The sequence below is a fragment of the Lolium perenne genome, chromosome 7 (assembly GCF_019359855.2).
Source record: "Lolium perenne isolate Kyuss_39 chromosome 7, Kyuss_2.0, whole genome shotgun sequence".
Lineage (NCBI taxonomy): Eukaryota > Viridiplantae > Streptophyta > Magnoliopsida > Poales > Poaceae > Lolium > Lolium perenne.
Window position 1 is genome coordinate 323,736,395 of NC_067250.2, and position 70,466 is coordinate 323,806,860.

The 70,466-nt window shown below is 46.8% G+C and overlaps 6 protein-coding genes across 8 annotated transcripts in view; 3 read left to right on the forward strand and 3 right to left on the reverse strand.

Moving 5' to 3' along the window:
- Window positions 1–1,855, forward strand: part of LOC127314791 (uncharacterized) — a 3,985-nt gene extending 2,130 nt beyond the window's left edge. Inside the window, exon 3 of the mRNA XM_051345317.2 lies at window positions 34–1,855. Coding sequence (XP_051201277.1) covers window positions 46–1,845 — 1,800 coding nt within the window. The 5' untranslated portion in view covers window positions 34–45 and the 3' untranslated portion in view covers window positions 1,846–1,855. The remainder of the gene's footprint in view (window positions 1–33) is intronic.
- A 7,538-nt stretch (window positions 1,856–9,393) lies between these two features.
- On the forward strand, window positions 9,394–15,139 carry LOC127314788 (endoplasmin homolog). The gene is made up of 15 exons (XM_051345312.2): window positions 9,394–9,554; window positions 10,286–10,406; window positions 10,497–10,650; window positions 10,745–10,825; window positions 10,926–11,037; window positions 11,174–11,300; window positions 11,414–11,552; window positions 12,106–12,223; window positions 12,326–12,507; window positions 12,613–12,828; window positions 12,919–13,084; window positions 13,167–13,305; window positions 13,387–13,537; window positions 14,205–14,609; window positions 14,710–15,139. The coding sequence occupies exons 1-15, from the start codon at window positions 9,488–9,490 to the stop codon at window positions 14,959–14,961; spliced, it is 2,430 nt and encodes an 809-aa protein (XP_051201272.1). The 5' UTR covers window positions 9,394–9,487; the 3' UTR covers window positions 14,962–15,139.
- A 16,054-nt stretch (window positions 15,140–31,193) lies between these two features.
- Window positions 31,194–35,972, forward strand: LOC127314789 (uncharacterized). 3 transcript variants are annotated; one of them, XM_051345313.1, is made up of 6 exons: window positions 31,194–31,358; window positions 31,471–31,569; window positions 33,378–34,265; window positions 34,364–34,531; window positions 34,613–34,948; window positions 35,576–35,972. In XM_051345313.1, exons 1-5 carry the CDS (start codon window positions 31,281–31,283, stop codon window positions 34,946–34,948), a joined length of 1,569 nt encoding a protein of 522 aa, XP_051201273.1. In that variant the 5' UTR covers window positions 31,194–31,280; the 3' UTR covers window positions 35,576–35,972. The 3 variants fall into 3 exon arrangements, with proteins under 3 accessions (XP_051201273.1, XP_051201274.1, XP_051201275.1); XM_051345314.2 differs by having other exon boundaries at window positions 35,664–35,972; XM_051345315.1 differs by lacking the exon at window positions 35,576–35,972 and having other exon boundaries at window positions 34,613–35,129.
- Window positions 35,666–37,048, reverse strand: LOC127314943 (thaumatin-like protein 1b). The gene is made up of 3 exons (XM_051345486.2): window positions 37,000–37,048; window positions 36,122–36,821; window positions 35,666–35,831 (listed from the first exon to the last, which is right to left on the reverse strand). Exons 1-3 carry the CDS (start codon window positions 37,046–37,048, stop codon window positions 35,666–35,668), a joined length of 915 nt encoding a protein of 304 aa, XP_051201446.1.
- A 4,781-nt stretch (window positions 37,049–41,829) lies between these two features.
- Window positions 41,830–46,805, reverse strand: LOC127314790 (UDP-glycosyltransferase 83A1). The gene is made up of 3 exons (XM_051345316.2): window positions 45,507–46,805; window positions 43,322–44,970; window positions 41,830–42,768 (listed from the first exon to the last, which is right to left on the reverse strand). The coding sequence occupies exons 2-3, from the start codon at window positions 43,812–43,814 to the stop codon at window positions 41,867–41,869; spliced, it is 1,395 nt and encodes a 464-aa protein (XP_051201276.1). The 5' UTR covers window positions 43,815–44,970; window positions 45,507–46,805; the 3' UTR covers window positions 41,830–41,866.
- Window positions 46,806–52,742: 5,937 nt separating this feature from the next.
- On the reverse strand, window positions 52,743–54,357 carry LOC127314942 (UDP-glycosyltransferase 83A1-like). Its single transcript, XM_051345485.2, has 2 exons — window positions 53,865–54,357; window positions 52,743–53,644 (listed from the first exon to the last, which is right to left on the reverse strand). Exons 1-2 carry the CDS (start codon window positions 54,355–54,357, stop codon window positions 52,743–52,745), a joined length of 1,395 nt encoding a protein of 464 aa, XP_051201445.1.
- Between the last annotated feature and the right edge of the window lie 16,109 nt (window positions 54,358–70,466).

Here is a 70,466-nt window from a genome sequence, read left to right on the forward strand (position 1 = left end):
AGATATGCATATGGTTTAATTTCTCGCTTGCAGGTTTGCGTATCAATGGTCACTCCAGCTGGAGCACCGACGCAATCTTGGCTGGAGAAGTGGAGTGAATGGGAGATCCAAGCTGTTGTTGTTGTCAGCTTCAGCCTGCAGGTTATCCTCTTCTTCCTCGCAGGGATCCGCCGGTACAGTGTCTCATCTGTTCTCAAGGTCTTTCTCTGGCTGGTATATCTGCTTGCTGATACCGCTGCGATTTATGCCCTGGGGCACATGTCTGCGTCATTGTCGAGAACATCATCTGACAAGCACCAGCTGGTAGCGTTCTGGGCGCCGTTCCTCCTGCTGCACCTCGGCGGCCAGGATACCATAACCGCCTATGCGCTGGAGGACAATAAACTCTGGCTGCGCCACCTGCTAACTATGTTTGCGCAGGTCGCCGGCACCGGGTATGTGCTCTACAAGCACATGATTGCAGACAGAGCGAGCCTTGTATCTGCCGCTGTGCTCGTTTTGGTGGCAGGATTTGTCAAGTACGGCGAGAGGATATGGGCACTCAGGTGTGCAAGCAAGGGTTCCGGTGGGCCTAATCCGCCTGTTCCGAAACTAAATTACGAAGCGAGTGACTGCTTCACTAGAAATAAAAAATTTAGAACTTATGCATTTATTGTGAAGACAGCGCACAGATTGAAGTATGCATTTGTCAAGCCTTTAATCATATACAGGAATTCGATATCCGTACCTTGGAATGATGAAAAATTATTCTATCCAATAACCCATGTAGATGAATATATTGGAACGGAAGACAAATCGGCACAGGAGAAGAGTTGTATGGAGGTGGTGTATAGAGAAATCGAGGTGGAGCTGGCCCTGACTTACGACATGCTCTACACCAAGGCAGAAGTGATCCACAAATGGTATGGCTACCTCATCCGTGGTATTTCCTCTGGGTTTTGCTTCGGTGCTCTTCTTGCCTTCACAAGAAGCAAAAGGGATCGTTATTCTACACCCGATACTGTTATCACTTTTGTTCTTTTGGGTGGAGCTTGCGCACTGGAGGTCGCATCAGCTTTCAAGGCGATTGGGTCAACCTGGACATATGCCATCCTCGTAGCCCACAGATGGAAGTGGCTGGCCAATGCAATTCTGTTTGCACGTTACCACTTCATCGTCCTCAAAGATGGAAGGTGGTCCAATTCCGTCGGGCAATATGACTTCTTATCCTTTTGTGCCAGCGGCAAGACCCTCAAGGGAAGAATTGCCGGATGGATTGGGCTGGAGGACTGGTGGAACAAAGCTCACTACACCAAACATGCCAAGCTGTCACCTGCCCTCAAGGAGTTTGTATGGGGCTTGCTCAGAGGTGAGAAGAGTAATATGGTACAGATTGAAGACATGGCCACTCGGAGTGGGTTTTGGGATCGCAAGTTCAGGGGCTTCAACCAAAGCGAAAAGCTTGATTGGAGCTTGAGGTTGGAATTTCATTATTGTGTGTATATCTGGCACATAGCCACAAGCACCTTCCTCAGCGACCCTGTTGTCAGATCAGAGCTGGTCGACCAGGGCATGGCCGAAGCGATCAATACTCTTTCTGACTACATGATGTACCTACTCGTCCAGCACCCTGACATCGTGCCCATGAATGTAGCTGCTCGTAGCCTGTTTAAGCAAGCATACCGCATTTTTGTCCGCGAATTTAACCGTAAGAAGCATACTATGGAGAAAGGAGCCCTGGATATGTGGCCATGGAGTCGAGGGCTCTATCCCGTGGGGAGCGGGGGCTGCGGAAGCTCCTCAAGGGGAAGCTATTGGGCCTTGCCTCGCTTGAGAGGACGATCGCTCGCCAGCGCTCTCGGATAACGTGGCTGAGTGAGGGGGACGCATGCACCCGCTTCTTCCACCTCCACGCCAACCATCGCCGGAGGAAAAACTTCATCGCTCACTTCAAAGTGGATGGTACGCTTGTGGCAGATCAGGAGGGCAAGGCCAAGGCGGCGGACGCCTTCTATGAGCGCTTGCTTGGCTCCTCCCCCGATCGTGGCTTCTCTCTCGACCTCGACTACTTGGGTATGCAGTCGCACAATCTTGTGGAGTTGGAGGTACCCTTCTCTGAAGAAGAGGTGTGGAGCGTCATCAAGTCTCAAGAGCCAGACAAGGCGCCAGGGCCGGATGGCTTCACCGGCAGGTTCTACACTTCCTGTTGGGGGATCATCAAGCAGGACGTCATGGACGCCTTTCGGGCCATGTGGCTCGGGGACTACCGTGGGCTACATGTGGCGAATCAGGCGTTGATTACCCTGCTCCCCAAGCATGCCGAGGCAGTGGAGGTGAAGGACTTCAGGCCGATCAGCCTCATCCACAGTGTGGCTAAGCTGGTGGTGAAGGTCCTCTCGGCGCGCCTGGCGCCACGTATGACACAGATCATTGGGCCACACCAAAGCGCGTTCATTCGTGGGAGATGCCTACATGACAACTTCCAGTTGGTCCAGTGCACGGCAAGGCGGCTGAACGCCCTCAAGTCGCCAGCTCTTATGCTCAAGCTGGACATCACCAAGGCCTTTGACACGGTGGACTGGGCCTTCCTCCTTCAGATCATGACTAAGCTGGGGTTTAGACCTCGGTGGACTACTATGGTGGTGGGGCTGCTTAGCACGGCCTCTACTAGGGTCTTGGTGAACGGCGCGGCGGGCGACCTGATCTACAACAGGCGTGGGCTGCGGCAAGGGGATCCTCTTTCCCCCCTGCTCTTCGACTCGGTGATGGAGGTGCTCCATCTCCTCCTGCAGAAGGCCGCCTCTGAGGGACTCCTCTCTCGGCTTGCCCCACGTGGTCTCCTCCACCGTACATCGTTGTACGCGGATGATGTGGTGACTTTCATCAAGCCGGAGAAGGTGGACTTGTTAGCATGTGCTGCAGTGGTGGAGGACTTCGGGGAGGCCTCGGGTCTTCGCACCAACCGTACCAAGTGCTCCATTCATCCCATCCGTTGTACCGTGGACCAGGTGGAGCTGGCGCAGTCGATTCTGCAATGCTCAGTGGAGGGATGGCCTTGCAAGTATTTGGGCCCTCCCCTTGGGGCTGCGCAAGGTTTCTGCGGCCCAGCTTCAGCCAGTGGTGGAGAGTGCGGCTAGCAGGCTGCCTTTGTGGAGTGCCCGGTTGCTTAACCGCGGAGGGCGGACGATTCTGGTCCAGACTACGCTCAGCGCCATTCCGATTCACGCGATGATGTCTTTGGATATTCCCGCTAAGTCGTTGCAAGCCCTCAAGAAGATCTGCCGGGGTTTCATGTGGAAGGGGAGGGCAGACGTCAGTGGCGGCCACTGCTTGGTGGCATGGGACAAGGTGACCTCCCCTAAATCTTGTGGCGGGCTGGGTCTCCCAAACCTCCAGCTGCTCAACCTTGCTCTACGCTGCCGATGGGCATGGTTGCAGCGAGTTGACACGTCCAAGGCCTGGGCGGAGTTCGACCTCCAGATCCCCGCCTTGGCCCGAGCCCTTTTTGAGTCTGCGACGGCGGTCGTTGTGGGTAACGGCGAGAGAGCCTTGTTCTGGAAGGATCGCTGGCTACAGGGCGCCAGTGTGGTGGACCACGCGCCCAACTTGGTGGCCATGATCCCGGCCCGGAAGGCCAAGGTCCGCTCGGTCAAGGATGGCCTGGCCGGTGAGTGGCTGCGGGATTGCGGACCAGACCTAAGTCCCGCTGCAGTGGCAGAGTTCTTTCACTTGTGGGGCATCCTCGCTGGTTACACACTGGTACCTGAGCAAGAGGACGCCTTTGTGTGTCGCTGGTCGGCGGATCGGCTTTTCTCCGCGAAGTCGGCATACTCTGCTTTCTTTGCTGGGACCGTGGTGGCGCCGATTTCTTCGGAGATTTGGCGCTCAAGGGCGCCGTATAGCTGCAAGTTCTTCGCTTGGTTGGTGTCTCGCAACAGATGTTGGACGGCAGACAGGCTCCAGCGGCGCGGCTTGCCAAGGCCGGCCGCTTGCCCCCTTTGCGACCAGGACCAGGAGACGCTCCAGCACCTCCTGCTTGGCTGCGTGGTCTCTCGTGAGGTATGGGCTTGGGTGCTAGCACGGTGGGGCAAGCTGGAGTGGATGCCCGGCGTGGACACGGAGGTTGTCCCCTGGTGGTCCTCGCTCAGTTGCACCAGATCTGTGAGGAGGGATATGTGGACAGCTATCATTTTGGTTTTCTGGTGTATCTGGAGGCATCGGAACGAGGTGGTGTTCAATGGCGCCACCCCCGCAGCGGCGGCCATTAGGCATAGGATTAGGGAGGAGTACCAGAGGTGGCGTGTAGCTAGGCTTTTCCGCTCGGAGTCCTTTGGATTTCCCGAGCCTTTTCCTTTTTCGTGGAGAGATGGAGATTAGGTTTTCCTTCTTTTGGGGAGCTGCCACCCCTTGTTGGTAGTGATACATGTGGTTCGGGCTTTCTTGCCCTTTCTTCTATATGATTAGTACACCTTCCAGGGTGTATTCTCGAAAAAAACGCAATGTAACAGATCCACACCATGAGCTGAAGCATCTCGGCGACTATGAATTTTACCCGGCGTTTCCTGTGTTGGTGAAAGCAAGCATCCTTGTTCACACATTGCTCGACATGGAGTTGGAACTCACACATAAGCTTGCAATACTTGGAACAGTGTGGAAGGAGATGCTGTGCTTCACAGCAGATAATGCATCTGGGGATTTCCACGCCAGGCAATTGAGCAATGGTGGCGAGTTTGTTACCCACATGCTGCTCCTGAGTAAATATAGCTTTGTTATGGGAGATGCTGATTACAACCCTGTGGATGTTGCTGGCCACGTCGAGCTGAATGTGCAGAATGATCACCAGGAAGAGATCGCTGAAGTCCCATGACCGATAAAGCTAGCGTGGTGACAATCTGGGAAGCTGTTCCCCTCAAATCCAGTATTTGGAGTTCCATTTTTCTTGTTGCGTGAACTTGTAATTCCATTTCGATTTGAGTTATATCGGAGGGAGTACCATACTTCGTGAAGTATGTAATATCATCTTTTTCCAATTTGTAATTCCGCCGAAATCATAACTAGTACTCCGTATTATACTTGGGATTTCACTAGTTGTATCATATCGAAGAGTACAGTCTTTAATGGTCACTGCTTTCGTATTGGACCAACCATTTCTGCACTTATGCACAATCGGATTTTATCAAACGTTGGGAAACGTTGGGCTCTCGTCAGTTTTTAAGTGATACGTGATATCATCCGGATTCACTACTTTTTTTTGGATGTTTTGTTACTTATTCTTGAGTAAACAGTGTGCCATAAACACATTTCATATTCTGAATGTCTCACTGAAAGATGTAGCTCTGTCACCGAAATCATTGCACTGAGGCACAGTTAGGCTCCGGTGGGCTTCTTGCCCTGGATCCGTAGGGTCGTGTTTTGTTTCGAACTGTTTGTGTTCGTGCATGATGGTGTCGCTGATGATGCCTCTACGGTGCCTGAAGCGCTGCAAGCACGTTTTTTTTGACAATCAATATCACATATATTCATAATAACAAATAGTACATGGTAGAGATACACAAGCTGTCTCCAGCGATTACAAAATAAAGTCTAAAAGATACTAGCAAATCTTCGAGGTCTTCAAACTCTTTCTTCTTCCAAGACATAATCTTTTACTTTTCTGAAGGCAGCCAAAGATAGATAACAAACCATAGACCTGTAAATACCAACGAAGGTTCTCCCATAATTTTAATTTGAGCCGCAATGCCAAGGCTGCGTGCACGCGCGCAACCATTAAAGTAGTCAATCAACATCGGCAAGAGTACCAACACCAGTATGTCAGGGAATAAAAACCGATCTGCCTTGTCGACGTTGATGGAGAGCCGAGAATACGAATCACCATTGTCGAGGACGTAGCAACCGGGACAAGAACTGCGAGGATAATCCTCCTCGCGGCAACCATGAGAAAAGATCCAAGATCGATCTGGCGAAGTAAGATCTGAACACCCATACCTAGATAATTGTAATCTTTCAGCACCACCATTGACGTCGGGAATGAGATCTCGTCGTCGAACGAAAGGCCGAAGATCACTTATTGCAGACGATGCCATCTCCATTGCGGGGAAACCAACAAGAAAACGACGACCAACCGGCGAAACCGGCCGGAGGAGGAGAAACCGATCTATGGAGGAGGCTGAGTAGGGGCGGCTAGAGCTTTTCTCAAGAGGGGGCGGCTACAGGGACCGTAGACTGTTTTGTTTCCTAAGCGCTGCAAGCACGTTAGCTCTAAAGCTACACAGACATCCCCAGTTTTTTCCTGTTCAGTTATGTTCCGGAGTTCGACAGCCTTTCTCCTACCCCTAGGTACTCTCCGATAAAGAGTAGAGGCTGGCAGGATTCGAAGAATAACTATATAAGAGCAGCTCTAACATCCCGTAAATATCGCTGGAACTGAAATTTTCCGGCGGATTTACGGGTTTGAAAGCAACGTATAACAGCGCCTGAATCAGAGGCTTAGCACGTAAAACTTTCTCGGGGGCTAGAGAAAGTGACCGTGCGGCCCCTATTTATACAGGCCGTGGATGGGAGTAGGGTTCCAAAACCCTACTCCCCTCCGCCGCATCCGCTTCCTCCGCTGTCTGCACGCTTGCACTTCCAGCGAGAAATCCCATCGTTGCCGTTGCCGCGTCGGCTCTTCCACAACCTCATTGATGGCGCCGACAACGGCGGGAGGCGAGGCGGACGGATTAGCGGCGGAAACTCACCGCCGCGCCCCCCGTCTTCTGCTGGGAGGCCGAGCGGCGGAAATGGAATCGCTCGGAGGGCGCACGGAAGCGGAGCGCGCACCGGTGGACAAACTGGGGGCTGCCGCCGCCAGGGAAGCTCGCCCGCTACGCCAATAGCAGCGAGGGCTCTTCCGCCTCAGCCTCCGAAATGACAACGACCTGTTGGATCGCCCTCGCCTCCTCCTCGTCGTTGAGGACGTTGTCCGCCGACTTGAAGACGGTGCCGCCTCCTCCTCCTCCTTGTCGTCACTGCTCTCGTCGACGGGCGGTGCCTTCTTCAAGTCGGCGGACAACGTCCTCAACGACGAGGAGGAGGCGAGGGCGATCCAACAGGTCGCTGTCATTTCGGAGGCTGAGGCGCGCACGCTTCCTCCGCGAGGAGGCGAACACCGTCCATCAGGTGCGCACGGCGCAAAAGGAGACCGCCATATTTGAATCTCATTTTCTCGGTTCCGAATACGGGTGCTGTTCTGCGCCATCTTCGAATCAGCTCGAAAAATGTTTTTTTCGAGAGACTAAACTTGTGTTTTTCAGTTTGTCCATTTAAGGGCTTTGTTAGAGGTGGTCTAAGAAACTCAGCCATCTATCAATGTCGCAATTCCTATTCTCCGCTCAACGCGGGAGCGAGCGATCGCTCCGCTCAGAGAGGGATCGAGTTGGGCCGGCCCATTAGCGATGGAATTGGATTTCCTTCGTTTTTTTTCTCAGTTTTCTCATTTACAACTGGTTTCTGTTGGGCTTTTTCCTCTAGTTTTTTTTATTTTGCGATTGGTTTTTCTGAACTTTCGAAAATTTGATTTTTTTTTTGAATTTGAACGTTTTTTAGGTTTCAACATTTTTAGATTTGATTTTTAAAAAATTGAACAATTTTTAAGTTTAAACAATTTTTATTTCGAACACTTTTAGATATGAACATTTTTCGCGTTTGAACAATTTTCAGATATCATTTTTTCTTAAATTTGCATACTTTTTAATTTGAACATTTTTCAATTTGGAACTTTTTCATATCTGAATTTTTTTTAGTTTGAACATTTCCGAAATTTGAAGAAGTTTAGATTTAAAAATTGTTTTGATTTCAAAAACATCAATATTTTTAAAATTGTTCAGGTTAAAGAAATGTTCCTTTTGGAAAATCGTTAAAATTTGAAAATTGTGTAGTTTTCTTTTTTAAATAAATTCAAGAATCGTTCAAATTAAAAGTTCAAATTAGAAAATCTTTCAAATTAAAAAATGTTCAAATTCGTAAATCGTCAAACTTAAAATTGTTCAAATTCAAAAAATTTCCGTTCACGACATATTTCCGTTCACGACATATTTCTGGTCACGACCTTTTTTCTGTTCCGTTGACGATATTTTTCTGTTCACAATTTTTTCTTTTTCACAATTTTTTTGTTCTTCGCAAATGTGTTCATGGCATTTTTCTGGGCACCTTCCTTTTCTGTTCTACATAAGTTAGTTCACGGCTTTTTCTGTTTAGGAAATTTTTCTGTTCACACCCTTTTTTTCAATTTATGATCTTTTTTTCATGGATTCTTTTTTGTTCTTCGCAAATTTGTTTAGCGCCTTTTTCTGGTCACGACCATTTTTATGTTATTCATAAAATATTTCATGGCATTTTTCTGTTCATGGACTTTTTTCGAATTTGAACATTTTTTGTTTTGAATTTTTTTATGAAAAGTTTGAACATTTTTAATATGAACTTTTAAAATTTTGAGTATTTTTTAGTTCGGACTTTTTTGAATTTGAAATTTGTTCAATTTTGAATTGTACGTTCTTAAAAATTCGTTCATTTTTCAAATTTGTTCTTATAATTTGAAAATTGTTCGTTTTTAGAAATCGTTCAATTTTGAAATTTTTTCGGTTTGAATTTTGTTCTGTTTTCGATTTTGTTCTGATTTTAAACCAAAGTAGATAAGTCACGCTGGGTTGTCATGTAGAGGAAAAAGAAAATAAAGGCAGACTAAATGGGTCTGGCCCACTGGCCGTTCGTTCGAGCGGAGCTGATGATCGCTCCCGCTTAAAGCGCTGAATAGACGCACCCTATCAATGTTCTGTGCCAGGATCGTGTTCACTTCTGCGTAGGCCTCAATTTTGATATGAACCTTGTGTAATCTGTTACTACACCGAGTCACCGATGTGTCAGTTGGGCTTCTCGCTGGACTGCTAACGGTGCCGGTGGCCCAGCGAGCCCAAAAGTCGAGCATTTCCACCGTGCCGTCCGACGTACGGCGACGAGTCAACACCCGTTGACTGGCAGGTAGGGCCCCGTCCTGCGACCGACCCACCACAGCGTCTGGTCCCACCACAAGTCCCCCTCTTCGAACGAATTATCCACTCAGAGCACGCCGGCCCCGAACATTATAGCAAATCGACGTCGACGACCCAGCCCCCAACCAATCACACCGCTCCACCTGTCGTAAACTTCAACACACACACGAGATCCTCGCCGTCCGAACGTCCAGCTCGCCCCGACGGACGGCGCGGGCCGCTCCCGGGCTCGCGCTCCACGTCAGGCGCGCCGGGGCCGCCCAGTCGCCGCCCGCCGCGTGGACGGATCCACATCGCGGCCGTCCGTCCGTCCACGTGGCCCGATCCCGCCCGCCCGCGTGGACCGGGCGGGGTCTCCACCAGACCCGTTTAAAATGGGTAGGCTTCTTCTCTTCTCGACAGAAGACGAACGCGGCGACGAACGAACGCAGGCCAGTTCTGTTTGCAGCGGAGTGAAGCGGAGCGGAGCCGAGACGGGCACGATGCGGAAGTGGGCGCTCTCCTGCGCGCTGCTCCTCGTCCTCCTCCTCACCACCCTCCCCGATCCAGGCAAGCCTCTGCTCCCCCTCCTCCGCCCGCCGCCGCCGCCGCCGCTAGAAGCTCTCCGCCCCTGATTTTGTTGCGATTTTCGTAGCGAATTTAGCTGCCAACTTGTGATCTCGAGAGAGCGCCAGTAGATTCGATCTCAGTAGACTGCAGTTCCCCAGTTCGCTTGCCCGTGTGAATTCTCGCCCCACTCGGAAGTCTGAATCGCGATGGGATCAGGTCGTAGTGAAAATCCGGACTGCGGATGCCCCCAGCTGTTTGATCCGTTCGTGCGGAGGCCAGTGCTACCGGATGCGATCTCTAACTGGCAATTCCGGTCCAGTTTACATCGTAGATCTCGCGGCCGAGTTTCCGGCTCTGTCGCGATGCGAGTTCGCGGAGGCTCCGATCTGATGTAGTGGCGCGGGATATGTCGAGTTCGCCATTACTAGCTTCTCTTGGTTCCTAGATCCGTTGTGGGTTACTGCATCTCCGCTTTCTGGGTGAATTAAGGAGCTAGTTAAGTCCGGGGTTTAAATAGGGTTTACTCCAGCAGCTCTACCGATATTTAGACCAACCTACCGCGTCCTCAGCGAAAATCTAGTGCTGCTTGCCACTGATCTAGCTCCCTACCATACTGCTCTCAGTGAATTCAAAGTTCCCGCGGCTCGCTTCTACTCATGTGCTGTAAATCTACACCGAATTTGAACCTTAAGCCACGTTCTGACCCACCCGCCCGACTTGACGTGCTGCAGCTAAGAGGCTCCAGGTCAATGCCGAGGAGAGCAGCGACGAGCTGGCCGACCTGCCCAAGGTAGAGGAGAAGCTCGGGGCCGTCCCCCATGGCCTGTCCACCGACTCCGAGGTCGTCCAGAGGTGAGCACGGTCCTCTGATCAATGCTCTGTTGGTTTCCATTTTTCATGCTGTTGGCATTTGTGTTGAGAACGTGGTTTTGGTGCGTGAAGGGAGTCCGAGTCCATCTCGAGGAAGACCCTCAGGAACTCGGCCGAGAAGTTTGAGTTCCAGGCCGAGGTGTCCAGGCTCATGGACATCATCATCAACTCGCTCTACAGCAACAAGGACATCTTCCTCAGGGAGCTCATTTCCAATGCGTCTGATGTATGCAGTGCACTTAATTTTGACCCCCCTGCATTTAGTTTTCATTTCATTGGGGTTTGCTGGAAACTAATGGGTGGTTTCTTCTATGTCCTAGGCTTTGGATAAGATTAGGTTCCTTGCCCTCACTGATAAGGATGTCCTGGGCGAAGGTGATGCTGCTAAGCTTGAAATCCAGGTACAGTGGATAGCAAAGCCAGAGACTCTTTTCTGCTTGTTATTACTTCTTTTCCTTTAGATATGATGGACAGTAAGTAAACTTGCATGTGCAAATGCAGATTAAGTTGGACAAGGAAAACAAGATCCTCTCCATTCGGGATAGGGGTGTTGGTATGACCAAGGAAGATCTGATTAAGAACCTTGGAACCATTGCGAAATCTGGAACTTCAGGTACTGCTCGTTTCTACTTATTGCTCAGCTCTAAGATATATTTAAAATCTCCGACGTGAATTCAGCATTATTTATATTTTTCTGTAGAAAATTGTACCAAGTATCAGCTAATGTTAATTGCTTGCACCTTTTGCAGCTTTTGTCGAAAAGATGCAGACTGGAGGTGACCTCAATCTCATTGGGCAGTTTGGTGTTGGCTTCTACTCAGTATACTTGGTTGCTGACTATGTTGAAGTTGTCAGCAAGCACAATGATGACAAACAGTAAGATACCATCGCACTTTTCTTTAACACGCACTGATGCCTTGTGCTTTTGGTTCATTCCTTACCTTTCTCTTTGCAGTTTTCTTGATGTTGTTTGTATTTTTTTCTAATAGATATGTGTGGGAGTCCAAGGCTGATGGATCATTTGCTATCTCGGAGGATACATGGAATGAACCCTTGGGCCGTGGAACCGAGATCAAACTGCATCTCCGCGATGAGGCTAAGGAGTACCTGGAGGAAGGCAAGCTAAAGGTATTGCCATACTACCATGTTTGCTTGTTATTGCGGTTCAATATTTATGTCTGTATCATGTCGCAACACCAAGTTTGATATGTGCACAGGTAATTGTAGAGTGATATCAGCTGTCCTCTACTTGAAGTGTTGTGGATATCAATCACACTTTTACCTTAAAGGCTCTGTTTGGCCATGTGTACTGTAATGGCTTTCGAAACCAGTTATTTGTGTCTACTGTTTGGATGCAACTAGCATAATATTATTTTAGGAACTATTTGCTAGAGTAGTGAAGCTTCCTATATATCTGGATTCCACAGCATAGTGCAACACATCACACATCACGAAATATTCCTGACCAGAACATTCATTGTCATTTGTCTCATTTATCAGTTTCCACTAAACATTTTATTGTGATATATTCAAGGGCAGTGGAATTGTGTAGGCTACATCTTGTTTTTGTATTGTACTAGTTACTTCCGTCCACTTCAGTATTGAAGACATTATACATAAAACACATATGCTACTTTCGGCATTCTTCATGTTATAATTTGTTTATGATGGGTACTTGCAGGACTTGGTGAAGAAGTACTCTGAGTTCATCAATTTCCCCATTTACTTGTGGGCAACCAAGGAGGTTGATGTTGAAGTGCCAGCTGATGAGGAGGAATCAACTGAGGAAGAGGATACTAGTAAGTTACCTACTTACCTGTCAATTATTATTCATCATTTTTTCAGGATCATATCGAGCTGTGTTCATGCAATAAACTAATGCATCTTGCTGTATTTTATAGCCACAGAGACCCCGGAGGAAGAAGAGACAGAAGATGGCGAAGAGAAAAAGCCCAAGACGAAGACAGTAAAGGAAACTACCACTGAATGGGAGCTTCTGAACGATATGAAGGCTGTATGGCTTCGTAACCCCAAGGAAGTTACTGAAGAAGAGTACGCGAAGTTTTACCACTCACTAGCTAAGGTACTTAATTTTCAGTTATGAATTTGTATGATAACTTTTTTGGAGAAGCTTTAATGCCTTGCAGAAAGAAATAAGAAATGTTCCTGACTTCAATTTGTTTTGTAGGACTTTGGGGATGACAAGCCTATGTCTTGGAGTCACTTCAGTGCCGAGGGAGATGTTGAGTTCAAAGCTTTGCTCTTTGTTCCCCCGAAGGCTCCACATGATCTCTACGAGAGTTACTACAATGCTAACAAATCAAACCTCAAGTTGTTTGTTAGAAGAGTTTTCATCTCTGATGAATTTGATGATCTCCTTCCAAAGTACCTCAGCTTCTTGATGGTACTGCATACTATTTCATGAATGGGATATTTCGCCTCTCAAGTATTGACTTGTGCAGATTAACTTACAACATGCTATTGTTCTCTATAGGGTATTGTCGACTCAGACACGCTACCTCTCAATGTATCACGCGAAATGCTTCAACAACATAGCAGTCTCAAGACCATCAAGAAGAAACTGATCCGCAAGGCTCTTGACATGATTAGGAAACTTGCTGAGGAAGATCCCGAGGAGTACAGCAACAAAGAAAAGACAGGTAACTAGGGTTTCTGAAGAAGTCAAGTCGCATACTACATATATTATGATGATAGTACTTATTGACCATCTTCTGTAAGCAGATGAAGAAAAAAGTGCAATGGAGAAGAAGAAGGGACAGTATGCCAAGTTCTGGAATGAGTTTGGCAAATCAATCAAGCTGGGGATCATTGAAGATGCAACAAACAGGAACCGTCTTGCAAAGCTTCTGAGATTTGAGAGGTTTGTCGTTTATTCTGCATTCCTTCAGTCATGGTGAAGTTTCTTTAGTGTTGCAGAGAACTGATCTTGTATCTGTTTCAGTTCCAAGTCAGATGGCAAACTTGTCTCTCTTGATGAGTATATTTCAAGGATGAAGTCAGGGCAAAAGGATATCTTTTACCTTACGGGAAGCAGCAAGGAGCAGCTAGAGAAATCTCCATTCCTTGAGCAGCTAACCAAGAAAAACTACGAGGTATGTTTTTGTGTTGCCCCCTTTTCATCTCATACAGTCCAGCCTAGTATTGCTCAGTGTTCAGAGGGTTCTCGGCTTCTTATTGTGATTTGTGAGATGGATACATTAACTATGGGATAATGCTACCATTGTTCTTCGTATTTCTCCCACTTATTCATGTATACACTCTTTGGTTGCCATTAGATTCACTTGATAATTGGAACTATTCGGAATATCCAGTAACCATTTTATCCATCTAACCCGTGATGATGGGATAATGCTACCATTGTTCTTCGTATTTCTCCCACTTATTCATGTATACACTCTTTGGTTGCCATTAGATTCACTTGATAATTGGAACTATTCAGAATATCCAGTAACCATTTTATCCATCTAACCGTGATGATCAAATAGTATGTAGCCATGCACCATATTAGAGAGGTTATAATAATCTGTTTGAGCCAGCCTGCAATTCCTGCACAAATTTAATTATAGCATGTAGTTACAACTTATCGACTCCAGTGCTGCCTGCCAGAGAGTAATTATGTACCCCTTTCTCAGATTATTCTGTGAACAAAAAATACAGCAAGCGAAATGAAAATAGTCTTCCATTCAGGAACACAACAATGCTAATGTGGAATCTGTATCAAGCTTGTGAAATAACCTGGCACCCCATCTTTTCTTGCAGGTTATCTACTTCACCGACCCTGTCGACGAGTACCTGATGCAGTACCTCATGGACTACGAGGACAAGAAGTTCCAGAACGTGTCCAAGGAGGGCCTAAAGCTGGGCAAGGACTCGAAGCTCAAGGACCTCAAGGAGTCCTTCAAGGTGCTGACGGACTGGTGGAAGAAGGCCCTAGACACGGAGGGCATCGACTCGGTGAAGATCAGCAACCGGCTACACAACACCCCCTGCGTGGTTGTGACCTCCAAGTACGGGTGGAGCTCCAACATGGAGAAGATCATGCAGGCGCAGACCCTTTCAGACGCGAGCAAGCAGGCCTACATGCGTGGCAAGCGTGTCCTGGAGATCAACCCCAAGCACCCCATCATCAAGGAGCTCCGTGACAAGGTTGCCCAGGACAGCGAGGTAACTTTACGGTTTCTAGTTGGTTTCTAGTTACTTATCTTCGCTTCTGAATGCTCAACAAACGACCATGCTGAATTGTTGACATGGTGTATGCACACAGGACGTGGGCCTCAAGCAGACGGTGAGGCTGGTGTACCAGACGGCGCTGATGGAGAGTGGGTTCAATCTCCCCGACCCCAAGGACTTCGCGTCCAGCATCTACCGGTCTGTGCAGAAGAGCCTGGACCTGAGCCCTGATGCTGCTGTTGAGGAGGAAGAGGAGGTGGAGGAGCCTGAGGTGGAAGAGAAGGAGGCGACCAAGGCCGCTGAGGATGAGCCGGAGTACGAGCAGTACGACAAGGACGAGCTGTAGTTCCTCTTGTAGCTTGTACCCTGCTGTTGTTTGGTCATAGGTGCAGAAGGTGACTGCTGGAAATGTGATGGTTTTGGTGGACGTCCATTTTTCCATGATACGGGTTTTGTCAATGTACCTACCTAGCTTAATGATACTCTAGCTAGCTCAAAATTAGCAGCTTGCCGTTGTTTCAGAAGCGCCCTTTTGTACACTTACTGTTAACAGTGCTGTAGTTACAGAATGAATAATGGGGGTTCTTAGGGCAGTTTTAGCTTTTGGAGTTACTAAGCGGCATATGCAGCATAGCTCTCAATGCCCCCTCTGTCGTGGCGACTGCGAGAGTATTCGCCATGCTTTTTTCTTGTGTCCTAGAGTCCGGGAGGTCTGGGGTTTTCTTGGAGACTTTAGTGGTGCATATTTGTGAGAGGGAAGATCAAGGGTCATCAGTTCTTGAGGGTCTTTTCCGTGACAGACAAGCCAAGGCCCCGCTTTTACCGGATGTGGATCGAAACGACTTGGCAGCAACAGCTGTGTGGTATATCTGGTGGGAACGCCGCCAAGCTACCCATGGAGAGATGATCCAAACTCCAGCCCGTACGGCTCAGGCGATCTCGACTTTGGCTATGAATTACTCACGATCAAAGAAGCGAAAGCCTCCGCGGGTCAGGGAAAGATGGACCAAGCCTAGGGAAGATTATGTGAAACTGAATATTGATGCTTGCGATGATGTGAACTCTGGGACAGGGAGCCTTGGCGCGATCATTAGGGATCATAGAGGTATGTTTATTGGAGCATGCAACCGAACTATCCCTTTTGTGTCTGATGCGCCGTCAGCAGAGGCTATGGGTCTTCGTGATGGTCTACTTCTTGCTGGACAAATTGGATGTAATAGAATCGAGATTAATTCTGATTGCATCGAGGTGATTGACACAATGAATGACGGAGGAAACTCTCTAGGACCTGCAGCTGCCATATATGAGGAGTGCAATTTCCTTGGTAGGAATTTTGCTGATGCTAAATTTGTTCATTGTCCTAGGGAAGCCAATGTTGCGGCTGATCTTTTAGCTAGAAATGCTGAGGGGCCTATGTCAGTAGTGTGGCATGAGGAACCCCCTGATTTTCTTGTTCATGTAATAGCTAATGATGTAGCCATACTTTGATCTGGAGCAGCAAGTTTTTTACGCACTCTTTTCCTTACCAGGGTACCGAAGGGGACTGGAAGGTTTTTAATGAGGCGGCTTGCTTGCTTATATATATATATTTTATGATTTCAAAAAAAAGCGGCAAGCTTGGTTAGCTACCTAGAGTCAGCCTACTTAGAGCATCCCAAGCCGTTGGGGCTCCCTAGGCCGAAATCCGGCGTTATTTAGCGCCGGATGGATGTATTTTGTGGCCTGGGGAGGCCCATTTCCCAGCCGCGAGCCCATGGTCGCCTTCTGACGCGCACCCACCGCGTGCATAGCGACGGTGCAGTCACCGGGAAGGGCAATCGTCGGAGTGCCCTCGACGCACTGAACCGTCGCGAAGTGGTCTGGAGAGCTCAAACGACTCGTCGGGAACGGTCGAAGTGGCCTCGATGCGAGAACCGCCGTAATGGAGCACGAACTCTGCGGGAGAGCAACCGCCGCTCTCTTCGTCGAGAGACCTACATATACGGTTTCCGACGGCCGACGCCATTCATCTGTTCTCTCCTCACCATCCTCCGTCAACCATGAGCGATCTCTCTTGGCCATCGGACACCGACAGCGAGGGGAAGCCGCCTGGATGGCGCCATTGGTGGGATAAAGCTGCATCGTCCAGCAGCGACGATTCCCCCCCCCCGCCGGCCAGCGAGGACGAATGGGATGACGACGAGGAGGAGGACGAAGAGGCCGAGGAAGAGGCCGAGGAAGAGGAGGAGGAGCAGCAGGAGGAGGAGGACGAAGAGGCTGAGGACGCTGACGAGGAGGAGGACTCAACTTCCTCCGACGAGGAGGTGACGAGCCGGAAGCGTCGCCGCCACGACGATGAGGCGGGGCCATGTAGGAAGAAGAAGTAGTTTAAGTTTGTTTTAAAGTTTTTATATGTAATTTTTATGTTTATTCGAATTATATTCGAAATATATATAATCTGTCTATGTTGCACCACTTGAGAGTTCAAAGCTTTCGTTCGACGAGGGTATTGCCGTAGATCGGGAAGACGAGGGTATTGCCGTACAAACCCAGGCCATTGTCGCCGACAAGTTGGGGCCACCAGTCGCGCGGGAAGTTTCCTCGCCGTTTCGCGCGCTTTTGTTTCGTCCGGAGTCCCCGAAAGCTCCCCGGGGGGCCGGGGATGGCGTGGGATCGCCGGATGAATTTAGGCCCAAATCCGGACGAAAACGAGGAACCGGGGGCGCGACTGGGCCAAATTACGCCGTCCGGATGGAAAAAACGTCGTTCGGGGGCCTCGTCGGGAAGACGAGTGGAGATGCTCTTACCAGAGCCGAGCTGCGTTACTGAATTCCAAGCTCTCATCATCTGTGACTCAGTGACTGACCGCGTAAACATGCGATAGACTTAGGGCTCCTTTGATTCATAGGAATATGAAGAGTGTACGAATAGAAAAGGTGTAGGATTGGAATATCATGCTAAGTAGAATCCTATAGGAATATGGTATGTCTTTGATTGTAGCAAAGGAATTTTTTCATGAGGTATGGGCTAATGCTTTTTTCCTATAGGATTTGTACTACAAGATTCCTATAGGAATAATTTCTATAGGATATGTTCCTATGAATCAAATGACTTGTATATGAAATTTTCCTATAGGATTCAATTCCTACATAATTCCTATATCAATCCTATGAATCAAAAGAGCCCTTAGAGTAATGCAGTCTTTCCATCCTACTCCTTTTGATTCATATTACCTCCATTCCAAGGCTTAATGTTTATATATTTTTAAAAAAGTTAAATTAAATAAATTTTGACCAAACTTTTAAATAATCTATCAACGGATATAATATTTTGTAATTACCATATAAAAAATATATTTTATTATCTATTTAATAATTTTGATTTTATATTTTACATGTTAATGATTTTTTATAATAGCTTGGTTAAATTTAATATAGTTTACATAAAATGCGTCTAGCCAATTTTGTTTTAGATCACGTGCCTAGTGTAAATTTGTGATTGAATAATTGAAGTCGAATTCACTTTTAAATACTATTTTTTTTGTTATTGAGAATCAACATGTGGTTGGATGGTTAGGATGGCAGTGACATCTCTACTAGGGTTCAAATTTTAGATTTGACACTTCGATGTCTCATAAAGGCGAAATATTTTTCAATGAAAGGTGATGTTGTGAGGCATGTGTGGTGACTTCGTGAAAATCAAGACCTCCGAAACGGTTAGACGCGGTCTCTCTCGTAAGTTCTTGTAGGAGTAGGTTAATTTTTTCTACACTTAGACAATCCTAAATGTAATATGTTTAATTTTAATGAAAACAAAAATTATGTCCCTATGACACACGGGTCAGGGAGGACGCGAGCGGTCAGCGATCAACCCCCACGGTCATGCAAACGCGGCCTAGATTTAGACCAAGTTTGAGTCGTCTCGGACGCCGCGGTCATCCGCATTTAGGCTGCGTTGGACCATGGTTTTGTCTATTTTGATCTATCCGGAGGCGCGGGCGCTGAATGGGTAGCCGCGTTAAGGGCATCTCCAACCGGCTGACCCAAACGGACGCGCTGGGCCGTCCGTTTTGGGCCGTTTGCGTGGCCGGCCGGACACGCGGACAGCGCCCCGCGTCCGCGTGTCCGTTTGGGTCGCACGCTGCGCCCAACGCAGCGGCCACCCATTTGGCCATTTGGCCTATTTCTTTTGGAAATAGGCCATCTGGCCACACATAGTTATAAATAGTATGTAACAAATATAGAAATAATATCTAACAATTATAGAATAATATCAAATAGCATAAAACAATATCAAATAAAATGTTGCATGATGAAGAAATAAAATATGCCATAGTTCGAACAAATATAAAAATTACAAATTGAGATTGTCAACTCAATTTGGACGCTCTAGGATCTCCTTCTGCCTCTTCTCGAACCAAGCTCTCTTCGCCTCGCTCATGTTGGTCAAGTCGGCGTTCATGATCAGGTTGTCCTCGGCTTGGCGTTTGAGCTCAACTTCCTTCGCCTTCAACTCCACCTCTTGGGCCCTTGCCAGTGTTGTGAGCTCAATTTCTCTCTCTTTGAGCTCTATTTCTCTAGCTTTGGTCTTGGCCTTGACCTCTTCTATCTCAAGCTTCTTCTTTTGGACATCGAAGTAGTTCTTCCTGTCCTCCTCTTTCTCCCGGCGCCTTCTCTCATCCCTCTTGTCCGTGGACACCTCTCTATCGGCATGCAGCTCCTTCAAAGTGCCAAACAATAACATGGACGAGGCATCACGCTTCAAGTCCGCTTTTGTTGCCTTGTGGCCGCGAGGACGACTTGCACGAGAAGCGGAGCTACCGCAAGGCTGGCCACCATCAAGGTCAATGACCGTCGGATCTTTGGCGGTCTTGTTGCCAGTCAAGGTCGCCATGTACCCCTCGTACCCCTCCTGGAACTTGGGGGTGCCTGTGAGTATCTTCCAACAATGAGGGAAGGCAAAGGTCTTTTCTCCATTGACCGATTTGTACCAATCCAAAGCTTGCCACGCCTAGAGCAAAGCGAGACAAGAACGATAAACATATGTGCAAACACCGAATGAACGAGTTGAGGTTAAGAATCATACCAAGTCCTTCATGCCCATGCCGCTAACGGGGAGCCGCTTCACGTGATCATACGCCGTCTGGAATTTGTTGCATTCCGTTTGAATTGTTCCCCACCTCTTTTGGAGCGATATTTCGCTGCGGTCGCTCTCAAATGGATCCTGTCCGTATTTGCGATGCTCATGAAAGTATTCATAGATCCGGCGCCAGAATGCGGTCCCCTTCTGCTCGGCACCCGTCAATGCATCTTGCCTGATGGTCAGCCATCCTTCGACCAGCAACTTGTCCTCCTTCTCCGTGTAGTTGCTGGTTTGTTTGCTTACGCGGCGAGCTCGAGCTTGTGCAGCTGCGGCTTGCGTCAACTCCCGAGCGAACAACGGCTCCTCCTCGATGTTAATGCTGCCGGGACAGGCAGTGCTGTCCTGATGTGTGTCAACGGCAGGCGGCTGGGGAGCCTGCTCGGTCGAAGCAGAGGGCATGGTGGTCGGCATTGGCTGCGTGTACACCGGAGGGGCCTGCACGGTGGACAAATCGTCGAGCAGGTTCCGTGCGCCGGCTATCACTGCTGCTCCCATGTTCTTGGGGCCTTTGGAGTTCGCCGGGGCACGGTTCAGGTCAATGGACGAAGGAGACAGCCCCGTGAACGACTCGCCCACCTCCGGCGACCCATCCCGTGACGGGTACGCGTACCGCGCCGACTGCGACCCCAATTCGTGCGCGCCGGGCGTGTACCCAAACGGGGCTACCGGCAGGGATGTTGACCTTGGAGGAAGGGGCCGGGTCACGGACGAGGACGAGCTCCCCCCCGAGGCCGTGCCGGCGGCAGGGAGGATCAAGTGCTGAGCGAGCGCTTGGTGGCCATAAAAGAGCATGGCATGCTCTTGCAAGACGTCCGCCTTGGCCTCCGTCTTGAGTTGGAGAAGCTGCTCCGCCGCCCGCTGCCGCTCCTCCGCGGCAGCGATATCCCTCTTCCTTTGGTCGAGCGCCCTGCGGCGGTCTGATGGCGTGTAACTCACACGTTCGTTGGGAACCCCAAGAGGAAGGTATGATGCGCACAGCAGCAAGTTTTCCCTCAGAAAGAAACCAAGGTTTATCGAACCAGGAGGAGCCAAGAAGCACGTTGAAGGTTGATGGCGGCGGGATGTAGTGCGGCGCAACACCAGGGATTCCGGCGCCAACGTGGAACCTGCACAACACAACCAAAGTACTTTGCCCCAACGAAACAGTGAGGTTGTCAATCTCACCGGCTTGCTGTAACAAAGGATTAACCGGCTGGTGTGGAAGATGAGTGTGTGCCGAAACTAGTAGAACAAGTATTGCAGTAGATTGTATTTCAGTAAAGAGAATTGGACCGGGGTCCACAGTTCACTAGAGGTGTCTCTCCCATAAGACAAACAGCATGTTGGGTGAACAAATTACAGTTGGGCAATTGACAAATAAAGAGAGCATGACCATGCACATACATATCATGATGAGTATAGTGAGATTTAATTGGGCATTACGACAAAGTACATAGACCGCCATCCAACTGCATCTATGCCTAAAAAGTCCACCTTCAGGTTATCATCCGAACCCCCTCCAGTATTAAGTTGCAAAGCAACAGACAATTGCATTAAGTATGGTGCGTAATGTAATCAACAACTACATCCTTAGACATAGCATCAATGTTTTATCCCTAGTGGCAACAGCACAACACAACCTTAGAACTTTACATCTTGTCCCGGTGTCAATGCAGGCATGAACCCACTATCGAGCATAAGTACTCCCTCTTGGAGTTACAAGCATCTACTTGGCCAGAGCATCTACTAGTAACGGAAAGCATGCAAGATCATAAACAACACGTAGATATAACTTTGATAATCAACATAACAAGTATTCTCTATTCATCGGATCCCAACAAACGCAACATATAGAATTACAGATAGATGATCTTGATCATGTTAGGCAGCTCACAAGATCCGACAATGATAGCACAATGGGGAGAAGACAACCATCTAGCTACTGCTATGGACCCATAGTCCAGGGGTAGACTACTCACACATCACACCGGAGGCGACCATGGCGGCGTAGAGTCCTCCGGGAGATGATTTCCCTCTCCGGCAGGGTGCCGGAGGCGATCTCTGGATCCCCGAGATGGGATCGGCGTTGGCGGCGTCTCCGGAAGGTTTTCCGTATCGTGGCTCTCGTGACCGGGGGTTTCGTCATGGAGGCTTTAAGTAGGCGGAAGGGTAGGTCAAGAGGCGGCGCGAGGTGCCCAGACCATAGGGCCGCGCGGCCAGGGCAGGGGCCGCGCCGCCCTATGCTCTGGCTGCCTCGTGGCCCCTCTTCGTTTCGTCTTCGGACTTCTGGAAGCTTCGTGGAAAAATAGGCCCCTGGGCTTTGATTTCGTCCAATTCCGAGAATATTTCCTTACTAGGATTTCTGAAACCAAAAACAGCAGAAAACAAGAATCGGCACTTCGGCATCTTGTTAATAGGTTAGTTCCAGAAAATGCACGAATATGACATAAAGTGTGCATAAAACATGTAGATAACATCAATAATGTGGCATGGAACATAAGAAATTATCGATACGTCGGAGACGTATCAGCATCCCCAAGCTTAGTTCTGCTCGTCCCGAGCGGGTAAAACGATAACACGGATAATTTACGGAGTGACATGCCATCATAATCTTGATCATACTATTTGTAAAGCATATGTAGTGAATGCAGCGATCAAAACAATGTATATGACATGAGTAAACAAGTGAATCATAAAGCAAAGACTTTTCATGAATAGCACTTCAAGACAAGCATCAATAAGTCTTGCATAAGAGTTAACTCATAAAGCAATAATTCAAAGTAAAAACATTGAAGCAACACAAAAGAAGATTAAGTTTCAGCGGTTGCTTTCAACTTGTAACATGTATATCTCATGGATATTGTCAACATAGAGTAATATAATAAGTGCAATAAGCAAGTATGTAGAAATCAATGCACAGTTCACACAAGTGTTTGCTTCTTGAGGTGGAGAGAAATAGGTGAACTGACTCAACATTGAAAGTAAAAGAATGGTCCTCCATAGAGGAAAAGCATCGATTGCTATATTTGTGCTAGAGCTTTGATTTTGAAAACATGAAACAATTTTGTCAACGGTAGTAATAAAGCATATGCATCATGTAAATTATATCTTATAAGTTGCAAGCCTCATGCATAGTGTACTAATAGTGCCCGCACCTTGTCCTAATTAGCTTGGACTACCGGATCATCACAATGCACTGTTTTAACCAAGTGTCACAAAGGGGTACCTCTATGCCGCTTTGTACAAAGGTCTAAGGAGAAAGCTCGCATTGGATTTCTCGCTATTGATTATTCTTCAACTTAGACATCCATACCGGGACAACATAGACAACAGATAATGGACTCCTCTTTTATGCATAAGCATGTAACAACAATTAATAATTTTCTCATTTGAGATTGAGGATATATGTCCAAAACTGAAACTTCCACCATGGATCATGGCTTTAGTTAGCGGCCCAATGTTCTTCTCTAACATATGCATGCTTAACCATAAGGTGGTAGATCTCTCTTACTTCAGACAAGACGGACATGCATAGCAACTCACATGAAATTCAACAATGAATAGTTGATAGCGTCCCCAGTGAACATGGTTATCGCACAACAAGCAACTTAATAAGAGATAAAGTGCATAATTACATATTCAATACCACAATAGTTTTTAAGCTATTTGTCCCATGAGCTATATATTGCAAAGGTGAATGATGGAATTTTAAAGGTAGCACTCAAGCAATTTACTTTGGAATGGCGGAAAATACCATGTAGTAGGTAGGTATGGTGGACACAAATGGCATAGTGGTTGGCTCAAGTATTTTGGATGCATGAGAAGTATTCCCTCTCGATACAAGGTTTAGGCTAGCAAGGCTTATTTGAAACAAATACAAGGATGAACCGGTGCAGCAAAACTCACATAAAAGACATATTGAAAACATTATAAGACTCTACACCGTCTTCCTTGTTGTTCAAACTCAATACTAGAAATTATCTAGACCTTAGAGAAACCAAATATGCAAACCAAATTTTAGCATGCTCTATGTATTTCTTCATTAATGGGTGCAAAGCATATGATGCAAGAGCTTAAACATGAGCACAACAATTGCCAAGTATCACATTACCCAAGACATTTATAGCAATTACTACATGTATCATTTTCCAATTCCAACCATATAACAATTTAACGAAGGAGAAACTTCGCCATGAATACTATGAGTAGAAACCAAGGACATACTTGTCCATATGCTACAGCGGAGCGTGTCTCTCTCCCATAAAGTGAATGCTAGGATCCATTTTATTCAAACAAAACAAAAACAAAAACAAACCGACGCTCCAAGAAAAAGCACATAAGATGTGATGGAATAAAAATATAGTTTCAGGGGAGGAACCTGATAATGTTGTCGATGAAGAAGGGGATGCCTTGGGAATCCCCAAGCTTAGACGCTTGAGTCTTCTTTATATATGCAGGGGTGAACCACCGGGGCATCCCCAAGCTTAGAGCTTTCACTCTCCTTGATCATGTTGCATCATACTCCTCTCTTGATCCTTGAAAACTTCCTCCACACCAAACTCGAAACAACTCATTAGAGGGTTAGTGCACAATAAAAATTAATATATTCAGAGGTGACACAATCATTCTTAACACTTCTGGACATTGCATAATGCTACTGGACATTAGTGGATCAAAGAAATTCATCCAACATAGCAAAAGAGGCAATGCGAAATAAAAGGCAGAATCTGTCAAAACAGAACAGTTCGTATTGACGAATTTTAAAATGGCACCATACTTGTTCAAATAAAAATGCTCAAATTGAATGAAAGTTGCGTACATATCTGAGGATCATGCACGTAAATTGGCTTAATTTTCTGAGCTACCTACAGGGAGGTAGACCCAGATTCGTGACAGCAAAGAAATCTGGAACTGTGCAGTAATCCAAATCTAGTACTTACTTTTCTATCAACGGCTTAACTTGGCACAACAAAACACAAAACTAAGATAAGGAGAGATTGCTACAGTAGTAAACAACTTCCAAGACACAAAATAAAAACAAAGTACTGTAGGTAAAAACATGGGTTGTCTCCCATAAGCGCTTTTCTTTAACGCCTTTCAGCTAGGCGCAGAAAGTGTATATCAAGTATTATCAAGAGACGAAGTGTCAACATCATAATTTGTTCTAATAATAGAATCAAAAGGTAACTTCATTCTCTTTCTAGGGAAGTGTTCCATATCTTTCTTGAGAGGAAATTGATATTTTATATTACCTTCCTTCATATCAATAATAGCACCAACAGTTCGAAGAAAAGGTCTTCCCAATATAATGGGACAAGATGCATTGCATTCAATATCCAAGACAACAAAATCAACGGGGACAAGGTTATTGTTAACGGTAATGCGAACATTATCAACTTTCCCCAAGGGTTTCTTTGTAGAATGATCAGCAAGATTAACATCCAAATAACAATTTTTCAGTGGTGGCAAGTCAAGCATATTATAAATTTTCTTAGGCATAACAGAAATACTTGCACCAAGATCACATAAAGCATTACAATCAAAATCTTTAACCTTCATCTTAATGATGGGCTACCAACCATCCTCTAGCTTTTTAGGAATAGAGGCTTCACGCTCTAGTTTCTCTTCTCTAGCTTTTATGAGAGCATTTGTAATATGATGTGTAAAGGCCAAATTTATAGCACTAGCATTAGGACTTTTAGCAAGTTTTTGCAAGAACTTTATAACTTCAGAGATGTGGCAATCATCAAAATTCAAACCATTATAATCTAAAGCAATGGGATCATCATCCCCAATGTTGGAAAAAATTTCAGCGACTTTATCACAGAAGTTTCAATGATTTAGCGATTTGAGGCAGTTTCTCGCGCTTTGCATTAGAAGTGGAAACATTGCTAACACCAATTCTTTTATTAGTATTAGTAGGAGGTGCAGCAACATGTGTAGCATTAACATTACTAGTGGTGGTAATAGTCCAAACTTTAGCTACATTCTTCACTTTAGCTAGTTTTTCATTTTCTTCTCTATCCCACCTAGCACGCAGTTCAGCCATTAATCTTATATTCTCATTAATTCTAACTTGAATGGCATTTGCTGTAGTAACAATCTTATTATGATGATTCTCATTAGGCAAAACTTTTGATTTCAAAAGATCAACATCAGCAGCAAGACTATCGACTTTAGAAGCAAGTATATCAATTTTCCCAAGCTTTTCTTCAACAGATTTGTTAAAAGCAGTTTGCGTACTAATAAATTCTTTAAGCATGGCTTCAAGTCCAGGGGGTGAACTCCTATTATTGTTGTAAGAATTCCCATAAGAATTACCATAGCCGTTGCCATTATTATAAGGATATGGCCTATAGTTGTTACTAGAATTGTTCCGGTAAGCATTGTTGTTGAAATTATTATTTTTAATGAAGTTTACATCAACATGTTCTTCTTGTGCAACCAATGAAGCTAATGGAACATTATTAGGATCAATATTAGTCCTATCATTCACAAGCATAGACATAATAGCATCAATCTTATCACTCAAGGAAGAGGTTTCTTGACGAATTTACCTTCTTACCTTGTGGAGCTCTTTCCGTGTGCCATTCAGAGTAGTTGATCATCATATTATCAAGAAGCTTTGTTGCTTCACCAAGATTGATGGACATAAAGGTACCTCCAGCAGCTGAATCCAATAAATTCTGTGAAGAAAAATTTAGTCCTGCATAGAAGGTTTGGATGATCATCCAAGTAGTCAGTCCATGGGTTGGGCAATTTTTAACCAGAGATTTCATTCTTTCCCAAGCTTGAGCAACATGTTTAGTATCCAATTGTTTAAAATTCATTATGCTACTCCTCAAAGATATAATTTTAGCAGGGGGATAATATCTACCTATAAAAGCATCCTTGCATTTAGTCCATGAATCAATACTATTCTTAGGCAGAGATAGCAACCAATCTTTAGCTCTTCCTCTTAATGAGAAAGGGAACAATTTTAGTTTAATAATATCACCATCTACATCTTTATACTTTTGCATTTCACATAGTTCAACAAAATTATTAAGATGGGCAGCAGCATCATCGAGAACTAACACGAGAAAATTGCTCTCGCATAACAAGATTCGATAAAGGAGGTTTAATTTCAAAGAATTCTGCTGTAGTAGCAGGTGGAGCAATAGGTGTGCATAAGAAATCATTATTATTTGTGGTTGTGAAGTCACACAACTTAGTATTTTCAGGGTTGGCCATTTTAGCAACAGTAAATAAAGCAAACTAGATAAAGTAAATGCAAGTAAACTAATTTTTTTGTGTTTTTGATATAGCAAACAAGATAGCAAGTAAAGTAAAACTAGCAACTAATTTTTTGTATTTTGATTTAGTGCAGCAAACAAAGTAGTAAATAAAACTAAGCAAGACAAAAACAAAGTAAAGAGATTGAGAAGTGGAGACTCCCCTTGCAGCGTGTCTTGATCTCCCCGGCAACGGCGCCAGAAAATATGCTTGATGGCGTGTAACTCACACGTTCGTTGGGAACCCCAAGAGGAAGGTATGATGCGCACAGCAGCAAGTTTTCCCTCAGAAAGAAACCAAGGTTTATCGAACCAGGAGGAGCCAAGAAGCACGTTGAAGGTTGATGGCGGCGGGATGTAGTGCGGCGCAACACCAGGGATTCCGGCGCCAACGTGGAACCTGCACAACACAACCAAAGTACTTTGCCCCAACGAAACAGTGAGGTTGTCAATCTCACCGGCTTGCTGTAACAAAGGATTAACCGTATTGTGTGGAAGATGATTGTTTGCAGAAAACAGTAGAACAAGTATTGCAAGAGATTGTATTTCAAGAAAGAGAATTGGACCGGGTCCACAGTTCACTAGAGGTGTCTCTCCCATAAGACAAACGGCATGTTGGGTGAACAAATTACAGTTGGGCAATTGACAAATAAAGAGAGCATGACCATGCACATACATATCATGATGAGTATAGTGAGATTTAATTGGGCATTACGACAAAGTACATAGACCGTCATCCAACCGCATCTATGCCTAAAAAGTCCACCTTCGGGTTATCATCCGAACCCCCTCCAGTATTAAGTTGCAAAGCAACAGACAATTGCATTAAGTATGGTGCGTAATGTAATCAACAACTACATCCTTAGACATAGCATCAATGTTTTATCCCTAGTGGCAACAGCACAACACAACCTTAGAACTTTCTGTCACTTGTCCCAGTGTCAATGCAGGCATGAACCCACTATCGAGCATAAGTACTCCCTCTTGGAGTTACAAGCATCTACTTGGCCAGAGCATCTACTAGTAACGGAAAGCATGCAAGATCATAAACAACACGTAGATATAACTTTGATAATCAACATAACAAGTATTCTCTATTCATCGGATCCCAACAAACACAACATATAGAATTACAGATAGATGATCTTGATCATGTTAGGCAGCTCACAAGATCCGACAATGATAACACAATGGGGAGAAGACAACCATCTAGCTACTGCTATGGACCCATAGTCCAGGGGTAGACTACTCACACATCACACCGGAGGCGACCATGGCGGCGTAGAGTCCTCCGGGAGATGATTCCCCTCTCCGGCAGGGTGCCGGAGGCGATCTCCTGGATCCCCCGAGATGGGATCGGCGTTGGCGGCGTCTCTGGAAGGTTTTCCGTATCGTGGCTCTCGATGCGGGGGTTTCGTCACGGAGGCTTTAAGTAGGCGGAAGGGTAGGTCAAGAGGCGGCGCGAGGTGCCCAGACCATAGGGCCGCGCGGCCGGGCGAGGGCCGCGCCGCCCTATGCTGCGCTGCCTCGTGGCCCCTCTTCGTTTCGTCTTCGGACTTCTGGAAGCTTCGTGGAAAAATAGGCCCACTGGGCTTTGATTTCGTCCAATTCCGAGAATATTTCCTTACTAGGATTTACGAAACCAAAAACAGCAGAAAACAAAGAATCGGCACTTCGGCATCTTGTTAATAGGTTAGTTCCAGAAAATGCACGAATATGACATAAAGTGTGCATAAAACATGTAGATAACATCAATAATGTGGCATGGAACATAAGAAATTATCGATACGTCGGAGACGTATCACGGTCGGCCCTCTTCTTGCTCTCGATCTTCCTCTGCTCCGCGGTGAGGTCGGGCTTCGCCTTCTTGGTCGCCGGCCCGGGCTCCACGACCACCGGAGCGTCCAGTTGAGGAGCCTCCGCCAAGGGAGGAGCGGCAACGGCCGCGAGCTCTGCCTCGTCTCCGATGGTGGCGGTGGCGGCGGCAGTCGCTTCGTCGGCCATCTCTAGGTTTTGGGAGTGGAGTGGACTGGGTGTGTTTTGGGAGACAGACAGGCGGGCCAGGGGTGGACAAGGGGAGGACGCGAGCGACCAGCATCCGGCGTCCGCGGCCACGCAAACTCGTCCCAGATTTGGGCCGGGTTTGGGTCGTCCCGGACGCCGCGGCCATCCGTTTTAGGGATAGGTCCGCGCGCTGGGCCGCGTTTTTGTCCGGCTCGACCCAAACGGACGCGCGGGCGCGGTTTGGGTCGCGCGGTTGGACATGCCCTAAGAGCATCTCCACTCGTCCCCCCGACGAGGCCCCCGAGCGACGTTTTTCCCATCCGGACGGCGAAATTCGGCCCAGTCGCGCCCCCGGTTCCTCGTTTTCGTCCGGATTTGGCCCTTCATCCATCCGGTGAGCCCACGCCATCCCCGGCCCCCCGGGGAGCGCTCGGGGACTCCGGACGAAACGAAAGCGCGCGAAACATTCCCGCGCGTCTGGTGGCCCCAACTTGTCGGCGAGAGACACCGATCGTCGTCCTCATCGCATCGTCTTCCGCGCGCTGTAAAAGCCTGCCGCCGGTCAGCATTCGCCGGACGCGTAGCTTTCACGCGGCGAGTTAATGCCGTCGCCTCGGTTTCATGCGCGCCTACCGCTATTTATCGCCGAACTACCCCGGCTGCCCCGCATTCACCTCCTCGCTCGTCTTCCCCCAAATCATCCCCGAACTCGAAGGAACCAGCAATGGCGAACAACGGTGCGGCCAACAACGGCTTCGGCCGCCGCTCTCTCCACCAATGGGAGGGGCGACTCCTACACGCGGCGGGCTACCCTGCGCTGCCGGACTTCCGCGCGCCGGGAGGCTGGAGGCTGAGCGCAGGCGGCGTGCCGATCCCGCCGCCGCCAACCGGTGGCGGCGCACTCAGGGAGGCGATCGACGAGGTGCTCGTCACTCTCAGTGACGAGCAGCGCGCGGATCCACGCTTCTTCCCCGACAACCACGAAGCGTGGATCGCGTTCTTCCGGCGAAGGTACGAACGCGAACTCGCCGCTTACGACGGCCCTCCTCCTCCTCCGGCAAGGAACAACGCCGCCGGCCGCCGCCGATGGTGGAGTGCGCCCAACCGCACCCTCGAGAATGTGCTCGCGCACATCGAGGATGGGAACTCCCCTGTCCTGGGGATGCCGCCACCGGTGGCGGCTACCGTGTCGCGCCGGCACGGTAGTTCCTGGATACCGAGGAGGATGGCGCCGTCCTCTTCGTCGTCGGGCTCGAGGTCGGCGTCTAGGTCCGGCGGGTCGACGCCGGCCACCGTCAAGAAGGAGTGGCCGTCTCCGGCCACCGTGAAGAAGGAGCCGGCGTCTCCACCGCCGACCAGAGGGCGCAGCAGCGGCGCGCTCGTCATCCGCGACCAGCCCTCCTCGCCGCAACGTGGGCGGAAGAGGAAGACGGCGAAGAATGAGGCCGCCGCGGCCGCCGCCAACCAGCTCGCCGAGGAGGAGGCGAAGCGCGCGGAGGACGCCGCGGTGGCGAAGGCGATCGCCAGGTCGCTGAATGACCTGGTGCCCGCCGACAACAGCCTCCCCATCGACGCCGCGCCGGAGTGGTCCAGGCGCGGCCGGGAGGGCCGAGGAGGCGGAGCCACGGCGGCGGATGTTGGATCCGGCCGCCGCGCGACAACTCGCCGCCGCGCGCGCCGCACCGTCGTCCTCGCGGAATGCCGCGCCCGGGGAGGTGATCAAGCTCGAGGAGAGCGGCGACGACGACATCTACCGGCCGTCGCCTCCACGCGCGCCGGCGGCGCCGAGGGCACGAGCCGCTGGTACGAGGCGCCGCCGCCCCAGGACGACGCCGGCTCCAGCGACGACGACGACGGCGGCGACTACACGACCTTCTACCGCCATTTCGGCATGTAGGAGGCCGCTTTTAGTTTTAGTATTAGTTTGCCAATCGCTGAATTCAAATATATGTACGAATTCGGCCTATTTATGTACGAACTCGCCTCTATATGTTAAATATCATTAAATTTCGCTTATGTTTGAACGAATTCGCCTATTTTGTCTGAATTCGTCGTATTACGTTGCATCCATCCTGGACTCGCGGCTGGGAAAATGGGCCTCCCCACGCCAAATCTTCCTCCAATCCGGACGAAAATTTCGCCGGATTTGAGCGTGGGGAGCCCAAACGAGTGGGGATGCTCTAAGATTGCTGGGACTGGGGCAGTGGGGCGTGTACCTAGCCGAGCCTCCACTTCACACTGCAGAGCGTCCCGTTGGCACGCCCCAAAAGGGTAAGCGGACTGAGCTATGGCCGATCTTGCAGCAGAAATGGCCGGAGCCAGAGAAGCTCCTCCTCGTCGTCCTCAATTGGATCTAAATCATCCAGTAAGCAGCACTCCCATCCTCTAACCTCGCCTCTCCTCTGGGCATTCCCGATGGATTGATTGCGGAGTCTGTTTGTCCATTAACCTGCCGCGTCGTTCCTCTCTGCCTGCAGCCGATGGATGAGGATGCGCCGGCGGGGAAGCTGAGCAGGATGGAGCACCAGCGCAGCGTCTGCGGCGAGCCGTCCTTCCGGATGGAGAACCTTCCTGAGGTAACTTCCGTTCCGCCAATCCCTTCCTTTTCTTCTCCAGAAGGAGAAAGGAAATCTTGCTTAAACATCACCGTTTCCCTCAAGATTCAACCTTCCTGAGGAATATCACATCAACGAACTAATTTTACACCAAATTTCCTGCTGAATGAGCCTCTACACACATTATAACTCGGGTAAAACGGAGCGATACCCCCCTACGTTTGTTACATAAATCGTTTTGGTTCGAACGCATACAGATGATACAGGTTGCCTGAATGTGTTCCCTGTGTTCGGCCTTGTGTAAGCCAGCTCATAGATTCATCGCTCCACAAATTGGAAAAGGCACATTAGTACAAAATCCCCAGGAAACATGCCTTGTTCCTTGTTTTCCAAACAGCCCCCAAATGAGCAAGGTAATCCATAGCACTACTAAATTGCGTTCTGAAACAGGAAACTGCAAAATCTGACAAGTACAAGACTGATAGGTAGAAACAACAACTCCACAGGTACTTGGCTAGAGGACAGTAAATATACAGATGGCCAATAGTTTCTGGGGCGCCACCACTCTGTAGTACTATGCCATCCAATATCCATGTCTCAGCGAAATGCCCAGAGTCGAAATTCTGATACTAACCAAAGGAAATTGTTTATCTTTCTTTTTGGGCATGTATCGTATTCCATATAAATTTGCAAGTGAATCAATTATCTTTAAACAGAGGAATTGGAGAAATTGACTGAAAACCGTTCCGCTGCCCGGTCCATCTTTTGTTTCCAGCAGGCAGGGAAAGTAAAATCTAGCTTAAGCATGTCACTAATACGCTCAGGATCCAATCAGTGTGTATAAAAAATAGCCTTCAATGTGAACTTCTTAGGGCAAAAAATCTGGTGTTCTTTTGTGTAGTTCACGATTTTCATTTTAAAGCAACGCTCAATGCTTAGGGACTTTGGGTCTCTTGCTCCAGTTGTTTGCTAGACGGATATGGTATCAGCTTGACTGAGCTGCTAGAGAGAGAGGAGAATCAGTGCACTACTCCCGGCTGACATTAAGAAAACCAGCAAACTAAAGGCTTCGTCAGGACACCACAAAATGTGCCATCAATCTGCTTTTTATTTTCTCTGATCGTCTCGACAGTTGCAAGGCTGCCTGCTGAATGTTTTTCTTATATCTGTAACCCAGCCCACAGATTCATCCTCCTCAAATCGCGGAAGAAGACACATTGGTAGGATTCTCACAAAGAGTACTTGAAAAACTTGCTTTGTTCCCTATTTTCCAAACATACAAAATCCAAGGAGGACATGGCTCATAAGTCAAAACAGTAATGGAATTGCACCAAAATTAACAATAGACTATTTACTCCACCGGCACTTGGCTAGAGGGTAGTGAGTATACATATGATCAGTAGTTTCAGGGGCATCGCGAAACATGCACTCTCATTACCATGCGATCCATGTTTCAGCCAATTGAACTAAGTAAAATTTCTGATTCTCACAGCTAAACAAAGGAAATTGTTTATTCTCTCTAGTAGCCAGAAGACAGGCACACACAACTATCTTTTTCCTCTGCCAAGGTCACGCCCCCACAGAGGTTGCCTCTATACACCTGCAACGGCATTGTGGAGTACATGCAAGATTGTTACGAAGAATACTGTAAAAACACCAATTGAAACTAAAAAGTTGCAATTTGCATCTTGTCAGATTTCTCTTTCCAGTGTATACAGTTTCAGCTCAATGTGTTTCTTGATTCGAGTAATTACTGACTAAACTGCAGACTAATTAGATTTTAGTTGAAATTCAACCCTACTAAACATTTGAGTCCTTTCTTGTCGCAGGAGATTCAACCTGTTGTGATGTCACTTCTCCCACTGAAAGAGGCGGTGAGGACAAGCATTGTTGCAAGAAGTTGGAGAATGCTCTGGAGATTTCACAGTAATCTGTGTTTTTATTGCCCCGATGATCTGGATTATAACTCCGATGAGTATGATGACACCGATGAACAAGCCATTGATGATTTTATCAAAATAAAAAGAGACAATTTCATTGAGGATGTAAATTGGGTTATCCAACGACATAGTGGAATAGGAATCAATAAGTTCAGAATCAGGTGTGGCCTGCACAAGGAGGACTTCGATCATCTTGACAGGTGGATTGCCTTTGCTGCTTCATCGAAGGCAAATGTCATAGAGTTTGACCTGAAGATGATTAATTATCCATCCAAAAAAGTTTACCACTTTCCTCTTGACGCCTTAGATGTTCAAGGCAGCTCTTTTGTGCAGTCCTTGTTTCTTGCTGATGTTTCTATAAAGCCACACTCGGATGTACGTGGCTTTTCTATACTCAGAAGGCTTGTTCTGCAATATGTTCAGATATTTGGGGATCTACGAGGGTTGCTAGCAAATTGTTCTGCACTTGAGGACTTATCGATCATCGAGTGCTCTGGTGTGGCCAATTTAAGCATGCCACACAAACTTGATAAACTTCAACATTTGCTAATTGACAAAACATATGTTAGGATGGTTGAGTTTCATGCTGCCGATCTTGCTCATTTTGAGTACAAAGGACTAGAGATCCCTATAGTACTTCATGGTTGCTCCAAATTAGAGAAGGCAACAATTATGTTTAAAGGAGGTAAAGGATTGGGCCGCTTATTCACTCTAGTTCCAAGCATTTTGCCAGTAAAGATACTACACGTGGGAGCTGATATACTTGGATATGAACAGGTGACCTGGTTTTAATTCATCTAGTCTTGTTTGCTTACCACATAGTTCTTGAAAAACTGGGTTGTAATATCATCTTATTTTTTATTGTCATGTTTCAGTTGCAGAAAATGACAACAAGATCGCTTGGCATGTTTACATGTTTGAGGCATATAACTTGTCAATTATTTGTCCGGGTCCGCCATAGCGAACTAAAGGCCGATAACGGAGTTCTTCAAGTGGCCCATTGTTTAAATGCTGCACCTCAACTGGAGACGCTCCACCTTAACGTGAGTGCCATTTTCTTGGCTGTCGCATGCTTGTGTTTGTTGTTCTACTCTGACCGACTGATTGCTAACTTCTGAATGCAGATGATATATTTGATCAAATATGGTCAGATGAGTCATCAGGTGGCGGTGGAGGAGGAAGATTCTCCTATGCGTCGCCATGATCATCTCAAGACTGTCTACATGAGCGGGTTTCGGCTCTACAAGGCTCAGAAGAAGCTGGCATTCTCCATCTTGGAGAATGCCTCTGTTCTCGAGCACATGCAGTTGGAGCCGAGGGTGAAGGCCGTAGCCGACAAGGCCGCGATATGCTATATGTTGAATGACCGCGTCGAAAGAAAATTCGTACCACAGGTCTGTGAATGGGCGCGGCTTGCCTCGCTACGCTTCGGGAAGGTGGTTACTGCCCCTTCAGAATGAGTAAGCTGTTCCTGTTCCCTTCTGTGTACTGTCAGATGATCTTATTATGCTTTTTTGAACTTTCAAGAAGTTATGTGTCCCCGTCTAGTATAGTTGAAGGCTTGAAGCTATTACATGAAGAATTTGAGTTATGAAAGATCAAACAAAAGTGCAATTATCTGTGATCATTTACATTTGCCAACTCTTGTGAAAGAAGTAGGACCTCTAGTTTCTACCCAGGTGAACAAAAGCTAAATTTCGCTTCAAAGCAGTACTCCCTCCTGCCCAAAATATGTTGCATATAAGCTTTGGTCAAAGTCAAACTTCGTAAAGTTTAATCATCTATATTGACAAAAATATAAACATATACAACAAAAAGATAATATTTTTAGAGTTGTTATGAAATATATTTTCATATTGTATGCATTTGTCATGGTAGATCTTTGTATTATTATTTATATTCTTGGTCAAAGTTTGCACAATTTGACTTGCACGAAAAATCATGCGCAACATAAAATGGGTAGGAGGGAGTATATGCTAAGGTGTTGAACTTCGAGCCATATAAGCGTCTGCACAAAATTAGTCACATTGCATTCTACTTGGTTGGCATCCGCCTGAACACGCTCTAAAACCAGAGCGATTTCGCAGCGGTTCGGCTTATGGATTGATTCAGGGTTTGTTGTGGTGAATGCCAAACCAAGCGCGGTGTTGTCCTGAATATTTGAGATCGTCACAGATTCACTGCGTCGACATCGCATGGAAGATGGTCATGGCCACGAGGAGGAGAATGATGGCGCATCTGGTCATTGCCGGATCTGCATCCGCCGATGAGAACACCATTGGCGGGTAGGCTGTGCTTGTCGATGGGGGCACCGCTGCCCCGGGATTCGCACCAGGGTTCAGGCTGCGCGTGCAGAATGAGGTGAAGGTGTCAGTATTGGGTCATGAATGAATGAATGCTGTACATGTATATATAATTGTGCTAAATTGTTGTTTGCTGAATGTTCTGCCTGCCAAAGGGAAGCTAATGACGCTGTCATGTTCAGCTTGCTCGTAATTAATCATTTCGTCGTTCCTACCTCCTACTGGAATACTCACCCCACATGCACGTCCAAAAAAGGAATCGATCCAATTGCCAAATGGCGACGACGTGCATGCCGAGCCAGTCCAACGATAGTTTTCCAACGCACGCACCTTGACCCGCCGGGGCAGAACACGACGTCGTACCCGCCGCCGGCGCAGGTGAAGGTCGACGTGGCGTCGTCGTAGGCGTAGCTGTACGCGAGCGGGCAGGCCGCCTTGAAGAAGCGCGAGTAGGCCGTTGGCGGGCACGTCGCCGGCGTCCCGTGCGCGCCGCTGCAGCAGTACTCCGCCGTCCCGAACGCCTCGCACGCGCTCCGGCACGCCACTGTCGCGCCCGACGCCGCGACGGTGACGCGCAGCTCCGGCGGGCACGACGCGTTCAGGTCGACGGGGCAGCCCGTGGGCTGGCACGAGCTCCCGTTCGCCGCCGCTGCCGGCGCCACGACCACCGGCACGTTGTAGCCGTCCACGAGGCTGACGTCGTAGAAGTCGTTCTCGCCAGCGGCTCCGGAAGCGAGGGTGAACTCCGCAAGGGTAGCCGGCGGTGCGGCACCGCGGCCGGAGCACTCGACGGTGCCCGAGCCGCAGTCGCCGGTCGCGCACGCAAAGGCGCCTGCGACGGATGGCCCGCAGAGCGTGCGTCCCCAGATGCGGCCGGACCAGCCATCGGCGACGGCCACGGCTCGGGACTCGGCCGGGGAGAGCGCGAAGCCCGTGGTGGCCGGCGGCGGGACGCCGGCGTTGGAGAGGATGCCCGGCCACACCGTGTAGCTGCAGCCGTTCGTCACGGTGAACGTCGCCGGCCGCGCTACTGCCGATCATTACAAATCCATATCAATTTTACATCGACACTTGATTACCACTACCAGCTTAACAGCAAAAAATTTAGCAGCTACGCATAGCATCGAGGATCAAACGGTTATCAAGGATGCAAGTAAACAACGACACTAACGATCGTACTAACAATGACACAAGAATGCAAACAGTACCTTGAAGGAAAGAGAGGCAGAGCAGAGAGAGAAGTGCTCCACCTCTCATGGAGATGGAGGAAGAGAGAGACACAGAGAAGGGATCAAAATTTAATCAACAGAGATGGTGCCAGAACAAATAATAAAATTTCTAACGTGTGCCAATACATGTGATGTGATCGTCTAATTAAGTAGCAGTACCAACTAACCAAGTGCTGTCCGAGAGTATTAAACTAAGGCATACTATATAAGAGTTTGTTGTTGCTTGGAAGAAACATTCAAGGTTCATTTGAGCTCCAGGGTTAATTTGCTGTATAGGTTGAGACTTGAGAGATGCAACGTCAATAGTACTCCCTCCGTCCGTTAATAGATGTCGGAAGGTTCGTCTAAATTCGGATGTATCTATGCACTAAAAAGTGTCTCGATACATTCGAATTTAGACAAACTTTGGACATCTAAAAAGAGACAGAGGTAGTACTAAGTTTGGTTTGTAAGTAGCTGTGCCACTAAGTATTATTTCTTTTCTTTTTCTTTCCCTTTTTCACATTCTTCCTTGGGTTGGTGAGTTGACGCATATAAAAAATTATACAATATCCATATCCACTTCAAATTTGGTCGAGAAAAAGCTCAAACAAGCATAGCAGAAGAACCACAAGACACCCTCCGGCCCAGCCAGTGGTGAAGGGTAGATAGAAGATTCTTTTGGTTGCTTTAGAAACATGCAAAAAATCGTAAGGTGATTTTTGCTAGGGGTGTGAACAATATAGTGAGACTAATGCGGATGATGTTCGTATATGATCCATTGATGATGTGGAGTTACTCGTGCTCATTGTAGGCTCTTTTTGTTAGTCAGCTTGTGCTCCAGTGATGTGGTCGTTGGTGTCGCTATCAACATAATAGTTTGTGCCTATTCCTACGTGGTAGTGTCTAAAAGTATCCGTTGCCCCTACTAAGTTTTCATGGCAATGACATATGAATAAGGGTCCAACTGTTTAGTCAAGTGTATACACATGTTGTTTCATCGTTAAAGTGTAAAAAATGGTTTGATATCCACAAACATTTATATTCAATGCATTTTTTTATGTTAACTTGTATGTTGATTACATTGAAAGTTGCTAGCTCCTTTGCATGTTTTGGTTTTGTATCTAGCATATGTATGTATATCTTACGCTTCCTATTTTACTTAGTTTGTGTAATTAAGCATGTGTATGTTGTAATGCACATCATATGCTTATGTTTGTTGATTTGAGATTTTTTTGTATCTTAATCATATCTTATTTCACTCTTATGAGAAATAAATGTATGATCACATTATGGGGAAGTCATATGCCTTGGGCACTTCATATTCCTAAATCTAGTCTCTATGTGGTATGCTAGAGATCATGAGAATTTAGAATTCTATAAATATACATTATTTATATACCTAGTTGGTTTTTATCTGCATCTTGAGAAAAATATATGGATTATCATATTATAGGGGAGTGATATTCTCTAATTTGGGGATATTTTTGATTATATATTCTATTTGAGCTAATTTAAGTTGTTTATCTTGTGTATGATGTTTCTATAGCTCCCCAAGACCATCTACATTGCTGATTAGTGTGACATTAGCTATCAGCAAAAACTCTATAACTACCGTTGTAGATTTGGAAAATTTGTGGCTTTCTAAGGATGTGACACCGGAAGAAGATTCCTTGGCTATGGAGGAGCAGTGGTTCTTACTAGTTTTTTAGGATTTAACTGTACCATCTATTAGTGAAATGGATGCATTTATTGCACTTATACCATCTATTCGTAAAACAACTTAAATCTAGTGTATAAACAACTTATGATGCTTGCACATTTGAGCATTTGAGCTTATGATAACTTAGGATATATGTTAGTTGAATCTAGTGTATAAACCATGTTTGTACTTCATAGATTAGAAAATTGTTACTGATAAGTAAGTGCACATATTAATTTAGACCATCTCACTAGTAGGAATATACCTATTGGTGGCATAGTACCTCCTTTGCTAGCTGACATGGGTATGCCATATCGGGTCCTTAACATTACCGTCCACGGTACAAAGCCCGGGAAGAAATAGAAGAAAGCCCATGGAGAAATCCAGATGAAGCCAAAGACTACGTTAGGAAAGTTAAGCCCATATCAGATGAGCGGACTTGTAATGTAACTCTACCTCGAGGTAGACTCTGAGACGTAGCCCGCTATACAAGGGCTAGGAGGAGCCACCGAGAGGGGATAGATTCAATCAGACGAGACACCTTGTAACCCTAGTTCGACATAAAACAAACTCGGCTATTTGCCCTTGATCATAATACTCGTCGACTGTCTAATTTGGCTGACCGGTTTGTTGATTCGCCAGTGTCCTCCTTCCTAGAAACCCAAATCCATCATCATGTGTATTAAAAAGGTTAACCCTTTGTCACTAGCAGACCCCAATGAGCCACTTGTATCACACCATTGGTACGTGGTTATTGGTGGCATACCCTCCATGTACGCTACAAGTAACCATTATTGGTGGCGTACCCTGGAGCACACCACCAACACCGCTTCTACTGGTAGCGTGCATGGGATGTACGCTACTAGTACGTGGATCTGCTAGTAGCCTGTTCCTGCTTAGTATGCTATTAGTAGGAGCACGATGCTAATACTGTATTTTGTGGAAATAATTTTTTCATGTGCCGTCGTATTTGTACATGTACAATTGATGCAATCAAAGCAGCCTCCATTATACATGTATGTCGAAATGCCCAATTACACCTTTATGATCACCCTATTACGATGTGATGATTGATGCAATCAAAGTATAGTGATTAAATATGATCTCACGGTCTAAGGATTAGGTCACTATGCGTTCATAAACATCGTAATGTTATACTTTGTGACTTGATCGTGTTACAATATTTATATATTGGGAAAGTCCATCATATCATTGACTTAATGATATGATACCATTGTCAAATGAGTATATGTCCATGACCGGGAAACCTCGACCATCGAATGATCACAATGAGCTAGTTCACACACATATGCTTACTAGGGACCATGGTTTGTTTGCAATACCACACGTGTATTAATGTTTATGATTAATATAGTTATATCATGGCACACAACTATTATGAACTATTGAGATACAAAATAAATACTTCTTTATTATTCGCCTCGAGGGCACTATCTCCAACACCATGGTGGCAGTGGTAGCGGCTGACAGAGAGACTATGACGGCTGATCCCGAGAGCTGCAGGCCAGAGGAGTTGGAGTTCACCGGCCATGGGGGTGGCGGAGCGCGCTGCATGGTTAGTGTTTGGAGGGATGTGGCGGCGGTGTATGATAATGCTCTAGCTAATACCAAGTTTGATTTTAAGGATGTGTTGGGCACAACCTCCACATATCTTCTTTATATATAGATCAACAGATTACATACGGTTACATATGCGTATGATGTGTTGGGCACAACCTCCACATATCTTCTTTATATATAGATCAACAGATTACATACGGTTACATATGCGTATGAGTACATGACAGGTTACTAGTACAAATTAACTCGAAAGTTAGAGACGGCACCCTGAGCCAATTTCCACCATGTTTAGGAAAAACCTCTTCAGCTATCAGCCCTCAACCGATCATGATTTCATTGCCTGGAACAATCTCACCGGACATGGTGGTGTGCTTTTCCTTGGAAGGAGAAGTCCCGAGGATAACTGTCCTTGTTCTAAAAAATGTCTACGAAGAGGAAGAGGATGAAGACGAGGAAGACCAGTTATCTCCAGTTATCTCCCTGGGATGCCACCTTACCGATGGTGAGAATGAACACCTCCAACAAATCTTCCCTCCAAGTAATTCATTCATTGTGGTGTCATTTGTCACTCGTTTGACGAGGACGAATGTTGAGAGGCGCCTTATGGTACATATATTATTTCTTCAAGTGACCCTATAGCTATATATCTTCTTACTTCCTTTGTTGTATTCATAATTTACGAGAATGGTTGTGTAACATCAAGTTATCTCACTTTTGCATCGTAGAAACTAAGTACATAGTTTCTCATCTTTATATCCCTCAAGATGACTTGGTTAGACTATCCAGTGGAACACAAGGTGGCAATAACCGTAGGCATCTTGCCAGGAAGTTGGTGGGCTCTTCATGAATTAGGTCGGGGTGGCTGGTGGTTTCGGGATCACGTAGAAAATGCGTCTTTTATGCCTCGGGTATTAGCCATAGCTCGTACCCCTTCTTCATTCTTGCCAGAACCAGCACACCGGTCAATGGGGGCCCTTCTACCCACCTTGAGCCGGCATGTTTCAAACATGAGCAAGTGGCATCACCGCTATCAAATACAAGACTGATTTGGACTATGTAGGATAGCTGGTTCTAAGTGCACGTTCGGTGTACTAGTGGGTGTACAACTATACAAGGTACACTATTGACGTATCTTTAACAGATGTTGCTATTGTAGTTAAGAGTGATTCTCGAGACTAAAGACATCTTTGGTCACTCTCTTTGGTGACCCTTGAGCAACATAATCTTTTTATATTAATTGATTTGTAGAATCTCAATGCAAATATATGTATAAGATTTGTTTGGCATTAAATTTTCTAGTACTACGTGCTATGATACGGTATCTACCTATGATACTATTATCATCTCTCATCTTTAATCACATTGCCACATCAGCTTTTTGCATGCATGTGATGCATGATACTACCTATGATATTTCCATTGTGGGTAGTCTTATTGGCGACGTGGATGCTTTATTATCCCTGACTTAGTGCACAAGTGGTGTAATTATACTTTATTCCTCTGCAATTTTAACCTTACGTTAAGCGTGTGCTAATTTGCAACACACACACACTGAGACACTCAAGCTTACATAGAAGCAGATCATCATGCTTTCTTCATCCCCTCTGCAAAAGTATCAAAGTTTCCATACGAGGATCCCCCTTCTTGAATGCTCTCGTGCGCCGCCTTCTTCATGGCCTCCACCCTCTCCCTCATGTCGGCATTCCCCATCAGCTCTTCCACACTGCCGGCTATGTGCTCCTTCGTTATTACCCCAGACTCGTCGGCGACGGCCTTGAGGCCGACCTTCCAGATATCAGAGATGTAGAGCTGGTTCACAAACTGGTCGGCGAAGTAGGGCCAGGCAAGGAATGGCACGCCATTACGGACGCCTTCCATGGTGGAGTTCCACCCGCAGTGCGACACGAAGCATGCCACCGACGGGTGCGCTAGCACACGCTGCTGCGGCGACCATGTAACCAGCTTGCCTCGGCCACCGGCGCCACACACGCGGTCCAGGAAGCCCTCCGGGTACTCGTGCACGGCGCCGCCCTGGAGAATGTCGGGGCGCACCACCCACAAGAATGACAGGCCGGAGAGCTCGAGCCCCAGGGCGAGCTCCTCGAACTGGCGCCAGTCGAACATCGTGAAGCTGCCGAATGCGACGTACACGACGGATCTCGCCGGCTGCGCATCGAGCCAGGACATGCACTCCTCGTCCTCGGGCTTCCAGAAGTGGCCGACGGCCTTGCCGCTGCGCTCGCCGGTGAGGAGCGGGCCGACGGGCAGTACATTGGGGAAGAGTGAGAATGCCGCCGGTTCTGCATCTTTGAAGGAGTTGCAGATGACGAAGTCGCACTGCTCGATTGCACGGACGCCCTCGACAAGGTACCGGAAGAGGGCCGCCTGCTGGTCGTGGTCACCTATGCAGTTCCATGAGAGGTGGGCACTATGCATGAGGGGCATGTCGGGGCTCAGCTGAAAAGGTTTGTCACCCAGTGCAGACCCTGCAAAGGTGGACTGGTTAATTAGTATATCCCCACTTTCAGTGTTTCAGCCGGGTAAAATCATCAAAATCTTAGTTTCAATTTACTCACTCTATCGTGTCTACATTTTATCCTTTTAAAGATCATGTCAAAGTCATAGCTGACTAGGCATGGGACACACCCCTCCTAACACCCCAGGTCAAGTCCTCTCCGTATACAACTCCACACCGACACATACCCTCACTTTCAACCATTGCCATTGTGACCCTCTCTACACTCCAGTTTCACTACCGAATATTTTTAGATTGGGTTCAAATTAGGTTCACCACTAGGAGCATGATACCCGGTTTATCCTTGAGATGAAGTCAATTTACCCACGAATATAATGACATGACGACTCGTATACGGAGTACGTTATTTCGTGCACCGAATTTATCTATGTCATAATCGACTACAATTTTCGCAAGTCTTATCCAATTTTGAAATGCGCAAAAGTACTTCAGTTGAAGTTGTAGTAAGTTGTGCCCTTGGGCAGTTGGGCTAAAGAGAATTCAGTTAGCTAGCGTCCACTTACCGTCTTCCGGATCAATGATCTTATCCTCGATGAGCTTGTTAAAGCCCAGCAGCGTCGCCAGGACGGCGGTCGACGCCGGCCACACGGCCGCCGACCGGATCCCGGTCCTGCGCGCGACTTGCAGCGCCCACGACCCGACGTTGTAGTCGGTCACCATGCACGTGATCTTGCCTCCCGCGCCACCGCCCTCGCCGCTGGTGCGGACGAGCTCTTCCACCCGCGGCGCCATGAACTCCTCCATGAGCATGGTGAGCCTCACCAGCTGGTTCCGGTCCTCCCCGGGGGCCATGCCGTCCGGCACCGCCACGAACCGGATCCGGCCGCCGTCCTCCAGCCCGGCACCGGCGGCGACGACGCGGGCATGGTTGAACTCAGTGTTTACGAAGGTGACGGCGAAACCCCTGTCGGCCAACGCGTGCGCCACCTCCAGCAGCGGGATCACGTGGCCCTGCGCCGGGTACGGGATCACCAACGCGTGCGGCGGAGACACCATTGCCGACGATCGATCGTAGATGAACAACCGTGGTCGATTTAGCTAGCTAGCTATCGGGGACGATGGTGCATGCAGTAGGTATATACTCCCTCCGTTCTAAAATGTAAGACGTTTTGGACTTTTTCCGACCAGGTGAAAAACGTGCAAAATTACGTTTGTACCCTCCTCAATCTGGATCGCGATCGTCTTCCCGCATCATCGTCTTCGATGGCGTTCGGTTCCCAGCGACTCCTCCGCCCCCAGCTGGCACCTCCGGCCCCTGCAGCAGCACCTCCGCCGGTCCTCCCCCAGCCAGCACCTCCGGCCCCGTCCAGCACCTCCGGCCCCCAGCCAGCACCTCCGCCCCTGTCCAGCACCGCCGCCGCCGCCGCCACCACGATATCCTCCATTCAAGCTTCTCTGCAGTCGCCGTGACCGGATCCGGGCGCCCCGTCGCACCATATCTCCACGCCTGCTGCCAGAACGCCGGCACTCGGCCTTCAGTCCCGGCTCCACCCATTCTTTCAGCACCTCCTGTGTCTGCCGGCTGCGTCGAGGATCCCGGGCTTCGGGGTGTCGGTGAGGCCATGCTGGATGCGCATCCTAGCCAGCTGCTTGCTACTCCCGCCGCTGCATTAGTTGCTGGCTTGCTGCTGCTGGGATTCTCGCCCGTCGGAGGTCCGACTCTGCCGTTGGAGGGCGGATGGTGCAGCGCTTTCCTCGATGAGGGCTGATTGGCCCAGCGTTCTTCCTCTGCCCGGCTGATGCAGATGGTGCTCGAGACCATGTCTGGGTTGTCGCCCGCTTTTCCGCGTGTTGCTGCTCCCGCCTCCAACGCGGCCTCCATCAACGGCTGCTTGGAAGGCAACGAAGAATGGTCAGTTGCTTCACGAGCTCCCTTGGGCATCCAGGCCACACCGTCACTGCACCTCCTCAGCTTGATACGCCCGTGGCTGCAGACCTCGTGGACGGCCATGGATGTGAGTTCTCTGGGCCAAATCGGATGAGTTCTGCGCCATTCCGTCTCCCCGAATTCATCACACGGACGGCTCCTCCGGCGTGGTTGAGGGATCGATGTTTTCGGTATCTCTCCGAGATACCAATCTTTGCCACTTCGATGTGTTCTTCTCCTCCAGCCCTACGCAGATCGTTGTGGTTGTGCTCTTCTCCTCCGGCCCTGCAACAATTGCTGACCCACATCAGTACGGACTCCTGGGACCTCAACTATACTCCACCCGATGAACAAGTAGATGAACAAAATGCTGGAGTAGATGAAGAAATGGATGTGCTAGAACATGATATGCTGTATTGTGCTATTTTTCCTTGTGTACAAACTGCATCTACTGAAATTATTGTGTACTCCTAAATTACAGGCAGGGTGGAGTAGGTTTCAGACAGGACAATTAACTCAAATTGACTCTAATTCTATCAGGTACTCCCAGAAATTACATACTCAGTCTGGAGTATATGTGTAACATGCGACACAAAGACAATCCCAGAAAATGCTCAGTCTAGATAGTAAAAATAAACTAAGTTATCATGTGAAAGCAACCAGATATTTAGACGGACAATACCAGATCTTTAGTCTGGACAGTTTAGAGTACAATCATGATAAATCATGAGATACTCGAACATAATACCCTGCTAACAAGATACATAGCCTCAAACATAAATAACAGGAGTAGAAGATTGCAATAAAATAGGTAAAGTTACCGGCTAGTCGTTTTTTTCTACTTTTTGGGTCTGATTATTGAACTAGTTCACTCTGCAATCTCACATCACTTCCCAATAATACAGTAGCGGCACAAGAAATCCAAACAACCAGTTAAGTTAATTAATCATCAAGGTTCAGTACCAGACTCAAATACACACAGGCGTTGAGGTAAATCTGCTCAGATACAAACAAACCGACAGATGCACACAAGGTTCAGTTAGTGATGATTAGAAAAGTAGAAAGGTGAAGTCAAGACATGGACAGTAGCAAATGAAATAAATATACATGGAGCATTTTATATTTGGGTTAAGGTAAAGCAAATGTCCTACACAAAGCATCAAGCAGCCTACTCAAACCAATGTCTATATATTTGAACATAACTGCAGTAAGAGAGCAGATCCAGAGTACATCTGGATATAAACAACCCCACATTTATACTCCGTAATAAACACGCTTGTTCTCAGTAAAGCTACTACTCCGAACAGAGACAATTGGGAGCAAAACTGATTTTTCACATAAGTAACTCGAAGACTATACAAGAATGAATATCAATGAACATGAAAAGTTTACTCCATAACAGCAACCAGATGAAAAGTATGAATATCAATGAGCAATGAACATGAAAAGTTTACTCCATAATGCAATCACCTTAAGTAGATCATAACAGTATCCATCAACAACAGCGTAGCAACTTATTCAAACTAGAATCAGACACAATCCATAAATACGAATTGCAATATTAACAGTATTCAAGGCCTGCGTAGACGGAGCTCTTAAGGTGATAAAGATGGACTAGATATATCTGAAAGCACATACATAAAAAATTCAACAGCTCTTCCATGCGTTCAGTGTCTAGATCTTGTAAGCAGATCTCTGAACAATCACATAAACAGTCTAAAAATGGCATGTTTGTGACAACACAAAGTACTACTCGGTCCAGTAACATTCACCATACTACTCTCAATGAACTGAACAGAAGTTGAGCTACCATTCCGGACATAACAACAATGAGATGGAAGGACTCGACAGTTCGACAGTGTAAAATGATCTGGAAGTTGAGCTCAAGCCATTCCATAGTTGAGCTCTCTTCATGTTTGTAACAAACCACTTGCTTCCAACAATGTTAATCACTTAATATAATGATCTGCTAATTTTAATGGCCAGAACTGATATGAACAATGGCCTTCTATTCATTAGAATGGAGGCTGTAAATAAAAGACAGTGATCATCAGACCGATCGTCACTGCTAAGAACTGTGATCATAATATCCTAACAGAGCTTGCAGAGAGATCGAAATTACTGTACTTTGTTGCAGTAGGGAATGAGTTCTTGCAGAGCCCTCATCTTCTCGTTGATCATGTCCCTCCTCATCTGCATCCGTCAGATGATCCAAGCGAGGGTTAGCACTCAGCAATGGTTGCCAGAACAAGAATATTTCAAGCAAGACCAAAGTATTTAATCAGGTACGTACCCTCTCCGAGAGGTTGTGCACTTGGGCTTCACGCCACCGTTTGCTTGTGGAAGAAGGCTCACGTTTCGTCACAGCAGCCGAATGAGCAGACTAGTACGGGGTAGGGATAGGAGTGGCGCGGCCAGGGCTAGTAGCATTGGCAGCAGCAGTACCTTCTCCTGGCGGCGCAATCTTGTCGAAGGAGTCACCGTCCTGCGGCGAGGAGGACGGTTCCCCAGTGGCAGCAGGCGCAGATTCCCCAATGGGGGAGATGAACCCGTGCTTATCAAACATCCCGAATTCAATCGACGCGGAGGCGGGGAGAGCGGAGCAAGAGAAGCAACCGTCCGTGGAGGATTGGGAGCGGCCGACGTCGGTGGCCACCGGCGGTGGCATGAGCAATCCAGACCCTGGTCCCGAGACAAACAGATCAGAAATCCACAACAGAGATAGCTTGAATTTGATCGAGCAATACGAGATACTACACGGCCGCATAACCTCATTGGGGCTCCGAGTGGCGTCTCTCTGCTTCCGCTTACCTATGCTGTTTCCGGCGTCCGCTGGCATTTGGCAGAAGATCTCCGAGAAGAGCACCATCCCGGGTGAGATGTCGTCGACCACGAAGGCTGCCTCGAGTCCCCGCACCGGCGGCTCCCACCAGACAAGTCCACCGCCATCTCTCACGGTGATCCGCGAACCCAGCCAAATCGTCGCCGGAGCACGCAGATTCAGCGCCCCCTTGCCCAGCAGCAAATCGCGCACGCAAATCTGGCGCCTGCTCTCCCAGCAGCTCGTCGCCGGCTCGTGAAAATGCGATCTTTGACCTCCGAGCATTTGCGTCGTTGCAGGCGAGATCCGAGAGGATACAGGGTGGCGGGCAGCAAGGCGGCGCTGGGGCGCGAGAGGAAGACGACGCCGGAGGTGGGGCGCGACATGGAGGTGGTCGCGGCGACCTGGAGGAGCGAAGGGAGGAGAGCAGGAGCGAGGAGCGTATCCGTGAGAGAGGTAGCGAGTGGGAACGAGGCGTCCGCGCGCGACGCGATAAGGGGCAAAACGGGAAACTCACATTATTCCGTAGCGTGAAAAAAAGTGAACGTGGAATCCCAACGTCTTACATTTCAGAACGGAGGGAGTACCTATCGATATCGATCGTCCAAACAATCCATATAATTTATAGTGAGAGGAGAGCGTGGAAACAAAGAAGTGACGGTTATTTTGTGGCTCCAGTAGTGATTAATTAACTAAATATAAGCTCCGGCCTTCTTCTTGTTGGGGTTTTAGTTCCAGAGCAACAAGAACAGGTCGGCTGATAGATCAGCTGGCATTTTGTGTTCTTATTTACGGATCCATTGCCAGTTTCTTGTAGACAGACACACTTGGCAAGTGAGGGCTCACCCTCACTGGTAATTATTCTACTTACTGGAGACTACTTCAAACTTCATGTATGCCCAGTGAGAAGCACCAATAGCTTCGCCCAAGATTGTACATTCGCTACCAAGAGGAAAACAATGTTGCTGGAGGATACCAACCGCAGCTGTCCGTTATGGTGAACCTCGCATGATGGTGATCGCAAACTTATTAAGGACGACTACCCATTCTCCATTAGTTGGTCACTACAAGCTTAATTGATTAACAACTACAAATTTAACATCTACAACGTCCAGCAAATTGAAGCAATTAAGGATACCAGAACAACACTAACTACTAGTAGTACGTGTTACCAAATTATACTACATAGTTAAAACCGTTGTTATCGAGATCAAGATTAAACTACTGGCGACCCAGCATCTAATTTCCACTTAATCAAGTACGTCATCTCCTGTGCGCTACAGCACTTGCATGACGAAGAATGAGCCATGCCCAGTATTAAAAAATTGCCTTATGCTCAGCAGATAAACCATCACCAGATTACATAGCAGACCACGACTTTTACCGGCAGGGACGGAGCTAGAAAATTGATGCGATGGTATCAGCTCTATCTTCGTTGGTGTCATCTTTACAAATAATGAGTGCTTAGTGCAGATTTAGTGAGAGAATTACAAAAATCGCTGGTGTCAGCTGACACTAGTGTTAATGAAGCAGCTCCGTCCCTGTTTACCGGCACACGCTCAATTGATGATGGTCGATAAAATCCGGTCAGTTTCTAGCGGATTCGGCGGGACACCGCCGTTAGCCGCATGGGTTCCCAAAAAGCTAACGCGTGCACATGTTATGTGATAGGTGATGCGTAGGTGGTCTACTATCATCGCACGGAAGTTTCACGTCATACTAAAATGCGCCTCATGTAGCTGCTTCACAAATAAAAAACGTTTGGACACGCTAAAAATAAAAAGATGATCGCCCATGGGTCGGATTAGAATTCCGCACCGGGGTCTTGCTTCCCATACTAGGGACCACACACGTGCCAAATATGACATCGTTTCGGCAAACTATGCTATGCCGAGGTTGTTTCCTACCTCATTTCCGATAAAGTCAACCAGATTTAAACTATAGGTACTTGATCTAATGCTCATAATTTTTGGGTAAATTAACTTTGTAGGTTCAAAATATGATATGGATGTCATATTTGTATTCCTCTCATTTTTCTGATCAATTTAGACATATTATTTGCCAAATTCGTATTTACTGATATTAATTATTCTATATTAAATAAAAAAAGACAAAAAATAAAATCATTTATTTGTTTTTCAAATTCTATATTATTATTATTCATATATATTCATTGTTGTTTACTTAAGTAATAGTTTAGAATTCAAAAATATAGAGGTGTGGCATCACAGTCAAATGGTTAATATGATTGATATGGTAGTACTAACAACAAGGTGTTATTTCTTTAATGGAAGCTCATCCGAAGAGAACCAAAAAGTTAAGCGTGCTAGGGTGGGAGTAGTGTGAGGATGGGTGACCAACTGGAAAGTTTGACTACAAGTGTAATTTGACCTAAGATTAGGTCTACTAAGTGTGATTGTGAAAGATTAACATGTAAAAAAAGAATAAGAAGAAAATTGGAAAAAATGTTTTTTTTCAAAAAACATAATTTGAATATTTTTCAAATTTTTTTTTAAAAAAATTTGAAATACTATGCCGACGGTAAAACCATCAGCACATCAATCTGCGCCGATGGTGATTGGACAGTCCCCGACCAGAACTATACCGATGACGGTACGCCGACAATCACCGTCGGCACAGCCTGTGCCGACGGCCTTCCTTGTTGTGCCGACGGCTGGTGGCTGTCGGCAGCCCGTAGTGATATTTCCTCGTGTATATGGCCATGTCTGCCACTACTAAACAATGTCCCTAGAGACGCGTTGATTACAAATAAAGCCCGAGCGTACTGGACGAGGGGTGTTTTTATATAGAAGACACTGATCAAGTGTTGGCCTTTAAATGAATAAAGCCGCATAAGACTCGGAAATGCATTTCGGGTTATAGGTGCATATGAACCAGTTATGTGAAAATATAATTTAAAATATTAAAAATTCTGAAATAAATTTCACATGCATATCTAGATATTTTATGTTGATACACAAATTTTCAGGAAAATAGAATATTTTTGTGTCCCATGTAAAAAAGATAAATTTTGATGCTTCAACACGATTATTCACCAAACATTTTTTGTGTTTTTTGCACAAGCAACATAAATTGTTCGTTTCCCCGGAAACTTGTGTGACAACATAGATGTGTCTGTGAATTTTTTTATTTCAATTTTTTGATATTTTTTGATATTATATTTATGCATTTTCAATAATAAATTTATATGCACCTACGAGCCAAAACACGAGCTCCCATACGTATAGATGCTGAAGAACGAAATCTCCTCTCGCGATCAGCAAACCAGAGACGGCTTGTACCTGGGTAATTTCTTTATGTTTTTGTAGCTTGACAATGATCTAAATCTTTCTTGAAGTCCACTATCAAATAACTAAAAGAGGGCGGCAACATCCCTAGTGTATGTGTACCCACACTCACCGCAAAGTGCTCAATAGGTGCCTTTGATGTTTTGTTGGTACCAAACTTGATCTCAAGGAGCGCTCGGAGGTAGCCTACTATCACTAGTAGAAAAGAGGCATTTCGTCATGTTCCTTTTAGTCCCGGCCCTAGTCTAGATCGGAATTAAAGGCCTGGCCACGTCGTCCCGCATCCGCCCATGCGCACGACAACCTTTTGCCCTGGTTTGTATGGGCATCTAGTCCCGGCTGGTAACACGCGAGCCAGGATTAAATCTCATGCGTCTGCTAGCACCCCTTTAGTCCCAGCTGGTGAGACGAGCCGGGACAGAAGTCAAACCGTTCGGCTTCCGCACGGTAACCGATCGTCCTCGCCATTAACAGAGCGCGAAAACTGATCGGCAGCCATAGGAATTTGCACCACCGGTGGTCGACCATCTTCATCTTCCGGTGCCTGTTCACCTCCCTCATGCACCTATATATCATCATCATCATCATCATCATCATCATCATCATCATCTTCTTCTTCTTCTTCTTCGTTGTGTTCGGCGTGCCCGGAGCGTCCCCTGTAGGACGAGAATTGCCTCGAGGCGCCGGACACCGTATCGTGGCGCGCCGGACAAAAAACGGCTTTGGGGATGCGACTGGAAACGTTTTTTTGTCCGACGCGCCACAAATCCCTTTGGGGGACGGTTTGGGGGATGCGACTGGAGATGCTTTTAGCCTCTCTCTTTCCATGTGCTAATTCCAATTTAAAGTTGGGTACTTAAGTGCTGCCTAGCTAAATATCACGTATTGGCATATTTTACGCGTGCATTAAGAATATCTTATGATATACTGTATCTATTTTCCTTTTCTTGTTCCATGGCAACACACAGGTATATGGCTATCTTAGAGCATCTCTAACATATCCCCATCTGACCCTCATCCGCATAATAACCTCCGATTTTCGGTTTGGATCCGAAGAAAGGGACCGTTTAGATCCCGCACCGGACTTTCATTTTCAAAATAAATTCCGGGCCGCTTCGATTCGTCGCGCCGCGAAAACCCCAACTTCCCGGGTTGGAGAGGTTGTGCGAGGGCGAATCCCATCTTCTCCCCCGCGTTGACGCGAAGGAACTTTCAGCTCGCACATTCCTGCTTCCGCCCTAGCTACCGCTCCCGATTCCGTCGCTCCTGGCCACCGCAGCCCCCGGGCCAACGCGGGGGACCGACATGGATGCAATCAACCCGCTGCTGCTCCCGGACCATGCCGCGCCGGACGGACCAGCTCCACCGACCGCATATGGATCCAGCGCTGCCGCGGCAGCCGCCACCGAAGGCGCCGTGGTCGACGCGCCTCCCGCTGATGTTGCTCCAGGAAAGTGGAAGCGGTTGGGGCAGTACGTCGTCCCCACGCCTCCCGCTGCAGCTGCCCCTCCTGCTCCGGCCAAGCGGGTGAAGCGGCGGAGCAGCAAGGTGTCAGCCGCGGCGGTGGCGCCGAAGAAGGCGGCAAAGAAGGTTGTGAAGAAGCCACCCACTGCGAAGATGGCGTCGATGACTTCCTTGAAGGCGTCGATGATGACGGTGCTGCCGGACCGGCTGATGCGCGTATGATTGTGTACTTTGAACAATTTATTTTGCATGATTATGTTTCTACATATGAGAATTATCAGATGATTTGGATAAACCCCATGTTTACGATTTTGGTTGCGGGCCGAAAAACGTTCACGCAGTCCACACACTCCAAACGCATCCCACATAACAGCATATTCGCCTCCAAAACGCGCGTGGAGGCACTAAATACGCCGATTTGGGGCTAGAGATGCTCTTATTAGGTAGTACAACAGTTCTGTCTATCATGCTTTCTTCATGCCCTCTGCAAAAGTATCAAAGTTTCCATGTGAGGATCCCCCGGATTGAATGCTCTCATGCGCCGCCTTCTTCAAGGCCTCCACTCTCTCTCTCATCCCGGCGTCCCCCTTGAGCTCCTCCAGCCTGCCGGCGATGTGCTCCTTCGTGATCACTCCGGACTTGTCGGCGACAGCCTTAAGGCCGACCTTCCAGACGTCGGAGATGTACACCTGGTTCACGAACTGGTCCGCGAAGTAGGGCCACGCGATGAAAGGAACGCCGTTCCGGACGCCCTCCATGGTGGAGTTCCATCCGCAGTGCGACACGAAGCATGCCACCGCCGGGTGCGCCAGCACGCGCTGCTGCGGCGACCACGCGACGAGCTTGCCTCGGCCACCGGCGCCACACACGCGCTCCAGGAAGCCCTCGGGGTAGTCGTGCACGGCGCCGCCTTGGAGAATGTCGGGGCGCACCACCCACAAGAATGACAGGCCCGAGAACTCGAGCCCCAGGGCGAGCTCCTCGAACTGGCGCCGGTCGAACATCGTGAAGCTGCCGAATGCGACGTACACGACGGATCTCGCCGGCTGCGCATCGAGCCAGGACATGGACTCCTCGTCCTCCGGCTTCCAGAAGTGACCGACGGCCTTGCCGTTGCGCTCACCGGTGAGGAGCGGGCCAATGGGGAGGACGTTAGGGAAGAGCGAGAAGGCTGCCGGCTCCGCGTCTTGGAAGGAGTTGCAGATGAGGAAGTCGCAGTGTTCGACTGCCCGGACGCCCGCGACGATGTACTGGAAGAAGGCCGCCTGCTGGTCGTTTTCGCCCACGCAGTTCCATGCGAGATGGGCGCTGCGCATGGGAGGCATGTCGGAGCTTAGCTGGAAAGTTTCTTCACCTAGTGCAGACCCTGCAAAGACACAGACTGATTAATCAGTAAATATAACTCAGACAAGACTAGATGTAAGATTCAGCTAGCTTCCCCTAGCTAATAAATAATTTTATGAGACCTCATCCATAAATTCACCATCGTGGATCAACTATAGCAATTGAGTTAATTGCTGGTGTTGGTCCACATAGGTGAATTTGTTCACCAAGTTCTCTAAAACTGTTTTTCCGCTTCCTCCTACCGTCTTCAGCATCGATGATGTTGTCATCAATGAGCTTGTCATAGCTGAGCAGTGTCGACAAGACGGCGGCCGATGCCGGCCACACGGCTGCTGACCGGATCCCGGTCCTCCGCGCGATGTCCAACGCCCATGCCCCGACGTTGTAGTCGATCACCATGCACGTGATCTTGCCTCCTGCCCCGCCTCCCTCACCACTGGCGAGGACAAGCTCCTCCACTCGCGGAGCCATGTGGTCTTCCATGAGAATGGTGAGCTTCACCAGGTCGGCCCGGTCGTCCCCGGGGGCCATGCCGTCCGGCACAGCCACGAACCGAACCCGGCCGCTGTCCTCTAACCCGGCGCCGGCGGCAACGACGCGGGCATGGATGAACTCGGTGTTGACGAAGGTGACGGTGAAGCCCCTGTCGGCCAGCGCATGTGCCACCTCCAGCAGCGGGATTACGTGGCCCTGCGCTGGGTACGGGATTACCAGCGCGTGCGGCGGCGACACCATTACCGACGTAGATGAAGGAACCGAGATTCAGCGTGATCCTAGCTAGTTAGCTATTGACGATGAATCGATGATGCGTGTCGGGCATCGCGAATTATTGAATTTATAGAGAGAAACGAGAGCTTGGAGACAAGGGCCACCAGTTCTTTTGTGGCTCCACTGATTAATTAACTAACTAAGCTTCTTCTTGTTGGGGTTTTAGCCCGGACCAACAAGAACAGGTCCGGCTGATCGATCAGCTGGCACTTCGTGTTCTTATTGGAGGACCCATTGCAGCTTCTTCTAGATACACACTTGGCGAGTGAGGGCTCATCAGTTCGCCATTGGTATTATTTTACGTTTCCTTTACGAAGTCTCCATGACACGGGATAATATGCCAGGTGAGAAGCAACAATAGCTTCGCCCAAGATAGTACATTCATTGTCAGGGCCGGACCGGCAAGATGCGACGTTAGGGTGAGTGGCAACTGGCGAAACGATATTGTTATAGTGAACACCAGGATGCTCGGCCGCAGCTGTTCGTTACAGTGAACCCTGCAGGCCGGCTGGTCATTGCAAATTTATTTTACAGTCCGTTCTCCATTATTTGGTCAGTACAAGCTTAATTAACAACTGGAATTTTATCAGCTCTAGCTTCAAGCATAAATGATCCAATATGTATGCAAGAGAACAACACTAGCTACGTGGTACTACCAAAATAATAATTATTAAACCGTCATTACCGAGATCAGGGTTAAACTACTGGCGACGCAACATCCAATGTCCACATACTCAAGTACGTCATCTCATGTACGCTACATCGCTTGGTAATCCAAGATATTAGAGTTCTGGTTGCTAATTTTAATAAGTGTTCAATCTCTTATAAAAATGATGATTCCTACGTGGGAGGGGCCACGTGGTATTTCGAAAGAGGCGGGTACAACATCACCAAAATTGCAAGCATGAGGACTCGAACTCGGGTGGGTGGGAAGGCATCAGCCCCTCCCCACCACTAGGCTATGCCTTAGTCTGTGTGTTCAATCTCTTATGTTAGCCGTGTGCAGAGAACTATGCTACGCACCATTTAGCTCGATCATTGGAGCTTGCTTGTAAGTCGGTGTGGCGTGGTGTGCCTCTGGTTAGTATCCGGAAGACAATTTGTATTGACTCTATGTTTCTGTGATCAATAAAGCGCACACGTTCTCTCAGAAAAAAAAAACAAAGGTAGAATTCCTCTACTTTTCCAAAGCATTACTGTACTGTATCATTTTGTATCAAATACATGTTCTGGATATTTTGCTTTCTAATTTTATTTTCTGCCTATATATATGGGACAAATAATGTAAAACTGGGAAATATGTTTTCTTCTGAAAATATTTTCTATGGTTACTTATCTTGCCTTTTTCTCAAATCCAAACGGTTCATATGGTGGAGACTTTCGTAAATATATAGCTTCTTACCTAACTACCAAGTGCACAAGGGATAATTATCTTTGAAGAAAATCTATCGAATTGTCGAAGAAAACCTAGATAAGAGGGTTAATTTTCTCTCATCTTCCTAGGCAGTAACATGTAATGTTGAATGTAGAAAGGGATGCAACTCACAATGTATTGATTGGGTGCATATGGCGTTACATATATAGGCCACGTCCTCGACTATACAAGGAAGGAGGCAGGCCCAATAATAAATACAAAGATATGTATCGCTATACATAACTACAGAAGATACACATCCGGATATACAAGGATATGTATCTCAACACCCCCCGCAGTCGAAGCGTCGCCTGGTCGAACGCATAGACTGGACCGGAACTCCTCAAATGACGCCGTAGGGAGACCCTTAGTCATGATATCCGCAAATTGTTGGGAGGTGGGCACATGAAGTACTCGAATGTGTCCAAGGGCCACCTGTTCCCGAACAAAGTGGATGTCCAGCTCAATATGGTTGGTGCGGCGATGGTGGACCGGGTTGGCGGAGAGGTAGACGGCGGAGACGTTGTCGCAATAGACCACGGTGGCTTTGGCAACAGGACATGAGAGCTCAACGAGGAGTTGCCGCAGCCAAGACACCTCGGCAACCGCGTTAGCAATAGCCCGGTACTCCGCTTCGGCGCTGGAGCGAGAGACCGTGGGTTGTCGCTTAGACGACCAGGAGATGAGCGAAGGTCCGAAGTAGACGCAGTATCCAGACGTGGAGCGACGCGTGTCGGGGCAGCCTGCCCAATCGGCGTCCGAGTAGGCGACGATGTCCGTGGCGGTGGAGGCGTGGAGGGAGAGGCCGAAGTCCATGGTGCCACGAATGTAGCGGAGGATCCGCTTGACCGCAGCCCAATGAGGATCCCGCGGAGCATGCATGTGAAGGCACACCTGCTGGACAGCATACTGCAGCTCGGGGCGGGTCAAGGTGAGGTACTGCAGGGCACCGACGATGGAGCGATAAAGTGACGCGTCTGTGGCCAACGAACCATCCGTGGCAGAGAGCTTGGACTTCGTGTCGACAGGCGTAGCCGCGGGTTTGCAATTAAGCATACCGGCACGGTCCAGGAGCTCGTGGGCGTACTTGCGCTGATGAAGGAAGAAGCCGTCGGTGCGACGTACGACCTCGATGTCGAGGAAGTAGTGCAGGGGCCCCAAGTCCTTGAGGGCAAACTCAGCGCGAAGACGCTCGGTGATCTGTCGCAGCAGGTCCGTCGAGCTGGCCGTCAAGATGATGTCGTCGACGTAGAGCAGCAGGTACGCGGTGTGACACGCGTACAACACGCGACCGTTGGGAACCCCAAGTGGAAGGTGTGATGCGTACAGCAGTAAGTTTCCCTCAGTTAGAAACCAAGGTTTATCGAACCAGTAGGAGTCAAGAAGCACGTTGAAGGTTGATGGCGGCGAAGTGTAGTGCGGCGCAACACCAGGGATTCCGGCACCAACGTGGAACCTGCACAACGCAACCAAATTATTTTGCCCCAACGTGACAGTGAGGTTGTCAATCTCACCGGCTTGCTGTAACAAAGGATTAGATGTATAGTGTGGATGGTGATTGTTTGCAGAAAACAGTAGAACGAGTATTGCAGTAGATTGTATTCGATGTAAAAGAATGGACTGGGGTCCACAGTTCACTAGAGGCGTCTCTCCGATAAGAATAAGCATGTTGGGTGAACAAATTACAGTTGGGCAATTGACAAATAAAGAGGACATGACCATGCACATACATGATATGATGAGTATAGTGAGATTTAATTGGGCATTACGATAAAGTACATAGACCGCTATCCAGCATGCATCTATGCCTAAAAAGTCCACCTTCAGGTTATCATCTGAACCCCCTCCAGCATTAAGTTGCAAACAACAGACAATTGCATTAAGTATGGTGCGTAATGTAATCAACAACTACATCCTTAGACATAGCATCGATGTTTTATCCCTAGTGGCAACAGCACATCCACAACCTTAGAACTTTCTGTCACACGTCCTGCATTTAATGGAGGCATGAACCCACTATCGAGCATAAATACTCCCTCTTGGAGTTAAGAGTAAAAACTTGGCTAGAGCCTCTACTAATAACGGAGAGCATGCAAGATCATAAACAACACATAGGTAATAGATTGATAATCAACATAGCATAGTATTCTCTATTCATCGGATCCCAACAAACACAACATATAGCATTACAGATAGATGATCTTGATCATGTTAGGCAGCTCACAAGATCCAACAATGAAGCACAATTAGGAGAAGATGACCATCTAGCTATTGCTATGGACCCATAGTCCAGGGGTGAACTACTCACTCATCACTCCGGAGGCGACCATGGCGGTGAAGAGTCCTCTGGGAGATGATTCCCCTCTCCGGCAGGGTGCCGGAGGTGATCTCCTGAATCCCCCGAGATGGGATTGGCGGCGGCGGCGTCTCTGGAAGGTTTTCCGTATCGTGGCTCTCGGTACTGGAACTATTATCGCCGAAGGCTTCTTATAGTCGGAGAGGTAGGTCAAGGGGCGACTCGAGGGGCCCACACACTAGGCCGGCGCGGCCAGGGCCTGGGCCGCGCCGCCCTAGCGTCTGGTCGCCTCGTCGCCCCACTTCGTATCCTTCCCGGTGTTCTGGAAGCTTCGTGGAAAAATAAGATCCTGGGCGTTGATTTCGTCCAATTCCGAGAATATTTCCTTACTAGGATTTCTGAAACCAAAAACAGCAGAAACAAAGAATCGCTCTTCGGCATCTCGTTAATAGGTTAGTGCCGGAAAATGCATAAATATGACATAAAGTATGCATAAAATATGTAGGTATCATCAATAAAGTGGCATGGAACATAAGAAATTATCGATACGTTGGAGACGTATCAGCATCCCCAAGCTTAGTTCCTGCTCGTCCCGAGTAGGTAAACGATAACAAAGATAATTTCTGGAGTGACATGCCATCATAACCTTGATCATATTATTGTAAGCACATGTAATGAATGCAGCGATCCAAGACAATGATAAATGACATGAGTAAACAAATGAATCATATAGCAAAAACTTTTCATGAATAGTACTTTCAAGACAAGCATCAATAAGTCTTGCATAAGAGTTAACTCATAAAGCAATAATTCAAAGTAAAGGCATTGAAGCAACACAAAGGAAGATTAAGTTTCAGCGGTTGCTTTCAACTTGTAACATGTATATCTCATGGATAGTTGTCAATGCAAAGTAATATAACAAGTGCAATATGCAAGTATGTAGGAATCAATGCACAGTTCACACAAGTGTTTGCTTCTTGAGATGGAGAGAAATAGGTGAACTGACTCAACATAAAAGTAAAAGAAAGGCCCTTCGCAGAGGGAAGCATTGATTGCTATATTTGTGCTAGAGCTTTGATTTTGAAAACATATAGAGAGCATACAAGTAAAATTTTGAGAGGTGTTTGTTGTTGTCAACGAATGGTAGCGGGTACTCTGACCCCCTTGCCAGACAAACCTTCAAAGAGCGGCTCCCATTTTATTTTTATTTTTGGGTTTCACTCCTTCCAACCTTTGCTTTCACAAACCATGGCTAACCGAATCCTCGGGTGCCTGCCAACAATCTCATACCATGAAGGAGTGCATTTTTATTTTAGTTTTATTATGATGACACTCCTCCCCACCTTTGCTTTCTCAAGCCATGGCTAACCGAATCCTTCGGGTGCCGTCCAACAATCACATACCATGGAGGAGTGTCTATTTTTGTAACATTATGAAGGTTAATTAACTTGGGACTGGGAATCCCATTGCCAGCTCTTTTTGCAAAATTATTGGATAAGCGGATGAAGCCACTAGTCCATTGGTGAAAGTTGCCCAACAAGATTGAAAGATAAACACCACATACTTCCTCATGAGCTATAAAACATTGACACAAATCAGAGGTGATAAATTTTGAATTGTTTAAAGGTAGCACTCAAGCAATTTACTTTGGAATGGCGGAGAAATACCATGTAGTAGGTAGGTATGGTGGACACAAGTGGCATAATGTTTGGCTCAAGGATTTTGGATGCATGAGAAGTATTCCCTCTCGATACAAGGCTTAGGCTAGCAAGGTTATTTGAAACAAACACAAGTATGAAGCGGTGCAGCAAAACTCACATAAAAGACATATTGTAAACATTATAAGACTCTACACCGTCTTCCTTGTTGTTCAAACTCTTACTAGAAATTATCTAGACCTTAGAGAGACCAATTATGCAAACCAAATTTTAGCAAGCTCTATGTATTTCTTCATTAATAGGTGCAAAGTATATGATGCAAGAGCTTAAACATGAGCACAACAATTGCCAAGTATCAAATTATCCAAGACATTTTACCAATTACTACATGTAGCATTTCCCGTTTCCAACCATATAACAATTTAACGAAGAAGATTCAACCTTCGCCATGAATATTATGAGTAAAGCTTAAGGACATATTTGTCCATATGCAACAGCGGAGCGTGTCTCTCTCCCACACAATGAATGCTAGGATCCATTTTATTCAAACAAAAACAAAAACAAAAACAAAAATAAACAGACGCTCCAAGCAAAGTACATAAGATGTGATGGAATAAAAATATAGTTTCACTAGAGGAACCTGATAATGTTGTCGATGAAGAAGGGGATGCATTGGGCATCCCCAAGCTTAGACGCTTGAGTCTTCTTGAAATATGCAGGGGTGAACCACCGGGGCATCCCCAAGCTTAGAGCTTTCACTCTCCTTGATCATATTGTATCATCTCCCTCTCTTGATCCTTGAAAATTTCCTCCACACCAAACTCAAAACAACTCATTAGAGGGTTAGTGCATAATCAAAATTCACATGTTCAGAGGTGAAATAATCATTTTTAACACTTCTGGACATTGCACAAAGCTACTGAAAGTTAATGGAATTGAAAAATTCATCAAGCATAGCAAAACAGGCAATGTGAAATAAAAGGCAGAATCTGTCAAAACAGAACAGTCCGTAAAGACGAATTTTATTGAGGCACCAGACTTGCTCAAATGAAAATGCTCAAATTGAATGAAAGTTGCGTACATATCTGAGGATCACTCACATAAAGTGGCATAATTTTCTGAGTTACCTACAGAGAATTAGGCCCAGATTCGTGACAGCAAAGAAATCTGTTTCTGCGCAGTAATCTAAATCTAGTATGAACCTTACTATCAAAGACTTTACTTGGCACAACAATGCAACAAAACTAAGATAAGGAGAGGTTGCTACAGTAGTAACAACTTCCAAGACTCAAATATAAAATAAAGGTGCAGTAGTAAAATCATGGGTTGTCTCCCATAAGCGCTTTTCTTTAACGCCTTTCAGCTAGGCGCAGAAAGTGTGTATCAAGTGTTATCAAGAGATGATGCATCTACAGCGGGGTTTGGAGTTTTCTCAACTATGCATTGTATCTTATCTATGAAAGTTTCAGAGGCTCCCTTTTCACTACCCTTAGGCTTGCTACTCTCATCAAACAAATCTTCAGGAACAATCCAATCAAAATTCTTTTCTAGTGCCTCGCATATTCCCAAGAGCTTGCAAGGTATTGATATTTTAATATCCCCCTCATAATTAATTTTATTAGTGTATTTTTGTCTATCTTTTTCCATATTTTCAAGGGTGCTAGCAAAGTTTGTATAAGAGCCAAGCATATTATATTTATTAAAGACCTTTCTAGCTTCTCTTGCTACATCACCAAATTCTTTAAGAAGTGTTTCTAGGATAAAATCTTTCTTTTCTCCTTCTTCCATATCACTTAGTGTAAGGAACATATGCTGCATTACGGGGTTGAGGTTAACAAATCTAGCTTCTAACATGTGTACTAAAGAAGCAGCAGCAATTTCATAAGTAGGAGCAAGTTCTACCAGGTGTCTATCTTCAAAATCTTCAACCGTACTAATATGAGTGAAAAAATCTTCTATATTATCTTTCCCGAGGATAGACCCTCGGCCTACCGGTACATCCTTAAGAATAAGCTTAGGAGGAAACATGATGAAGCAAGTAAAGTAAATGCAAGTAACTAATTTTTTGTGTTTTTAATATAGCAAACAAGACAACAAATAAAGTAAAGCTAGCAACTAATTTTTTTGTGTTTTGATTTAGTGCAGCAAACAAACTAGTAAATAAAATAAAGCAAGACAAAAACAAAGTAAAGAGATTGGAGGTGGAGACTCCCCTTGCAGCGTGTCTTGATCTCCCCGGCAACGGCGCCAGAAATTTAGCTGCTGGCGCGTAGTTGACGAGGGAGTTAAAAATCTCTGTGGTGTAGTTTTCCTTCACGTCCCCGACAACGGCGCCAGAAATTTAGCTTGACACGCGTACAGCACGCGACCGTTGGGAACCCCAAGTGGAAGGTGTGATGCGTACAGCAGTAAGTTTCCCTCAGTTAGAAACCAAGGTTTATCGAACCAGTAGGAGTCAAGAAGCACGTTGAAGGTTGATGGCGGCGAAGTGTAGTGCGGCGCAACACTAGGGATTCCGGCGCCAACGAGGAACCTGCACAACACAACCAAATTATTTTGCCCCAACGTGACAGTGAGGTTGTCAATCTCACCGGCTTGCTGTAACAAAGGATTAGATGTATAGTGTGGATGATGATTGTTTGCAGAAAACAGTAGAACGAGTATTGCAGTAGATTGTATTCGATGTAAAAGAATGGACCGGGGTCCACAGTTCACTAGAGGCGTCTCTCCGATAAGAATAAGCATGTTGGGTGAACAAATTACAGTTGGGCAATTGACAAATAAAGAGGGCATGACCATGCACATACATGATATGATGAGTATAGTGAGATTTAATTGGGCATTACGACAAAGTACATAGACCGCTATCCAGCGTGCATCTATGCCTAAAAAGTCCACCTTCAGGTTATCATCCGAACCCCCTCCAGTATTAAGTTGCAAACAACAGACAATTGCATTAAGTATGGTGCATAATGTAATCAACAACTACATCCTTAGACATAGCATCGATGTTTTATCCCTAGTGGCAACAGCACATCCACAACCTTAGAACTTTCTGTCACTGTCCCAGATTTAGTGGAGGCATGAACCCACTATCGAGCATAAATACTCCCTCTTGGAGTTAAGAGTAAAAACTTGGCCAGAGCCTCTACTAATAACGGAGAGCATGCAAGATCATAAACAACACATAGGTAATAGATTGATAATCAACATAGCATAGTATTCTCTATTCATCGGATCCCAACAAACACAACATATAGCATTACAGACAGATGATCTTGATCATATTAGGCAGCTCACAAGATCCAACAATGAAGCACAATTAGGAGAAGACGACCATCTAGCTACTGCTATGGACCCATAGTCCAGGGGTGAACTACTCACTCATCACTCCGGAGGGGACCATGGCGGTGAAGAGTCCTCCGGGAGATGATTCCCCTCTCCGGCAGGGTGCCGGAGGCGATCTCCTGAATCCCCCGAGATGGGATTGGCGGCGGCAGCGTCTCTGGAAGGTTTTCCGTATCGTGGCTCTCGGTACTGGAACTATTATCGATGAAGGCTTCTTATAGTCGGAGAGGTAGGTCAAGGGGCGACGCGAGGGGCCCACACACTAGGCCGGCGTGGCCAGGGCCTGGGCCGCGCCGCCCTAGCGTCTGGCCGCCTCGTCGCCCCACTTCGTATCCTTCCCGGTGTTCTGGAAGCTTCGTGGAAAAATAAGATCCTGGGCGTTGATTTCGTCCAATTCCGAGAATATTTCCTTACTAGGATTTCTGAAACCAAAAACAGCAGAAACAAAGAATCGCTCTTCGGCATCTCGTTAATAGGTTAGTGCCGGAAAATGCATAAATATGACATAAAGTATGCATAAAACATGTAGGTATCATCAATAAAGTGGTATGGAACATAAGAAATTATCGATACGTTGGAGACGTATCACGGTGGTGGTGCCATTGTTGTACACAAACAACGAGGCATCGGAGCGGGTGGAGCGGAAGCCGAGTTGGTGAAGAAACGCTGCAATGTGCCGGTACCAGGCGCGTGGGGCCTGCTTGAGCCCGTATGACGAGCGCGAGAGCAGGCACACATGGTCGGGGTGGGTGCTGTCGATGAAACCCGTGGGCTGCTGGCAGAAGACCTGCTCCTCGAGATGGCCGTGAAAGAAGGCGTTGGAGACATCCATCTGGTGCACGGGCCACGCGCGGGAGACCGCGAGCTGAAGGACGGTGCGGATCGTCCCGGGCTTGACAACCGGGGCGAAGGTGTCGGTGAAGTCGACGCCGGCACGCTGGCGAAAGCCACGAACCACCCACCGCGCCTTGTGACGGTCGAGAGTACCGTCCGGATGGAACTTGTGCTTGAAGACCCACTTCTCGGTGATGATGTTGGCGTGAGGGGGTCGGGGAACAAGCGTCCATTTCTGGTTCCGTTGCAGGGCGTCGAACTCGTCCTGCATGGCCGCAAGCCACTGCGGGTCGCGGAGAGCAACCCGGGTAGAGGCGGGCAGGGGCGATGCCGTGGATGGTGAAGGCGCGGAAGTCGACGCGGTGCAGACGTACTCGTCCGAGGGGTACCGCGTGCTCGGGACGCGAATCCCTGCACGGGCACGCGTGAGGGGCCCAGTGGCCGGCGGCGGAGACGAGGCGTCGCCTGGCGAAGACGGCGCGGCGCCCGAGCTGAGGCTCGAGGGCGACACAAGCGGCGTCGAGGCGGATGAACCCGGCGAAGGAGCGTCGCCCAGCGAAGACGGCGCGGCGCCCGAGCTGAGGCTCGAGGGCGACGCAGGCGGCGTCGAGGCGGGCGTCGGCGCAGGTGTCGGTGCGGGTGTCGACGTGGGGTCACCCAAGACATGGCTCAAGGGTGACTGATACGTCTCCAACGTATCGATAATTTCTTATGTTCCATGCCACATTATTGATGTTATCTACATGTTTTATTCACACTTTATGTCATATTCGTGCATTTTCTGGAACTAACCTATTAACAAGATGCCGAAGTGCCAGTTGTTGTTTTCTGCTGTTTTTGGTTTCAGAAATCCTAGTAACGAAATATTCTCGGAATTGGACGAAATCAACGCCCAGGGTCCTATTTTGCCACGAAGCTTCCAGATGACCGAAGAGGAGACGAAGTGGGGCCACGAGGTGGCCACACCCTAGGGCGGCGCGGCCCCCTTGGCCGCGCGGCCTGTGGTGTTGGCCCTCGTGCCGCCTCCGACCTGCCCTTCCGCCTACTTAAAGCCTCTCGTCGCGAAACCCCCGATCGAGAGCCACGATACGGAAAACCCATCGAGACGCCGCCGCCACCGATCCCATCTCGGGGGATTCAGGAGATCGCCTCCGGCACCCTGCCGGAGAGGGGATTCATCTCCCGGAGGACTCTACGCCGCCATGGTCGCCTCCGGAGTGATGTGTGAGTAGTCTACCCCTGGACTATGGGTCCATAGCAGTAGCTAGATGGTTGTCTTCTCCCCATTGTGCTTCATTGTCGGATCTTGTGAGCTGCCTAACATGATCAAGATCATCTATCTGTAATTCTATATGTTACGTTTGTTGGGATCCGATGAATAGAGAATACTTGTTATGTTGATTATCAAAGTTATGTCTATGTGTTGTTTATGATCTTGCATGCTCTCCGTTACTAGTAGATGCTCTGGCCAAGTAGATGCTTGTAACTCCAAGAGGGAGTATTTATGCTCGATAGTGGGTTCATGCCTCCATTGATATCTGGGACAAGTGATGAAAGTTCTAAGGTTGTGGATGTCTTGTTGCCACTAGGGATAAAACATTGGTGCTATGTTCAAGGATGTAGTTACTGATTACATTACGCGCAATACTTAATGCAATTGTCTCGTTGTTAGCAACTTAATGCGGAGGGGTTCGGATGATAACCTAAAGGTGGACTTTTTAGGCATAGATGCATGCTGGATGGCGGTCTATGTACTTTGTCGTAATGCCCAATTAAATCTCACTATACTCATCATAATATGTATGTGCATGGTCATGCCCTCTTTATTTGTCAATTGCCCAACTGTAATTTGTTCACCCAACATGCTGTTTATCTTATGGGAGAGACACCTCTAGTGAACTGTGGACCCCGGTCCAATTCTCTATCTTGAAATACAATCTATCGCAATATCGTTTCTACTGTTTCGCAAACAATCATCTTCCACACAATACGGTTAATCCTTTGTTACAGCAAGCCGGTGAGATTGACAACCTCACTGTTTCGTTGGGGCAAAGTACTTTGGTTGTATTGTGCAGGTTCCACGTTGGCGCCGAAATCCCTGGTGTTGCGCCGCACTACATCCCGCCGCCATCAACCTTCAACGTGCTTCTTGGCTCCTCCTGGTTCGATAAACCTTGGTTTCTTTCTGAGGGAAAACTTGCTGTTGTGCGCATCATACCTTCCTCTTGGGGTTCCCAACGAACGTGTGAGTTACACGCCATCAAGCTCTTTTTCTGGCACCGTTGCCGGGGAGATCAAGACACGCTGTAAGGGGAGTCTCCACTTCTCAATCTCTTTACTTTGTTTTTGTCTTGCTTAGTTTTATTTACTACTTTGTTTGCTGCACTAAATCAAAATACAAAAAAAAATTAGTTGCTAGTTTTACTTTATTTGCTATCTTGTTTGCTATATTAAAAACACAAAAAAATTAGTTACTTGCATTTACTTTATCTAATTTGCTTTATTTACTACTGCTAAAATGAGTAATCCTGAAGTTGAAGTTCGTACGTTTAAGCAACGAGGGGGAGAATGTTTAAGAGATGCTTGGTATAGAATTAGTGATGCCCATAATAGGTGCACTAAGAAACACTCCACCACTATCTTACTCAGGAATTTTTATGTTGGTATCTCTAGCTGGAATAGGTATGTTCTTGATAGTCTCGCAAAAGGTAACTTCCTAAGTACTCCTGCATTAGAAGCTAGTTGCATTATTGAGAGTCTATTTGGAATACCTCCTGTTGATGAAGTTAAAACTAAAATCTCTCGTGAAGATGTTATGAAAAAATTGGAAACCATAGAGAAAAATTTTCCAAGTATTGAAGCTAAATTGGAAATGTTACTTGATAAAACTGATGAACTTGATAAATCCTTAGGAGGAATTGATGAAAGAATTAGTGTCCTAGGAACTTGTGTTGTCCATGACGATCAAAGCAATAGGATTGACGAACTTGAAAAAGCTATGGGAACCTTGGGTTCAACATTTTCTTCTCTTAAATATAAGGAGAAAGCTTATGTGGGTAAGGAGCAAAAGTTTATGTACGTCTCTAAAGTGCCTAAACCAAAGAAGTATTATTATAGGCCTAAAATTGACAAAGCCCTTAGTACCACTACGGATGGGGGAGCTCATAATAACGGCACACCATCTCTTGATAATACTTGATACACACTTTCTGCGCCTAGCTGAAAGGCGTTAAAGAAAAGCGCTTATGGGAGACAACCCATGGTTTTTACCTACAGTACTTTGTTTTTATTTTGTGTCTTGGAAGTTGTTTACTACTGTAGCAACCTCTCCTTATCTTAGTTTAGTGTTTTGTTGTGCCAAGTAAAGTCTTTGATAGAAAAGTTCATACTAGATTTGGATTACTGCGCAGTTTCAGATTTCTTTGCTGTCACGAATTCCGACCTGCCTCTCTGTAGGTAGCACAGAAAAATATGCCAATTTACGTGCGTGATCCTCAGATATGTACGCAACTTTCATTCAATTTGGGCATTTTCATTTGAGCAAGTCTGGTGCCATTTTAAAATTCGTCAATACGAACTGTTCTGTTTTGACAGATTCTGCCTTTTATTTCGCATTGCCTCTTTTGCTATGTTGGATGAATTTCTTTGATCCACTAATGTCCAGTAGCTTTATGCAATATCCAGAAGTGTTAAGAATGATTATGTCACCTCTGAACATGTTAATTTTTATTGTCGCTAACCCTCTAATGAGTTGTTCTAAGTTTGGTGTGGAGGAAGTTTTCAAGGATCAAGAGAGGAGTATGATGCAACATGATCAAGGAGAGTGAAAGCTCTAAGCTTGGGGATGCCCCGGTGGTTCACCCCTGCATATTCTAAGAAGACTCAAGCGTCTAAGCTTGGGGATGCCCAAGGCATCCCCTTCTTCATCGACAACATTATCGTGTTCCTCCCTGAAACTATATTTTTATTCCATCACATCTTATGTGCTTTGCTTGGAGCGTCGGTTTGTTTTTGTTTTTTGTTTTGTTTGAATAAAATGGATCCTAGCATTCACTTTATGGGAGAGAGACACGCTCCGCTGTAGCATATGGACAAGTATGTCCTTAGTTTCTGCTCATAGTATTCATGGCGAAGTTTCTTCTTCGTTAAATTGTTATATGGTTGGAATTGGAAAATGATACATGTAGTAATTTTCTATAATGTCTTGGGTAATGTGATACTTGGCAATTGTTGTGCTCATGTTTAAGCTCTTGCATCATATGCTTTGCACCCATTAATGAAGAAATACATAGAGCATGCTAAAATTTGGTTTGCATATTTGGTTTCTCTAAGGTCTAGATAATTTCTAGTATTGAGTTTGAACAACAAGGAAGACGGTGTAGAGTCTTATAGTGTTTACAATATGTCTTTTATGTGAGTTTTGCTGCGCCGTTCATCCTTGTGTTTGTTTCAAATAAGCCTTGCTAGCCTAAACCTTGTATCGAGAGGGAATACTTCTCATGCATCCAAAATCCTTAAGCCAACCACTATGCCATTTGTGTCCACCATACCTACCTACTACATGGTATTTTCCGCCATTCCAAAGTAAATTGCTTGAGTGCTACCTTTAAAATTCCATCATTCACCTTTGCAATATATAGCTCATGGGACAAATAGCTTAAAAACTATTGTGGTATTGAATATGTACTTATGCACTTTATCTCTTATTAAGTTGCTTGTTGTGCGATAACCATGTTCACTGGGGACGCCATCAACTACTCTTTGTTGAATTTCATGTGAGTTGCTATGCATGTTCGTCTTGTCTGAAGTAAGAGCGATCTACCACCTTATGGTTAAGCATGCATATTGTTAGAGAAGAACATTGGGCCGCTAACTAAAGCCATGATCCATGGTGGAAGTTTCAGTTTTGGACATATATCCTCAATCTCATATGAGAAAATTATTAATTGTTGTTACATGCTTATGCATAAAAGAGGAGTCCATTATCTGTTGTCTATGTTGTCCCGGTATGGATGTCTAAGTTGAGAATAATCAATAGCGAGAAATCCAATGCGAGCTTTCTCCTTAGACCTTTGTACAGGCGGCATAGAGGTACCCCTTTGTGACACTTGGTTAAAACATGTGCATTGTGATGATCCGGTAGTCCAAGCTAATTAGGACAAGGTGCGGGCACTATTAGTATACTATGCATGAGGCTTGCAACTTGTAAGATATAATTTACATGATACATATGCTTTATTACTACCGTTGACAAAATTGTTTCATGTTTTCAAAATCAAAGCTCTAGCACAAATATAGCAATCGATGCTTTTCCTCTATGGAGGACCATTCTTTTACTTTCATTGTTGAGTCAGTTCACCTATTTCTCTCCACCTCAAGAAGCAAACACTTGTGTGAACTGTGCATTGATTCCTACATACTTGCTTATTGCACTTATTATATTACTCTATGTTGACAATATCCATGAGATATACATGTTACAAGTTGAAAGCAACCGCTGAAACTTAATCTTCCTTTGTGTTGCTTCAATACCTTTACTTTGAATTATTGCTTTATGAGTTAACTCTTATGCAAGACTTATTGACGCTTGTCTTGAAGTACTATTCATGAAAAGTCTTTGCTATATGATTCACTTGTTTACTCATGTCATATACATTGTTTTGATCGCTGCATTCACTACATATGCTTTACAAATAGTATGATCAAGGTTATGATGGCATGTCACTCCAGAAATTATCTATGTTATCGTTTTACCTGCTCGGGACGAGCAGAACTAAGCTTGGGGATGCTGATACGTCTCCAACGTATCGATAATTTCTTATGTTCCATGCCACATTATTGATGTTATCTACATGTTTTATGCACAGTCATATTCGTGCATTTTCTGGAACTAACCTATTAACAAGATGCCGAAGTGTCGATTTGTGTTTTCATTGTTTTTGGTTTCAGAAATCCTAGTAACGAAATAATATCTAAATTGGACCAAATCAACGCCCGTGGTCCTATTTTGCCACGAAGCTTCAGAGAAGACCGAAGAGGAGACGAAGTGGGGCCACGAGGTGGCCACACCCTAGGCGGCGCGGCCCCCTTGGCCGCGCGGCCCTGTGGTGTGGGCCCTCGTGCCGCCTCTGATCTGCCCTTCCGCCTACTTAAAGCCTCCGTCGCGAAACCCCCAGTACCGAGAGCCACGATACGGAAAACCTTACTGAGACGACGCCGCCGCCGATCCCATCTCGGGGGATTCCGGAGATCGCCTCCGGCACCCTGCCGGAGAGGGGATTCATCTCCCGGAGGACTCTACGCCGCCATGGTCGCCTCCGGAGTGATGTGTGAGTAGTCTACCCCTGGACTATGGGTCCATAGCAGTAGCTAGATGGTTGTCTTCTCCCCATTGTGCTTCATTGTCGGATCTTGTGAGCTGCCTAACATGATCAAGATCATCTATCTGTAATTCTATATGTTGCGTTTGTTGGGATCCGATGAATAGAGAATACTTGTTATGTTGATTATCAAAGTTATGTCTATG

Coding starts and splice junctions, on each gene's coding strand:
- LOC127314788 (XM_051345312.2), top strand. CDS start 9,488: ATGCGGAAGTGGGCGCTCTCCTGCGCGCTGCTCCTCGTCCTCCTCCTC. Junction 13,085..13,166: donor CAGCAACAAAGAAAAGACAG/GTAACTAGGGTT, acceptor TTCTGTAAGCAG/ATGAAGAAAAAAGTGCAATG. Junction 14,610..14,709: donor AGGTTGCCCAGGACAGCGAG/GTAACTTTACGG, acceptor GTATGCACACAG/GACGTGGGCCTCAAGCAGAC.
- LOC127314789 (XM_051345313.1), top strand. CDS start 31,281: ATGGCCGATCTTGCAGCAGAAATGGCCGGAGCCAGAGAAGCTCCTCCT. Junction 31,359..31,470: donor AATTGGATCTAAATCATCCA/GTAAGCAGCACT, acceptor CTCTGCCTGCAG/CCGATGGATGAGGATGCGCC. Junction 31,570..33,377: donor GGATGGAGAACCTTCCTGAG/GTAACTTCCGTT, acceptor TTCTTGTCGCAG/GAGATTCAACCTGTTGTGAT.
- LOC127314790 (XM_051345316.2), bottom strand. CDS start 43,814: ATGGTGTCTCCGCCGCACGCGTTGGTGATCCCGTACCCGGCGCAGGGC. Junction 42,769..43,321: donor GATCATTGATCCGGAAGACG/GTAAGTGGACGC, acceptor CCACCTTTGCAG/GGTCTGCACTGGGTGACAAA.
- LOC127314942 (XM_051345485.2), bottom strand. CDS start 54,357: ATGGTGTCGCCGCCGCACGCGCTGGTAATCCCGTACCCAGCGCAGGGC. Junction 53,645..53,864: donor CATCATCGATGCTGAAGACG/GTAGGAGGAAGC, acceptor GTGTCTTTGCAG/GGTCTGCACTAGGTGAAGAA.
- LOC127314943 (XM_051345486.2), bottom strand. CDS start 37,048: ATGAGAGGTGGAGCACTTCTCTCTCTGCTCTGCCTCTCTTTCCTTCAA. Junction 36,822..36,999: donor CTGCCTCTCTTTCCTTCAAG/GTACTGTTTGCA, acceptor AATGATCGGCAG/TAGCGCGGCCGGCGACGTTC. Junction 35,832..36,121: donor TTCTGCCCCGGCGGGTCAAG/GTGCGTGCGTTG, acceptor CTGCACGCGCAG/CCTGAACCCTGGTGCGAATC.